The following is a 65,411-nucleotide window of genomic DNA, read 5'->3' on the forward strand; positions in this document are numbered from 1 at the left end:
CCTGGGAGTACCTAGAAAGAATTTGGAAGCAAAGTTAGTCTTCATACCAGTAACATATTGAAAAATCAGCACATGCTTGCAAATCCTAGGTTATACCCCAATAGTATTTGAGAAATAGGGTTAAACTTATTAATTAACCGAGCCCATTATCAGTATGAACACTGAGGTGCTGTGTCATTCATTCCTTATCTCATGCCTCTCCTTGCGTGTTTCCAGATTACTATAGATGCTTCCTTTCAAAGGAATAAACCACTGGACAAATAAAGATGAGCACATATCACGTTGGGATACAAGGTGTGGGTTGCAGGGTCAATAAATTTTGACATTTTAGGTTTTCAAGTGGAGAAAGGAAAATAGAGAGTGGGAAGGATTTAAAAAAAAAAAAAACATTTAAGCTGAACATGAAGAGCTTGGTGACTTGGGGCATTAAATTCTTAGTTTCCAACTGAAGACGGTGTTTCTTTCTCTATGAAATTCTGTTATATAACTTAGGATTTGTGAAGTTTTATTTTCTTTTTAAATTAAAGAATGTTTTATTGCTTTACAAGATTGAAAAATAAAGCCAAGGACGAGATTCCACTATATCCCCAGTGCAGAAAAACAGCCATTGTCAAACACTGGCAAGGTACCAACAGAGAGAGCGCGTGACTTTGGAACTTGTGACAACAGAACCACCTGGAAACTGACACTTTCCTGTAAAGCATACCCCTGTTGTCATTGTAACCTAACAGCCCACACCTGCGTGCGTATTCAAGAGAAGAGAAAACCAGTGTCTAAACACAAAAGTTCCCAGGCTCTGCATCGCCATGGGCGCGACTCAGTAACTGGAAGGAGGGTTCTGATCTCAGCCCCAGCCTGGACAAGGCAGCAAAACATTATTCAGACAACAGCAGCCTGACGAAAAAAAAAAAAAAACACCACCGCCTGTGACAGCAGGAACAGGAAACCAGTCTGGGCTGAAAGATCAGACCAGGGATCCCCAGGTGGGGAGCAGGCTGGGTGGGAAGGATCACGGGAGACTCCTGGGATGATGAAGACCTCCTCTATCTTGTCTGGGTGATGCTCACACAGATATGTGAAATTATCAAAGCCCATCAAACTGCAGGATCTGTGGATTTTACTCTGTGTCAATTATGTTTAAATTTAAAAAAATGATAAATGTGAGCCCCTGACCGACCCAGGCACAGACACGCAGGCCCCTGGACTGTGTCCTGCTGATGAGGCAGGGAGGTTTGCATGGTGTTTGCCCACCTGTCTCAGGTCCCAGGGCAGCAGCTTCAGTAACTGTGTGAACAAATGAAGTCAGGATCACCACATCCCCTGGCTTTAGCCCCATGCTGCCTTGTCACTGCTCCCACCGATTTCAACCTGACCTTTCCAAGTCATTAAGTATTGGACACCAGGTCTGACGGCAGGACCATCCATCCCACTGGACAGGCCACACCCTGTGTTGGGGGAGGTGGTCTGGGTCTGGGTCTAGTGGCCACGCTGCCCACGTCCAGAATCAGCTGAAGTCCCTTCACTGCTCCGTGCCCCAGTGTCCTTACCTGTAAGGTGGGGACAATGTGGGTACCTACCTCACAAGGGCGGCAGTGGAGGTCAAAGTGGATCATTTCTGCTGTGTGCTTATGGGGCTTGCTCAGTAACGTTTAACTGTTTTCCTCTCTGCTGGGCACGTCGTGTCTTTCCAAGTTTCTATAAATAAGGCTACAGTGATCACCTGTGATTTTACTTGTTCTGAAATATTTCCTAAAGACACATTCCTGGAAGTAGAAACCCTCTCCCACAAGTTGCAAAGCTGCTTTCCAGAAGGAGTCTTCTAAGTTCTGCTGTGACCAAAAAGATGAGACGGGACCCGTTCCCCATACCCGTGCAAGACTGTGCACTGCTGGGGGGGGGGGGGTTGTTTGTTTCGGGGTTTTTTAGCTATGTCATGTGGGATGCAGGCTCTTAGTTCCCCCATCAGGGATCAAACCCGTGCCCCCTACATTACGACCACAGAGTCTTAACCACTGGACCACCAGGGAAGTCCCGACTGTGTTTACACTTGTTTGCAAAGCTTTCCCCTTGTTGGCAAAAACACTTCCTCATGCTGCCTTCTTTTTTATTAACAGTGTTTTCCAACATGAACTGACCATCTGTTTTAATTTGCATACACAGTACCTTTCATGGCTTTACTCCACATTTCCATCAGGGTGTTCACCCATTTAACACCAAAAGACTCTTCATATATGACACGTATTAACCATTGCAGGATAACTGTGGGATTTATCATCCGGATGAGGGCACTGGGTAAGTACAAAGGTGGCAACGGATAATGTCACAGGACCACAGGCATGAACCAGCCTCTCTGGAGCAGATCAGGGCTGCGGCCATCTAGCCATCTGCCTCTCACTGCAAATGTTCCTGCCGTTCTGCAGACTGGGGCTCACAAGGCGCTCTGTCAGCTCAGGGACAGAAACCACAGCCGCCGCCACATGGGTGCCTGGCTCCAGCCAGCTGGGCTTGCAGCTGGACTGTCGCCGACCACACTGAGCCCCCTGCATAGGATGCTCTGGGTCAACGAAAACACTTAAGGAGAAATAAATGGCCCTCCTCTGAGATGTCATGCAAACCTAGTGGACCTGCAACCCAGACGGCTCTTTGTCCTCATTGTCACCCAAGCTTATTACGGGGTGGGGGGGCGGTTACAGAATGAGCTACTGATGTACTGTCCCTCGTCTCAAGTCAGTGCCTTGAAGATGGCCACTAACGTCTGAGAGCAGGGAGGGCCCACTCCACAGACCGGTGCGGGACGAGCCCTGCCCAGCAGCTCATGGAGACCCTGCCGATCCGTCAGTTTCACAGTGGGAGTGTCACATGGAGTGTCTCCTGGTGGAAACTCCAGTCTGGTCTCTCTCTACTGGCACCCCCAGCTCCCCAGGGTTGTACCTGGCACCCAGCTCCAGCAGACTCTACTCCTGGCCAAGCTTCCTGCCATGTGGGGACCACAGTCCTCCTCCCCAGGCCAGGGCAAACCTGATTCTTGCTCAGGGAGCCCTAGGGAGAAGTTGAGCACAGATTTCCTCCTCAAAAGCCTCTCTTATTCATCTCTTCTTGTCAATGGTGTCTTTAATGTCTCCAGAGCTGAACATGTTTTTAAATGCCCTTCATCTTTACAATAAAATCAATTTCAAAGATAAGCATGACCGCATATCTACAGAAGTAAAGACAGTGTGGATGGGTATGTAACCTTGCCCAGCACCCCTCTGGCACCGAAACCTAGACAGCTTCCTGTCTCAGGGAAAGCCTGAGATGTCGCAGAGACTGAGAAAGGTGAAAATGCCCTGAGCACGTGGATTTAGCCCTTACTCTTTTGAGCCCGCCTCTCAGGAAGGACATGCCGAGAGTGATGGGGTGGGGTCCACAGAGAACCGACCGGCTGGCAGGAGCGCCATCCACAACCGAGGAGACCCTGGCCCATTGGTCCATGCTGGATGCTTCCCCTCTGACCACAGAAGCACCTCCTGGAACCTTCCTCACCTACCCCGCTCCCCAGCAGCGCCTCTCTCCAGAGCCCTCCCGAAGCCCCACCCTCCCTGCATGGGGCCGGAGTGTCCATCAGGGGCCCAGGTCCCTTTAAGAAGATAGCCTGAGGCTGAGCAACCCTCTGAGAGGGGGCCAGACAGGACCACAGCTCCATGGGCAGCATCGACGGCTGCTTTGGGGAAGCGGCCATGATAACCACCCTCACCTTCAGGAGGAAGGGCATAGCCCCCACACCAAGGGTGACGCTGCACCACTGCCTGGGTCCGAGTGGACGGAGCAAGACGAGGGGGGTGGCCTCCGGACAAAGGCGATGGGGTAGACACAGGGCGGGGGACGTGCAGGAAGGGCGGGCTGAGGACCCACTCGGGGGCAGCTGCTCCTCACAGCTCATTGATTTTGGCCTTGTCGGCATGTCTCATGGTCCACGTGACACACAGACTGAAGAATAAATTGTTTATTCCTGACACGTAGCTTCCTAACCTGCTAACCAACCATAGGAGATCTTCCTTGCCGACAACACTTCTCCTCACCCTTGACTAATGTAAAACAATTTAGCGTTGAGTGAAGAGGCGGTAGGAGCCCCTTGTCGCAGGCTCCAGCCCAACGCACAGAAGGTCTGAGCCAGTCACATCCTGCCCCCCACAACCAGGGCAGGACTCACGAGGACAGACCCCCGGACCCCAGCGAGTCTTACTGGGGGTGGGGGGTCTTACCCTGGAACGTGTGTGCTCCTGGGAACAGACCTCACAGCTTCACACTGGACACCCGCACGCCACCCACACGCACGCACTTCCCTTCCATTTGCCTGCCAGTCTTTGAAACTCTGCTATTTAAGAAAGATGAAATAAAGGATTTAAACCACTTAATACAATTCCTCTAAATTCTTCACCCTCTTTCCACAAATAACAAAGAAATTGTCTTGTGAGTTGGGTTGAGGCAGCCCCTGGCAGCGAAGGAGGGGGATGGTTTTCCATCTCCTGTTTGCCCCTGAACACCGCGGGCCGTCAAAGCCACCTTCCAGTTTAAAATTGCAGGGACAGGAAGCAAGGCCGAAACCACGGTCAGGCGGGTGCTCCAGGATGACTGACGGCACTTGACCTGACCTCTGCTGACACGCTCATGTGGGGGTGCCATGACAGTGAGCACTGCCCCTCGTGCAGGGGCCGCTTTGTGCCCCACATGCAGAACTCGGAGGCACAGAGCACCCAGGGCCCTGCTCAGTCAACAGCCCCCTGGTGGGCAGTAGCAGAGACCCACCACGACGGCAGCAGGGGCCATAGGACTCAGGGGCCAGCAGCACGACAGCCAGGCCCCAGAAGCCAGTGTCAGACCAGAAATAACCAGATGGAAGGTCATGCATTTGAACTCAAGAGATCAGTCACTCAGAAATGAGATGGCAGAGACTTGAACTGTCGGCACTTCCGATGGGAAAGTCCTAGGTTTTGAGTTCACCACAAACTTCATAGGAACCAACACTGTGACGTGCTAGAGAGATATTAATTAATAAGCTAAGCCCTTCGCATCTGAAGAATTTCTGTGGCCATCACCCCTGTGTCTGGAGCACCCATCTTCCCATGTCTGTCCTGCCCATCACCCCTGAGTCTGTCACCCCTCCTAAGCGCAGATATGTTCACAACTGTCTGTGAGGCCTCCTCACCTCAATGCACACAGACCCTCAAACCTGAACTATGTGCACTGACCCCCGTTACCCACCCAGCACACCCACACCCATACTGCCTGCAGCCCATTTCCTGGGTCTCCAGGCACCCCAGCTTCAGTCCCTGAACCTCATCTCACCTCTGTCCATGTCTCTCCCTCACCTCCTGCCAAAGCCTCTTCCCAGGGAGCCCCTGGCAGCTGACCTCCACCGCACCCCACCCCAGGCTCAGCACCAGCACCTCCTGCCTGGACAGTGGCTTCCCAACTGGCTCCTTTGCCTCCTCCACCAAAGATCATCCAGAACGATTTTTCAAAATGCAGTTCTGATTGTTATCACATCCCTTCACAAGATCCCAGCTCCTGTAGAATAAAGTGCAAGTCCTTTAGCCAGGCCCCTGGGGCCCTCATGATTGGCACCTGCCATCTCATCCAGGCTGCAGGCCACACTTTCATCTGAGCCAGACTGTCCTGGGGATGGCACCTCAGGCCCTCCAGCCCCTAGTCCAACACCCGGCGTGAAGGTGAACTCTGGCGCATCCCTGGTCACCCAGCCCCACTCCCGAAGCTCTGTCCTCCTCTCCACCCTGATGCACCTACCCAGTGACATTCACACTGGGCAGTGAATCTGTTTATGGGTCACTCTGGCCCACAAGACTGAGCAACATGAGGACAAGACGTGTCCTGTGTTTGTAACTCCAGCACCAGGCTTCAAGCCTTCACGTGCCCGCTGAAGAGAAGAAAAGGATCTAATTAAGCCACACTTAGTGCATGAGTGGATGGACAGATGGACAGATGGGTCCCACCACCATCCCTTTTCATATTGCATTGCTCCCTCCTGCCTACACCAGTGAAACCTCCCCCAGGCATCTTCTCGGGTGCCATTTATAGCAGCAGGACTCCCCTTCCAAGGCTCTCCTGTGTGCAAGCGTGTCTGGAGGCGGGTGGGTGTTTCTAGTAAGATTCTTGAAGCAGAGACACCTCCGGACACAGCAACATTGCCTCCTAAGGTGCCACTTCTAAAGCAGAAGCCCCAGCTGCTGGAGGATAAAGGGGCCTTATCCAGAAGGGTAAGTGAGCCCAGGACCAGAAAGGAGTCGTCGTGTGTCATCTCTTGTAGGAAAACAAGGCCGTGACAGAGAAGAAAATGAGGGGCCTGCCACCCAGAGAAAATGACGAACAAACCTCCTGGACATCCATAGCTGTGACTGCCAAGCAGCTCTGACTACGCAAGGAGGGGAATCCCAGATCCTAGAATCATCACAACCAAAATGGGAGGGGACTTCACTGATGGCAAGTTAACATCTTATCCCCCTTCAGAGCATCTGGCAGTGGAAGCAAAGGCTTTTATCTCATGCACAGGACTTGAGATAGATGAGCAGTCAGCATATTTTATCTTTTGAGAAACTTCAGAGGACACTCCAATAGAGCTTAAACACCAACTCTGAGAACACTTTCCCACGGCAGCAGCCTAGGGGCTGTTCCTCTGCCCCGCCCCACCACACACCACCCCCACCCCATCACGACTCAAAGGCGAGAATTACCTGAATTTCAGTGGAAGATTTATTACACCAGCTACCAAGAGACTTTTTATATTGAAGCCTTTTGTTTGGTTGTTCTGCCCTCTTGACAAATCAGAGAGTCAATAAGGCAACAGCAGAAGAGATAAAAATGTGAAACATTTTTAGGACTTCCCTGGTGATCCTGTGGCTAAGACTGTGTGCTCCCAATGCAGGGGGCCCAGGTTCAATTCCTGGTCAGGGAACTAAGTCCCACGTGAGTTTGCGTGCCACAATTAAAAGATTCCACATGCTGCAATGAGGATCCTGCGTACCACATCTAAGACCCCGTGCAACCAAGTAAATAAAAAAATAAAAATATTTAAGAAAAAGTTGAAATATTTTCAAAGAATCATTATTATATTGTAAGTAGTGCTTCAGCCTAATTTAATACACAGTTCAGGGTTTCTAATAGTCTTGGCTTAATAGTCACTCTAAGTGAGAAAAAAGTGGATGTAAACGAAGAGAGAAAGGAAAAGGGAAGAAATAATTTAACTGTCCTCCAGGTGCTGACTTGTGACCACATAACAGATGAGGAAACTGAGGCTTAGAAAAGCTTTTTAAAGCTAACTGAGGTCATAGAGTCATTGAGCTTGGACGGCAGAATGCAAGCCTGTGTATTATCAGAGGGGATGAGGGGGACGAGGCCCCAGGTCTGCAGAGGTAGAGGCACCTGGCAGGCAGAGGGGTGGTCTGTCCAACACAGAACCCGCCAGAGGACAAGGACAGAGGTCTGCCTACCCCAGGGCACGGTGAGCATCCCTGATGCTCGACAGAGACTTGGGAGTAATCATGAATGAGGAAACCAACCATTTCAATCTAGAATCAATGACCACACCAAAAAGCGAGGAGAGAGGATCTCGAAAGAGAAGGCAATTATCAAATTCAAAAATATAAAGGTGCTCAACACGCTGAAATGGATAAAAACCAAAGGAACGAGAGACTCTCAAAATTGACCACAGAGTTCTAGTAAAGTACAAAATGGAATTTCTGAAAATGAAAAATATAATCATTGAAATTTAAAACTCCATGGGTTAAAGAGCAGAATAAATTTAGCTGGAGACAGAAAAAGTCAACTGAAGAGCAGAGTGACAAAATTACACAGAAGTCACACCTGGGAGAAAAGAAATGCAAAGTAAGAAAAGCACTAATGGTGGAAATCCTTCCGACAAAGATAACAAAATGGTCACGTCTGGAATAGGCCTGTGGACCTGTCCGCAGTGAGGCAGCCTCAACTGGTGAAAAATATTTTTCAACAGGGGCGACAGTGCCAAGTGCCGACGGCACTGCTGCTGGGGGTGAAGATCATTCGAGCTGCTCCGGAAAGCAGCCTGGCAGTTTCTGGAGAAATTGAAAATACACCTACCCAACGACTCACCAATCCCCCCACCCCCAGGAGAAACGGACATTTATAGCAGCATTTTTCATAACGGCCAAACCTGGACAAAATGTAACACACATCAGCAAGTAATGGACAAACGGACAGAACCCCACTCCTTAGTAAGAGGAAAGGACATTGACACAGGAACCACAGGGATCACCCCAGGGACATCACATGACACAAAAGAAGGGGGCTGGGAAGACTGTTCAGCTGTGCAAGTCCCCGGAGCAGAGCTGTAGGTGGCCAGGCCAGTCTCTGGGGACAGGATCAGAGTACAGGGCCCAGGAGCCAGCAGACTGATGCCAGGACTCGTGGGAACCCATGGCTCTGTACTGAGTGCATGGATCTGCAGAAGCTCATGGAATCATCCACTTACGATCTTACATCCACTGCACGTAAATGTGCCCTCAATCAGATAGAAGTAGCAAGCCTCAAAGATCAACATTTGGATAAATTTGGACTTGGAGTCAAGGGGAAGAAGCGGCCCGGGGAAGTAGGCCTGACAGCCTGGGGTGCTCCCCTTGGGCAGACCGCCCCCTCTTCCACCCTAAGAGTCATGATGCAATTCGGCTTGTCGCCCTTCGGCCCTTCTGGTCCTGTGGGCAGAGGCAGGGGCTGTGGGCGCAGGTGGAATGGGCAGGTAGCTGCTGCAGAGGCCATGCGCTGACAATGTCTGTCCCCCTGGCTCCCACCTCGAGAGGCCAGCAGCAGCCTCAGACCCCAGACCCCAGACCACCAAGCCAATGGAAGTCAGCGTTTCCACCTATACCTGTGTCTGTGAAGATGCCCCCGCACCTGACCCTCTAGGGGCAAGGTTCCCACCTGGGCCTTCAAATGGAGGGAAAGGGAGTGGGAGGTGGGGTGACCGACTCTCCACTCCATAGCTTCCAAGCAAAGGTCAGGACCCAGACTTGGGGCCTCCCAGACCCCACCCGGCCTTCGAGGTCATGGCCAAACTCCTATCTCCAACCTCAGTCCCTTGGTTCCCTTATTTTTTTATTGGACCACAGTTGATTTACAATGTTGTATTAATTTCTGTTGTACAGCAAGGTGAATCAGTTATACATATACATATATCCACTCTTTTGGATTCTTTTCCCATAAAGGCCATTACGGAGTATTGAGTCAAGTTGCCTGTGCTATACAGCAGGTCCTTATTAGTGGTCTATTTTATAGACCTATATAAAGTGGTCTATATAATAGTGTGTATATATCAATCCAACCCCAGTTATCATCTCTGATGGACATGCACTGCCCTTGAGCTGTAACCCATAAAGCAACACAATCCACTCCTGTCCACCCGGAGCATCGGCCTTCATGAGAGCGGCTGGGAACACCCGAGTAAATTAGTCATGAGGGAGCCTGTGGGCTGCGGAAGGTAATAAAATATATTGACACTGGCAAGAGTTAATTAAAGCTTTACAAGAATTCACTCACGGAGGGCCTTTGAGTTCAAGCCAAACTCCAAAAGCCTGGAGAAATTAATGAAATTCACACACGTCCCCAGCCTGGCCATCCACATAGGTACTAATAAGCCATCAACAATTAACACGAGTTTACTCTTTTGTTAATGACTTAATTTGCAATAGCAGAGTGTGAAAGACAGCATTGTGCAGTCCGCAGAAGGAGGCAAAGGCATTCTCAAAGACACACACTTGCTTTCTTACAGTTTTACTTTGGGTGATGAGGAAATAAATCAAGCAAAGAAAGGTTATTAGTGCCATGGTGCATGCAGGTCTAAAGATGACACCTCTGTCTCTGGGGCATGGCTGGACCCCCTCCCCTGTGGGTCAGTGGAGCCATGGACACTAAGAGAGCCACAGAGGGGCTGCAGGTGTGGCCCGAGGCAGACCTGTAGAGACACACAGCCTGCAGAGGAAACACACCCAGAACAGGATCAAGTCACCGCCCTGAAGGTGCTGTCCCAGAGCCAGCATCCAGGGGCATTCGGGCCGGGGAGGGGCCGGCCTGGCCTCCCTTGGGGGAAAGACTGTAGCACCCTTGGGTCAGAAGCATGTTTCCATCTCTATTCCAAAAGGACACCCCAGACTCTGGCTAAGCAGTTATTTTAGGGATCACTGGACTTCCAAGGAGCCATGCCAGCTTGAACCAGATGTTCTCAAAGTGGAGCCTCACCTGCCAGCTTGTTAGACCCGCATATTCTGGGCCTGCCAGAGCCCTGGTTCAGGGACAGGACAGGCCCAGCTCCGGACTCTAATTCCCCCACAGGTTCTGCCTCTTGCTTCCCTTCAGTGCCTTCTTTTAAAGATCACCCTGGGAGAAAAGGAGCATGTCACTGGGCCTCTGGTGCGAAAAGGGGCCTGGTGACAGCTGGAGTGGTAGAACTGGGCTGCAGCAGGTTTGGGAGGCTTTACTGACTCTGGGAGAATTTAAACCAAGGCCCTGAAGTCACGGGGCAGGATGGGGGTCCCCAGAATTCAACATCAACTGAAGTGCAGCTACTTTGTGAATAATGTGCAAAAATAGCAAGAGGAACTGAGGGATGATGGATGGATGATGGATGGATAAATGGATGGATGGCTAGATGGATGGATGATGGATGGATGGATGGATGGATGGATAGATGAATGAATGGATGGATGAATGGAGCTGAAACTGTTAGGTGTCATTTCAGAGGCTCCAAAGAGCTCCACTACCATAGTCCTCTATGTCTTAGCACAGAGAAAAATTCAGTGAGACAAAGTGATTTATTAAAATAGGACACTTGTGAGCCTTGCAAGCAGATGGGCAAGGAGGTACCACACCCCAAGAGCTTACCAGGCTACAGTTTTATAATCAAAGGAAAAGGAGGGAGGGGAGAAGACCTTCTTTGTCTTTCTTGAGTAGACCTCATGCTTCCATCATCAGCTCCTCCTCCAGGTTGGGCAGGGGAGATTTTTTGTCCCTACATGGTCCAGCTAGGTCCACAAATTATTGTTTTCATGCGAGCAGAGAGCATGTCCTAGGGATCATTAACTTACCGAGCTCACTGGGCAGGATGTGGGACGCAAGCCACCATTGTTTTATTGTTTGGGGGCATGCCTTGTGCTTCCGTTGTATGGTTTTGTTGAGACGCAACCTGCTTTCTTAAATAATCATTAACTTACAGGGGTCTCCCATAGGCTTTCTACTTACAATTCCCTAGTGGGATTAACTATTTAATCATCCAGTTTGTGCCTTTTCTCTTTCTCTATCAAAGCCAGTATAGAAGAAGTTAACTGTGGTATCTAGGGGATGGCACGTGAGTATCCACAGAACAATTCATTCAGTTTTTCTGAAAAAGCTTGAACATTTTTCTACTAAAATGGTGCAGAAGAAATCAAGTGAGAACTGAGTTTCATGACCATCCCTTTGACCCTGGATTTGTGGTTCTGTGACAGCTGCACCCACCACCCACATGACACGTTAAATCCAGCCAGCCCTGGGCTGGGCCAGTCCAACAAAGTTAAGGGAGGTTGCGAAACCAACCCTAGCTCACAACACAACTTGGGGTCAGGAAATTGCTATGTGGAATTTTACACAAGGGCTGTGGAAACTAACGGCAGAAGGAAAGTCAGTGAAGTGTGTTATCCGTAACACTGTGGAGTCAAGCAAATGAGGCCCGAGAGTTACAGACGCACAAGTAAAGGTATACTTGGTGCCTGCACGTGTGTGTGTGTGTTAATCACTTCAGTCATGTCCGACTCTTTAGAAACCCATGGACTGTGGCCCACAAGTCTCCTCTGTCCATGGGATACTCCAGGCAAGAATCCTGGAGTGGGTTGCCATGCCCTCCTCCAGGGGATCTTCCTGACCCAAGAATCGAACTGACGTCTCCAGCAGCTTCTGCATTGCAGGCAGATTCTTTACCACTGAGCCATGGGGGAGGCCCCATTAATATTACCATTATTAATGGTAATAAATGGGTCATCAGATACAAAGTGGGGGCACTGAGGCAGAGAGGCCACCTTCAACCATTCCAATCTGTGATCATCCTGAAATATGAGGAGGAGGGACACAGGGAGGAAGGCAAACCCAGTGGTGGGATGGGCGTTGTGTCTGCCTGAGCGGAGTGTCTGGTACATCTGCCCAGCAAGAACCTATGCTTTAACTTGTCTGCACAGGCCATGTCCCCAGTCCAATCCCCACCCACAACTCCTGGTGAGAAAATAAACAAGGACCACCCAGACAAGAGCAAGCAAAACCACCTCCCTTATTCAGAGTGTGTGACAACCAGGGAACTCGCTCACTCGCATGTGGTAGGGACAGGCATGCAGGCCAGGGTGGGGGACATGGAAGGTTTCAGGTTGGCAGGGGGATGCTGGCGGCAGACGACCAGAAGTGGGGCCCAGCTAGGGACACGTTCCACTTTCTTCCAGCTTTCGACCCGCAAAGCGTAAGGGCGAAAGCAACAGCAGGATCCCGTCCAGTCATAGCAGGTGCTGCTCCAAACCAGGCCCCTGCGCGGCTGGTGTGGTAGGCTGACCAGGCTGACCCACTGTCAGGAAGCATTTAACAGGAGGCTTCCTGTGTGCTGTTTTGGATCTGTCAGGAATTCTCTGCTCCTTATTAATTCCTGAATATTCAGGAATTAAGAGGAGAGGCAAGCCTCTCCCGAGACTGAGGAATCCAGCCATTTTCTTCATTAGTGTTTCTATATGGTGATAAGTACCCTCTTCCTTCTTGTGAACCATACGGTAAGAGTGATTGTTTACAAATCTCTCTCTTTAATATGGATTGCCTATGTTTTGTAAGTCTGGAATTTTAATCTTTATCTTTGCTTAGAATAAGTACTTTGTAAGACAGTATATATGCCCACACCATGTTGATTAAAACACTTTTGCTCCATCAGAGTTCTGGTCCCCGTGTCTTTCTCTCTCTCTCTCTCTCTCTCTCTCTCTTTCTCTCTCTCTCTCTCTCTCTTTCAGGCTGATCCCCTGGAGCGCAGAGGCTCTCTGAGTTCACTTTCCTGCCTGGGCTTCTAAGACCCTCTCGAGAAGGCGCTCTGCACCTTCACCCCATCGAGAGGGTGCCTGAGGCCTCCATGAACAAAGCAAGCCCCGTGCAGGGGCTTTATTGGCTTTCTGTGTAAACCAAGGAATATCAGCCTCTTTCTCTCCTTTACTTTCTTATCGTCGACTCCGGACAACCAAGTTCCGGTCCATTAATGGACCTCAACAACCCACCAGGGCCCTGAGTTGAGAGCCCCATATTCCACCCAGAAGAATCGCGTGTAAAGAGCTGGCAAGTCTGTCCTTCTGCCCAGGTCACCAGGCGACCAGGCCAAGTGAATGAAGGGCTGCCAGGGTTAGCACCTAAAAATACACAGAATTTGACTTTTAGACAGTGAATGATTTTATTGTGTAATTATACCTCATGCAATACTTAGAATATATGTGTGTGTGCTCAGTCATGTCCAATTCTTGCAAACCCATGGACTGTATCCCGCTAGGCTCCTCTGTCCATGGGATTTCCCAGGCAAGAATACTGGAATGGGTTGCCATTTCCTCCTCCAGGGGATCTTCCCGACCCAGGGATTGAACCTGTGTCTCCTGTGTCTCCTGCATTGGCAGGCAGGTTCTTTACCCACTGAGCCCCCTGGGAAGCCTACTTATGTTATATTATACTGTACTTATACTAAAATATTACTTTAGTTTCTCTAAAATTCAAGTTTATGGGGTGCCCTGTATTTTAACTGGCAACCTTAGGGAATGGGTGTCAGAAGCCAAGCCAGGCCTTTAGGTGACCTCTGGACAGAAGCCACAGCACTGCCACAAGTAAGACAAGTTGTGTGCAGTGTCCAGGAGCCAAGTCCCACTGTGCCTGTGGTCATAACTGGAAAATCTGGCAGCATATGAGCTTCAGGGTGGGTTTGATCCAGGAGTTTGTTATGGCTGAGTCTCTAAAATTCTCCCTTTAGAGCTTCCTCCTCAGCCAGGCTGTCCTCCTATACCAAGTAGGCTACCAGCAGCCCTGGGGGGCTATGTGCTGCTTAACTGATGTACAGGAAGAAAGAGGGGGGAACAGGATCGTGAAGCAAGACACATTTTCCTCCTCCCTACCACAGACATAAGTTCTTTGGTCATTTGTCCACCTGTTAACCCACTGAGCTGACACAGGCCGATCAGAGCCCACTTCAAGAGCTGGTGTGAGCCCCTCCTAAACAGAACCCCTGGGCTGTGGGGCCCGATGGCCCACTGCCCTGTCCTGACCATGCAGACAGCAACAGGTGTGGTAAAGGTTCACCTGCAGGCTTACCTGCAGTGGGTGGTAAAGTCAGGGAGGTAGGGTCCCTTCCAAAGAGGTTTAGCCTTTGATTCTCTCTGGACCCACCCAAGGCAGACATGTCCCCTCCCCCATGCCCTTCTTACGGTGACACTGTCCCTGAGAGATGGGGCCAGCTTTGCTTCCTGTCCTTTGAGTCTAAGTCGGTCTGCTTCCCTGGTAGCTCAGCTGGTAAAGAATCTGCCTGAAAGGCAGGAAATCCCAGTTGAATTTCTGGGTCGGGAAGATCCTCTGGAGAAGGGATAGGCCACCCACTCCAGGATTCTTGGGCTTCCCTGGTGGCTCAGACAGTAAAGAATCTGCCTACAATGTGGGAGACCTGGGTTTGATCCCTGGGTTGGGAAGATCCCCTGGAGGAGGACACGGCAACCCACTCCAGTATTCCAGCCTGGAGAATCCCATGGACTGTATAGTCCATGGGGTGGCAAACAGTCAGACACAACTAAGCGATAAGCACAGCACGGGTCTGTGGTTGTGACAGAAGTATCCCCGTGTGACTTCAAAGGCTAGTTCATAAAAGGCAATGAAGTTTCTGCCTGCCGCTCCAGGAGCCACAAAGCCAACAGCCCTGCAGAGATCTGTCCAGACGGGGCTTCAGCATCTTAGGTGAATCCAGACACCCACTGAGGATCTCCCCAGGGACATCCCAGAGCTAGTGGAGCAGCTGTGCCCAGCCATGCAGCCCGCACGTGCAGAAGCGTGGCCTTATGGAGGGTTGTGGGTGGCACTGGGTGTGGGAACCCCACCCCCAAGAGCACCAAAATCCCCCAGGATGAGGCCCGGCCTGGGGAGGGTGAAGAGCCCCCAAGCCAAAGACCTGCAGGGTCCTCCCTGCTGAGAACTGCGTTTCCCCAGAGAGAGCCGAGGTCTACTGAAATCCATCACCAAAACAGTGCAGATGTGAGGACAGGAGCAGGGGGATCCCAGAGCAGAAGAGGAAGTCCCCAGCCCCCAGCCCCGAGCCTGGGAAATGCCAGGCTAGACCTGCTTGTTTCTTGGGTCACAGCACCACCATGTGGACAAAGTCTGCTCGCCCCCCACTCATACCAGCAGCTCCTTTTGGACCAAAAAGCACCCTTCTGCTTCTCCATTCAGACAGCTACTGTGGACTTTAGAAAATAAAGTACAGGCAGACATAAGGGGTCAGAAGCCCATTGGATAATCTTCTCCAGGGGCAACATGTTTTTGTGTTTCTTCTGTACATTGTTTGGGTGCACAAAAGTCACATACACACACACACACACACACACACACCACTCCCAAGGCTCCCACACTCCCTGTTCTGCAGGGTCTCGTAATGCTTTTGCTAACAGTCGTGCTGGACAGATGTCAGCCCCCTCGGGCCACCATCAGGGACCCCCATGGCCAAGCTGACGTCTGTAGGCTTGCCAGCACTTCAGGCTAGGGCCCCTGGGCAAGGTTGGGTGTGGGGGTGCAGGACAGCGGCTAGGACCACACTGCTTGCCTGGGCCCCAGCTCTTCAGAATGTCCTGTAACTCCTCAACCCTTGTGTCTCAGTTTCCCTGTTAAACAGTGTGGGGATTTGAAAAATGGAACTTAGAAAATGGCTGGGCACAGAGCCAGTGCTGGAACACACCCTCCAGTCATCACCACCGCCGTCACCAGAACTAATGCAGCAGCACTGCAGGCAGAGCCCCGGCTCCCTGAGCCCAGCCGTGGCCGAGATGGGCAGCACCCGGCAGAAAGCTCAGGACCCGAGAGCCGCAGGACGGCTCCAGTATCCCATTCACTCCATGGCCATGTGGCTGGGCTGCCCAGGAGGACAGTGTGAGAAATGGATGGCTCCAACCAATCAGCAACGAGCACGGTGTGGAAGTCAGAAGGACACCATGCATGCCAGTGACCCTCCAGGCCAGAAAGCTTGACTTGGAGACCAAAGTTCTCGTGGAGGGTTTGTAGAACATTCCTGGGTCCCCCTCACAGAGCCCGATCAGGAGTAGAGCCCGAGAAGCTGCACTTACATCCAGGGCCCAGGGAGTCCTGACCACACCAGGCAGGGGACCACACACCATGCTTCATGCAGGAAGAAGTGGCAGGAGGTGAGTGATGAACGGACCCTTGAATGAATGAGTGGGGCTCAGTGCAGAGTCCGAGACCGCCAGGCCAAGGGTGGGGCAGAAAGAGTGCATGTACACAGCTACACACAATCACACATATGCACAGACACACACACACACATGAACAGGCAGACTCGCAAGCTGTATACACTCTCACACAGTACACACACATACATAGACACACACACGTGAACAGGCAGACTCTCAAGCTGAATACACTCTCACACAGATACACACACCCTGCCCAAGGGTATCAGTCAGGTTCTCCAGAGAGACAGAGGCAGTGAAGAGGGATTTAGCACAAGGAATTAGCTTGTGGGATCAAAGAGGCTGAGAAGTCTGGACCCAGGACAGTCCCAGTCCAAGTCTGAAGGCTGGAGAAGACAGATGACCCAGCTGGAAGACAGGCAGGCAGGGAGGACTCCTATTCCTCAGCCTTTGTTGTATTCAGGCCTCCAACTGATTGGACAAGGCCCACCGCACAGGAGGGCTGGGTGCCTTAGTCAGTTTACTGGCTCCAACGGCGATCCCTTCTAGAAACATTGCTTATGAACGCACAGGGGACCATGCTTGACCAAGTGTCTGGGCCCTCAGTGGCCCAGTTAAGTTGACGCGTAAAACCAACATCACAACATACATACAAAACACTCACACAAATTTACACACATCTGCTCATAAGCACCTACACACCTTTCATTCACACTCAGAAACACATGCTTACACATGGGTTCACATTCAGACACATGTTCACGTTCAGGCACATGTCAAGACTGAAACAAAGACTGCTGAACGTGCATACACAGTATACACACACACACACTTCCCTGGGGTGCACATGCATACACAGGACACATGCAACACAGGACACATGTAACGTACACATGCACACACTTCCCCAGGGTGCACATGCATACACAGGACACACACACACTTCCCCGCAGTGCACATGCATACACAGGACACACACACACACTTCCCCAGGGTGCACATGCATACACAGGACACATGTAACACAGTACACACACACCACACAAACACTTCCCCGGGATGTACATGCATACATGTAACACACACACACACACTTCCCTGGGGTGTACATGCATACAGAGGACACATGTAACATAGTATACACACACACCTCCCCAGGGTACACACGCATACATAGTATACACACATGCACTTCCCTGGGGTGTACATGCATACACAGGACACATGTAACACAGGGCACACACACACACTTCCCCAGGATGTACATGCATACACAGGACACATGTAACACAGGACACACACACTCACTTCCCCAGGATGTACATGCATACACAGGACACATGTAACACAGGACACATGTAATAGTACACACATACACACTTCCCCAGGGTGCACATGCATACACAATACACACACACTTCCCTGGGGTGCACATGCATACACAGGACACATGTAACACAGGACACATGTAACAGTACACACGCACACACTTCCCCAGGGTGCACATGCATACACAGGACACATGTAACACAGTACACACACACCACACAAACACTTCCCCGGGATGTACATGCATACATGTAACACACACACACACTTCCCTGGGGTGTACATGCATACAGAAGACACATGTAACACAGTACACACACACACTTCCCCAGGGTACACACGCATACATAGTATACACACACACACTTCCCTGAGGTGTACATGCATACACAGGACACATGTAACACAGTACACACACACACTTCCCCAGGGTGCACACACATACACACACACACACACACACACACACACTTCCCCAGGGCCCGTAACACACTCCTTCCTCATCTCCGGGCCTCTGCTAACCCTCAGGCCGGGGCGGCGAGGTGGACCGTCACCCACATTCACAGATGACAGGGCCAAGGCCGGAGATGGGCCGTAGGCAGGTCCCATAACCACTCTGAGCCCCCCTACCCCAGAGCTTCTGAAAGTGGAAATGACCCCTGGTCCTGAGGACCGGCAGCAGTGACCACAGGCCCCTGAGTTACCGCAGGGTCAAGGCCATGAGCACAGGACAGCCCAGCTCCCTGCCGCACCTGGTGGAAGCCGCAGGTAGTTGGTGGCTCAGACAGTAAAGAATCTGCCTGCCATGCAGGAGATCCAGGTTCGGGAAGATTCCCCTGGAGAAGGTAATCCACTCCCGTATTCTTGCCTGGAGAATCCCATGGACAGAGGAGCCTGGTGGGCGACAGTCCATGGGGTCGCAGAGTCAGACGCGACTGAGACTCACACTAACTAACTAGTACAGGCTGTAGCAAGGGCTGTTACATTCACAATGTCTGCAAATCCTCAGCACAAACTAATTGAGGAACTTAGGCTTGGAGACCCTCGCCCCAGGTCACCCAGGTGTTCAGGGGCTAAGCCACAGGCCACATGGTTCCAGAGCCCCCTCTCCTAACCAGGGGTTGGGCTTGTAGAGGGCGCTCAGGCAGGGGACCAGGACCACCGGGCCAGGCCCTGTTGCTTCCTCTCCTTTGCCAGCTCTGAGCCAAAGGTTGGAGGATCAGACACTCATCAGCAAACCTGCTCCTCACCTGGCTCCTCTGAACTGCAATCTGCACCCTGGTTTCTGGCCACTTCCCAGGGAGACTGGCCTGTTCATGCCAGGAGGACGGTCTCCTGCAGGGGGCCACTCGGATCCCAGAATCTGGGCCTTTGGAGGAGAAACCCCGAGCATCTGTTCTGAAAATTCCTGCTCGTTTTTCTCTGGACATCTCTTCCACATGTTTCCAGGGCAGAAAATCACAGAGGTTTTGCTAGCCGCTCTCACTTCTCCCTCCTCCCTCTGCAAATGATCGTTGTTTGGAAATTCTTAGAAAGGAAGTGGTTGAGTTTGTAGCTGAGAGATGTGGAGGTGAAGAGCAAGACACCACCAGCCCACCCCAGACAGGCGGTTCACTGGGCGGGGCTCCCCCACCACCTCGGGGAGGCACCCCTGCCCAGCACAGTCTGAACACAGCCATGCATCCCGCCGGGGCGCTGCTGGCCGTCTGTGGCCTGGTCCTGGGTGTCTTGGGGAAGTCTTCACCAGGTAAGAGGGGATCTCCTTACTGCCTGGGTGCTGTGAACTTGCTGCTCACATGTTGTCACCAAGGCACGTTCCAGGGGATCTCACAGTGGCTGCCTTTGTGGGGAGCAGGCTTTGGGGATACTGGGGGTTCTGGGGGCCAGGGAAGTGCCTTCTGTTCCCCGCCACTCCTGGTGTCTGTGGGTGCCCAGAGGCGGCCCCCCCCCAGGGCCCTTCCATGGGGACAGCTCGCAGGGTCAGGCCATTTCTGAGAGCACATCCTTCCGGCCTCCACTGCGCCCCTGTGACTTGTCTGGGGGAACCTTTATTCTTCCGGCCAGGCCACCACTAGGGGAAGGCGAGGGGAGCCGCCAGGAAACGAGGCCCAGAGAGGGTAGGTGACTTGCTCAGTCACACAGCCCCTGAGCACCTGTCCCCACGTGTACAAGGAAGCTGTTGGCCAGAGCTGAAATGAAACTGGACCAGCGGTAGTGTGAGGGGTGGGGGCAGTGCCCAGGCAGCAACTGGTCTCTGCCTTCCTCTGTCTTCAAAGGGGGCTGAAGCATGGCCACAGGTGACCAGGTGGAGATGCCCAGGCAGGTGACAAGGAGACAGTCTGATCCTCTCAGTCCCTGGAGGGGTCATAGCCTAGGCAGTGGGAGACACTGCCTGGGGCTCTGGCCCATCTCAGGGATAACAGGGACCAGACACCCCGCCTTGGTCCCCTCCCCGGGCCACAGTCTTAGCTCACACTGTGAACCCCACGGGGCCTCTTCTGGGCCATCTGTCTGCCTGGGATGCCCGAGTGCCCATCCAAAGGGAAAGCCTGAGTGAGGGGCCCACGTCTCCACAGCACTGGAATAGGCGTTCCTGCCCTCCCCTGCCCTAAGCTTCTTCTGCTGCCTCCCTTCCTCCCCTAACAAGAGGATGGCGAGGCGAATCCTGGCCCAGAGGCTCTGGGCACGGGCCTCTTCCCTTGGTGGGACTGCCTGTCCTCTGCCAGGGTTTGGCCCTGGACCCAGCCATCTCCAACCCAGCAGGAGAGGCCTGTCCCTGCCGCCCCCCTCCTCCCCTCTGGCTGGCCGGGCCCTCCCCTGTCAGCTTGGCTCACAACCCTGCAGCCCAAGATGAAGGAGGGCCCAGGGTCCAACTCACATGCAGAGGCCTTGGGAGCTTGAGCCTCTCTGAGCCTCAGTCTCACCACCCACGAAATGGGCAAATCATCTCACCACCTGAGGCCCAGGAGGAGCCTGGCTGCTGTGGCCCAAGGAAGGCAGTCCCCGTGGGTCTGGGGCGCTGGGCAGTCGCCCGCCCAAACCCCAGGTCCTGAACCTCTGCTGGCCGCAACCCCCATGCCACACAGACTCTCTCTGCTGTGACAGAGGCCAGGCCCAGTGAGGGGCTTGGAGGCCCCTGGCTGGTGGTCCAGCAGAGACAGTTCAGCCCCGGCCCCAAGTCTGCTCTCACCACAGCCCTCCTCCAAGAACAGATTCCAGAGCCTTTCACAGCGGGGGGACTGGGGCCCCCAGTGTCACGCCCTGGGCACCTGACTTCTTCCCACCCCTGGTGCTGAACTGTGCTAACCTGAGCCCTTTAGAATCTAGGAAACCACTGCTCTGATTTCTTCAGCTGTTCTACCTTCGGTTGAGAATGGAAAGCCCTTCTCTCTCAAGCTGACTCTCATCTCTCCTGGGAAGCCCCCCTAGTCAGGCTCCCAGGGGCCCAGCTTCCCACCACAGGCCACCTGGGCAGGGCCTGGGGTCCAGCCCATCGGCCACCAGTGACAGGACCTGGGCACACCCAGAGACCACCCTCCACAAGGGAGGCCCAGGCTAGGCTGCATCCCGGGGGGCAGGGGAATGCCACATCTCGGCAAGGGGGCCCCTGACCCACCCTCTGCATTCTGAGATCTCTGTTTTCCAGCTGGGACACCCTTTACCCCCACTGCAGCCATTTTGCATATTTGATATCTGACAGTCGCGACACAATTACACGCCGGTTAGCGACAAGACCTTCCCAGGGACGGTCTCCTGTACTTTCACCACAACCCTCAGGAGTAGGTGCCATCAAGAGAGGCTCAGAGAGGTCAAGCAATTTCCCCAGGACTACACAGCCTTTAAGAGACAGAGCTGGGATTCACTCTGGGCGGGTCCCTATGGGTTAAGGCTGGGACTAATTAGCATCCTGTCTGTGCCGGGGGACACATACGCCCCCTGAACGAAGGGCGACTCATCCTTCAGAGCCCCCAGAGCACGACCGGTGGGTGTGGCCCCACAGAATTAAGGGCAACCACTGGCTCACTGAGATGTGATATCACGTGAGGGGGCATGGCTCAGGGTGAACCTCCAGGCAGACCATGGACACCAGCACCCCAGTTCCTGGGCACGACCCCTCCCCCCACACCCCCCGTGTGAGCCCCAGGCCCTGCCCACGACAAGGGCCCCATGAAGCTGGCAGGGAAGCAACCGCTGGGAGGAAACCCCCAAGGACACGGGGTGGGGGGTGGGCCTTCAGCAGAGACGTCAGAGCGTTCCACTCGTGGGCACCCTGGTTCTCTTCTCGGGTTCCCCAGGCACACCTAGAAACATTCCTGAAACAGGAAGGGGTGGGGAGCCTCGGGCCGCCCAGGAGCCCCCTTGCCCTTCTACACCAGGAAACTCCCCTCCCCGCAGGGACGCTCATCCACCCACGGGGAGGGACCGCAAGGCCGGGCCCGGCCCCCTCCCCAGCTTCAGTGCGTGGACCACGGCCAGCATCCCAGGCTTCAGTGCCTCCCACGTGTCTTCATTTTTAAGAAAGCAAGTTAAGGGACATTTGTTTACGCAAAACATTTGCTACTGATTCATTTTACAGCCGGTCCTTGTCAGGAAGTTGCTGTCCTCTCCCGGGACGCTTTCTGAACGTTTGGTGGTGATTCGAGGGCAGACCCCGTCCTCTGTAACCTGCATGGAAACAGTTAACTGTTGCTGCGGACAGCATCCCGAGCTCAGGTCCACCTGGTCAGCAGTGGACCTGCCCTGACCCCTAGACGTCTGTGAAGCGCCCACACACTCCTGGTGGGAGTGGAGTGCCCCACCCCTGAGGGCAAGCACAGGGCCTGGCCAACCAACAGCACCGAGGGGGCTGGCGTTGGTTCTGAAGAAGGGGTTGTCCGGCAGGGAGGACAGGAGCTGGAGGAGGATTCACTTAGGATTCTGATGGAAAGTTAACTTTTCAGCCAGAAACATCAGAACGGTTCCTTGATGCTTTGCTTCCCACTCTGATCACCAGGAGAGGAGAGAGTCCTCGATTCCCTTGAATCCAGGGGTGAAGGGGCCTGGGGTGACTTCACAGAAGGGAGTGGCCAGGGAGTCCACCGGGGCGGCCTGGTCCGAGCCGCCCGGAGGTCAGTGGGAGCAGCCTTGGTGACGTCAGGGTGAGCGGGCAGGGTCTGCCAAGAGCTGGCCCTGCACAAGTTCCTGCCCATGACCTGTCCGGGCCCAGTTCTGTTACCCTGGTCTGAGACGACACCCCGTCTCCACCGGGGGCGTCTGCTCTGGCCGCGGGAAGGCTGGGCCTCTGCCGTCCTCCCCTCCAGGCCTTTGCACTCCTGCCCAGGGGCCCATCCAGGTGTCATGACAATTGTGTCCCTGGGGGCAGCCAGAACCCCGCCCCCCTACTTGGTGCCTGCCACCTGCCGCCATCCCCCTAACCTCCCCAAGTCTCTGGCCCCTCCGTGTCTTCTTTGCCAAATCTCCTGCCACCTATTTCTTCCAGAGTCGTGAGGGAGCTTCCTCTCTCCTTCCTGACTCAGCCCACCCCCCTCAGGAATCCGCCCACCTCTGTCTCCCCTGTGCCCCTCAGGGCTGCAGCCCCCATTGCCCCACCTCATCCGGAGACCTCACTTCCATCCACACCGCCCCTGGGTGTGGGAGGCAGACCGTTTGTTCCTCCTCACAACCTCGCTTCCTGGTGGTCCTCTCAGCCCACGTCACCAGGCCACCACCTGCCACCAGGGTGAGTCACAGTCCCGCTCCAGACCCCACACCCAGCTTCTAGCTCAGGGCTCTCTCTGCTCTCCTTTCCCACCCTCCACCCCCCAGCCCCACGCACCTCCCAGCCCTCTAACTGGTCCCCACCTGGCTCCCTCCTGAAGCCCCTTCTGCCAGGTCACTGTCACCATCACTGTCCCCCACCTTCTGGACTGTGTGCCCCCCCAGCCCCCGGCATCACTCCCAGCACCCCTCCAGAAACACCTCTTGAGAGAAAAAGAGCACGGCTTCAGAACCTGGAGTTAAACCTGCCCTGCCCTCCTTGGAGGCCTCTTTTCTCCCTGTAGATGGGGTAGAGGTGCGAGGAAGACAGCCCCCAGGACCCTTTCGGCGGGGGTGGGGGGCCGGGATACCTGGCTGGGACCTGGCCCCCACCCAGCTGCCTCTCTTCTGAAAGAAGAGCCCCCCCAACCTTGGGCTTATTCTGCCCACAACTTTTCCCTGTTGATGTCTTGAAGAACCATTCTGAAAATAGGTTTGACTTTTCAACTTTTTCAAACTAAAAATGAGGTTCTATCGTTTGCTTTGATAGCTCTGCTGACAAGGCCTTGGTGAACTGAAGCCTATACTTTAGGAAATGTAGTTAAAAATAAACCAAGTTCAATGATTCTCATAACCTCTGTAATTTTACCGAAATCACTTAGGAACTGACGTCACACGTTTGGGAGGGACGTTCATAGGAGGTCTAGCCTCGCCTAGTTTCACTTCGTTATTAAAACAATCATGTTAAGTTCAAGTGAAATGAAATCTAATACATTTTATTTAAAAAACAGGCGACAGTGATTATCTTTGCAACACTGAGAGTGAGCTCTAACGTTTTTGTTATACTTTTCTATATTTTTCAAGTTTCCTACCAGATAGGTAAGCTTATAATCAGAAAAGGCAATATATGTAATTTGTACAAAGGAAAAATCGACAGCCATGGATAAACACACAGGAGACTGGGCTGTCCACCAGGTGCTCCTGCTGTTTATAGACCATGCTGATGAGCAGGAATCAAGCTGTTCTCCCAAAAGAAAACCACACTGGACTTCCCAGCGTCAATAGCAGGCCAGGAGCTCTCCAGCACCAGAGTCAGAGCCACGGGCTCAGGGCCCAGACAGCCAACCAACACAGCTGCCATGTCCAGAGACTTCAGCCACGGCCGGCGTCTGTGGGACATCACATGAGGGCCGGGTCACCGCAAAGGAGAGTCTCAGAGACACTGGGGACAGAGCTTTGTGGGGGACCAGTGACAGCATTTGGTGCTGGGAGGTTCTCACCAGAGTGGAGCAGGCCCCTAGCTGAGCGGCCCTCGCAGAGCCATCCAGAGCTCCGTCTGGACCAGGGACCCAGCTGGGCCCACCTTCCAGGAGGGGTCCCACTCGGGCAGCCAGTGCCAGTCCCCCTGACAAAGAGGCTGTCACAGGCACCAGCGGGTCACACATAGGGTCAGGGGGCCTATGGAGACCCTACCCAGACCCAGATGGGGCCCACGCCTTCTCTGCCCACGGCCAGTGCCCCCTCCATGCTCCACGCACACAGAAAGGAAACCCTGCAGCTGGGCTGATGTGGCCGGCCCAGCCAGCCTGGTTCTCACTCCTGGTGGGGGTCTCCTGTACCCGCTGCCACATCAGACGCCCAGTTCTAAGGGCTTTGTGAAGACCTCAGACGACGGTGGAACCAGCCTCCTCTGGGAGCCTCAATCTAAGCTATGGGATCACTGACACCCCAGCAAGACCACCCTGCCAAGCTGAGCTGGGCGTCCGCCATGTCCCAGCCTCTGCTAGGACCCATGGACAAGGCAGCCCCAGGAAAGGTTCCAGCATCTCTGACTGACCCCAGCCCGGGCTCCTGGGCACAGAGACCCACACAAGCCATCCTGCCAGGTTCCTGGGCCCCAGCCCAACCAGCCCACTGGGCCTAACCCCCACCCACCCCCAGCTCAAGTTGAAGGTCCTCTCGGCCCATCAGCCTCATGACTGGGGGGTCTCTGTCCCCCAGTCTGGCCCCTGAGGAATGAAGCCCCCACGCGCTGCTGACCTCACAGCAGTTTTCCTCCCAGGAGTCAAGATTTCTTCACAACCAGGGAGCTCTGTATCCTCTGATAGTGGGGCCCACACCCAGCACCCCAAGTCTGCAGTCTCCCGTGAGGAGGGACCCGGGCAGCACTGACCCCTTCTCTCCACACTCTACGCCTGGAAGCTCGTCCACACGTCTGTGGCTCCAGCCTGACCACCTTGTGCTGACCACAGCCCCACTGAATCCTCCAAAAGATGCTCCCCAAGGTCACGGCCAAGGGAAGCAGAGTAACCCTCCAGGCAGCACAGGCCAACAGACCATCCACACTGGCCAGAACGCAGCTGAGCCCTAACTCGGGCTGTGCATGAAACGGGGACCCCATACTCCACGCAACTCAGAGGAAGACCACAGCTGAGCGGTCACTGGGGGATGGGTCAGCTCTGGGTCACCTCGGACACATGACTTCAGGAAAATCGGGGGAATTCCTAGTAAAGAGAAGTAATCTACCACCCAAACCCTCCTCCCGTTCTCCCTCCCCCACAATTTTGATTTTAATGCACAAGTAGTCTGTGACCACTGCAGCGAAACTGAGAAATGGTTGAAATCAAGTCAGCCCTGAACCACCAACTACAATTTCTGCCATCCACCTGCTTCCTGAACTTCCAGAGGAGCAGCACACGGGTGGCCCGGGGACCTGGCAGCCTGGTGGTTTCAGCCCAGAGTCCTGGGAGTGATGGACGGCCTCCAGGCACCTCCCCCTTGGCCACTTCCTGGAGACAAGCGGAGGGGTCAGAGCCAGAGGGCAGCCTCAGAGGCCAGGGGCAACTTCTCTGCACACCAGGGCTCATTCTGACAGAGGCTCTGGGGGGCTGTCCAGGTTCCTGTGACTGTCAGAGATGACCTGGCTTCTGAAGAGGGCCAAGTGGGCAGGGACGGGACCTCTTCTTACCCATCTCTCTGCCCCCCACAACACTGGCCCTCGGCTGGGGACAGGGCAGCCACGGAGACACACAGGAGATGCACCAGGAGGCACGGGGTGGACGGGCCGGGAGGGTACACGACCAGGGGCGGGGGGGACAGGCCAGGTGGGCGGATGAGAGGGTGGACGGGTGGGGACCACACTGGGAGCAGATGTGGGAGGCGTGATCCCTGGGCCAAGCCCCCACCCCTCAGCAAAGTTCTCGTCTGGTTCTGTTTCTCGTCCAGACTTTTGCTCCCAGATCCTTAAGTCAGATGCGAAACCAGGATTTCCCAAGACCATCAAGACCAACGACCCAGACGTCCTCAGGGCAGCCCGACACAGCGCCGAGAGCTTCAACAACTGCAGCAATGACGCCTTCTTGTTCCGGGAGTCCCGTGTTAGCAGAGCCCTTGTCCAGGTGAGGTCTGGGCTCGCGCAGGGCAGCCAGGTCTGACCAGATCTGACCTCCCAGAACCAGCCTGGGGCCACCAGCATCAGGCTCCAAGGCCCGCACCATCTCTCAGCAGACCAGGCTTCCCCAGGGTGGACATGCAGCCCCTGGGGTGGGGACACAAGCTGCACTGCTGCCCACCTTCAGGGCTGCCTGAGGGTGGCTCCGCCACAGCCCCAAAGCACTTCTGGCCACGCTGCCGCCACCGTGCCCCGTCCCCACACGCGTCACATCCTGGGAGGTCCCCATGCTTCTCAGTGACCCCGTATAGGAGGCCTAATGCTCCCCACACAGGGACCCCATGGGGCAGCCAGGCCTGGCTCCTGAGAACACAGGTCGAGGGTACAGGACCCAGTCACTCACCCCCTAAAAGCGGGCCCAGGGCAGCTGGTCACAAGCTTCACATCCACTGGTCCAAGGACGCAGGCTGCCCACCACCACCCGGCATGCTGACACACACTCACGGTCACCCTCTGGGCACAGGACTGGCAGGTGACTGTGTTATCTCTATTCTCTTTGGCGACTGCAAACTCTGAGAGCAGGATGCTGTCTGGATCGTGGAGGGCAGTCTGCGCAGGTGAAAGCTGCATCAGGGCTCTAGGGGCCCAGACCGGGGGATCGGGGTCTTTCCTCCCAACCGCCTGCAGGAACCCGGGCCCAAGCCTGGAGGGAGGGAGGCGGCCCCCAGCTCACTCCCTCTCACCATGTCCTGGACCCAGTGTCCCAGGCCCACCCTCTGTCCCCTCAGATAGTGAAAGGCCTGAAGTTCATGCTGGACATGGACATCGGCAGAACCACCTGCAAAAAGACCGGGCACGCAAACCTGGATGACTGCAGCTTCCAGACCAACCACACCCTGCAGTGGGTAAGAGGGGGTCTCGCCTCCCGCCCCTCGCACCTCCCAACCGCCTCCACAGCCTCGAGCTCACCCTCAGCGCTTCTCTCCCTGTGAGGCTCCAGATCCCACCCCGACACCAGAGGGTGGGAGGCGGCCCCCTGGGACTTCCCAAATGCCAAGCCCTCCTTGCTCCCAGAAGCACGTGTCCAGGAGCACATACTGCAGGCATGGAGGTGCGGGGAGAGCAGAGACACCTTTGACATAATTCAGAAGTTATATATACACACTCAGGGAGAGCAGAGGCGGCAGAACTTAGGGTTAGTCGCTCAGTCATGTCCGACTCTTTGTGACCCCACGGACTGAAGCCTGCCAGGCTCCTCTGTCCATGGGATTCTCCAGGCAAGAGTACTAGAGTGGGCTGCCAGCAGCAGAACTTGGTAATCTATAAACAGAGGTGTGGAGGATGTGCTGATTTCCTCTTTTTGGCTGCGCTTGGTCTTCGTGGCTGGAAGTGGGCTACTTTCTAGTCGTGGTACAGGGGCTTCTCGCTGCGGAGGCTTCTTTCGTTGCGAAGCACAAGCTCACTAGTTGTGGTTCACGGGCTTGGTTGCCCAACAGCAAGTGGGATCTTCACGGAAGAGGGATCGAACTCGTGCCCTCACGCTGGCAGTGGACTCTTAACCGCTGGACTGCCAGGGAAGCCCAAGTGTGTATTCTTGAATTACTCCTGCAACTTTCCTGTAGATTTGAAGTTTTTCAAAATACAGTCAGGGCAGGAAGAGAACTCTTCAGTAAAGAAAACATACATGCCTATCTGTGGGTGCACACACAGACGTGCACACATGTGAATACATGCACATAAGCACACGTGTGTGTACATAACCCCCCCCCCGAGGCAGTGGCACTGGGAACCCACTTCTGCAGCGGGTGGGGGTGCCCTGGTGGGGTGGGCAGCCTCCGGGAAGGGAACCCTCAGGCCACCCCTCCTTTCAGACCCTCAGCTGCTACTCTGAAGTCTGGGTCGTCCCCTGGCTGCAGACTACCGAGGTGTCCCTCCTCCACTGTCACTGACTGCCACCTCCCAGCTCCGTCCCCGCTGTCACCCACCCTCGGGAACGGCATCTGCCAGGAACAGAATGGTGGCACCAGGAGCCCACGGATAGCCACGTAGTTGCGGGGATGGGAAGCCAGTCTGCACAGATGGGGCAAGTCCTCTGGTGCGAGTTACACGGGCTCTCGACCCCAAGGGCCCTCCCACCCGACTGCCCCGAGGTCCCAGGCCCTCGAGGAAAGCCCAGAGGGCCGTCCTTCAGGCTGAATAATCATCCCAGCACTGGGCAGGGACCCAACCAGCTCAGTAACGACCTCCAAGGTGAACACTTAGGAATAAACCTGAATAAAGAACTGACCCCCTCAAAGCTCTGCCTGGTGCTTGACCCACTGAGGGGAGAACTGGAAAGGCAGCTCAGTGATAGGAGGGCCCACCATACGGTGGGCACAGCAGGAACCCCGGGCCCAGTGCCTCGGGACACCCCCGTGGGGCCACCGCACCTGACGCAGCACACGGGCTCTGCACTCCCCTCTGTCTTCACACACCAACATGCACTGAAGCACAAGGCCAGGTTTCTCCTGACAACCATGGGGCCACCCAATGCTGCCCCACAGGCCTCCCGGGACATCAGAACAGAGAGGTGTTGGGGGAGTGGCCCCAGGGCCCCCCACCCCTGAGCCCCCTGTGCCCATGACAGTGTCACGTACCGCAGGAGGAGGGTGTCAGCTAGCAGGGGCCTCGAGGCCCGCACTGCCACCCAGTCTGCATGCTTTTTAAAACACAGCAGCTCTGCCCTCAGAGTGAATGATTCTGACAGCGGCAAGCTGGCCCTCCATCTCATTCAGCGTCACCGAAGAAATGTCAAGTTAAGGACCCGGGATTCTAAGACATACAGAGTTACCACCATGAAGGAACACTCAGGTCTCAAACTGACCAAAACCAAACTCCAGCCAGCAAGCCCACCCTGAGTGTTCCCCGGCCTCCCTGCCAGGCCCTCTGCCCCTGTCCATCAGCTGTGGAGACTCTGGGATCAAGCTCCAGGCACCCCCCCCCGCCCCCGCCCCGGGCTGCAGATGGACCAGGCTCTGAGGAACACCCGTTGCCCGGTGAACTAACTGCCCGCAAGGCTTAGTCTCACTGCTGCCCAGCCTCGGTGCCAGGGACCCAGGTACCCGTAGGTCTGAGCCCTGGGCTGGGCAGTCACCCTGCCCCTAGCCCCCGGCTGCCTGCACCTCTGGGAAGCTCCCTCCCCAGCCTCCGCTCCCAGTGAGACTTGGCCAGTCTCCCTGTATCATTACGAGGTCAGCACATGTAAAAACCATTTAGCACGGCAGAGCGAACGCTGACGACAGAACTTCAACGTGAAGCCTCGGTCCTATAAAAGGCAGTGACGGAGTACTGACGGTGTTTTCGTAACAGATGATAAAGCAGCACACAATGAATGAATCACTTGCTTTAATTTTAAGAGCATGTTACCAATTCACATTAGAACAAATTCATTTTATGTTACAACAAAAGTCTATCGTATATTTAAGACTAATGAAACTATACTTTACACCTTACCATGGCAAATAACCACAAAGAACACAGGAAATGACACTTTGAGACAGAAAAGCAACACCTGAGTCAGGGGGGAAAAAAAAGACACCTTTGCTGAAAACTGTGAAAAGCTACGAGCTCCTCTGCACTGACAGTGCAGCCCTCGGCTCCCGGCTCCCAACCAAGAAACGTTCAGGGTCAGCGCGCCTGGGCTGCGTTTTCATGGCAGAATGGTCAGGTTTTACCCTACTGTTCCTGCAGACGTCATACACGGGTGCACTGTTGCCTATTAAACACCACTTCCCATGAGGTTGCATCACCCGACAGGACATGGGTCACTGCCATGCAGCCAGTCTGACTGCCATGCACAGCTGTGTGGGGAGCTGGCCCTGAGCAGAAGACGACCCAGGACGGGCCCCCATCAGACTGATTGTTCTCCCCTAAAATGGGCGGGGGGAGCCTGAGTCAGCACACGACACAAACGGTTCAGGTTTCACCGCTGCTGTCGGCCCTCCTTGACGTCATTCACTGTTGTCATCCATTCAAAATACCATCTTTTCAACTCACAAAGACAACTCCAACACACAATCCCTGATGTGTTCTCACAAATGCCAGGAAAGGGAGGAGCAGACATCAGCCCTACCTGGCAGGCTGGAAACAGAACAGCGGTGTCATGTGGACTGAGTCAGTGTGGGAGGCCATGGCGGAGGCACCAAGCAAATGCAAGCACGATCCCAGCAGAACAGCCCTCACGACACACGGAAAAACAGACCTCACTCGCTGTTGGAGCAAATCAAAGCAGAGAACAAAGTCTCGGGCAACACCACCCACAGGTCAATCCACAAGGGTCGCCCACCACCAGGACCACGTGTGGGCACATCTGTCAGGCTTGTGACACCGGAACAGAAGCGACCCCAGCACATGCACTGTTCACACTTGGGTCTGGGGACAAGGAACCAGCTGTGAACAGGACTCCTGGTGCCCAGCGCCCACCTTCCATCCCCATCCTGTGATTTGCACAGCAAGCTGTACACAGAGAAGCCGGCTAGTCCTCTGAGCAGCTAGAATCAACATGTTCTTCCTCCACACACATCCAAGTCCTTGCCTTCAGAACACTGGCGGGGGCCCAGGGACGGAGGGAGGGGGCTGGGCTGGGGAAGAGGGTGGGAGCCACAGGAGGGACGCCCAGGGCTGAGGCCCAGTCCCTTACGACTCTGGGGAAGTCTTTGCCCACACAGCCCATCTTGAGGTCTCACACACATTTGTTCTGAGCTCTCCTCACCCTCCTGGGGTCCCTCCCCCAAAGGCAGGTATCTCCTGTTTAACAGCAAAGACACCAAGGCTGGTGAGACACAGCCAGTAGCAGGGACGAGACCCCAGCTGCCACCCACAAATCCATCCCTACCCAAGTACACCAAGTCCCCAGGTCCCAGAGACAATCACCACGCTTGGGGAGGTTTTTAAGAGAAAATGGCTTTACAAGGACTCATCTTCCCCTCAGCAAATTCAAGGCCTAGCTCAGGTGAAGGTGTCCTGGGGCCACACACCTCCCGGACCAGCAGGCATGGAGGAAGGGCGGCACATGGGGTGACAACGGGCTCCAGGTAACAGCGGGCTCTGGGTGACAACGGGCACAGGGTGACAGCAAGCCTAAGCAGACTACAGGCGGAGTCTGCACAGGTAGGGGGCCCTGAAGGAGCCCAGGTAAAGATGCCCACTATGTTCATGCGCCTCGCTCACGTAGGTGACCACCTGCCCTTCGGGGTCATGCAGACTCCTCAGGAAGGTCCCGCTATCACTGAGCTCCAGGACAAGGCTGTACCGTGGCACGAATTTCATCACCGTCTCTTGGCTGAATAGCTGCAAAGGAAGCACAGAGCAGAGAGAGTATGGCAGGGCAGGTGCAGACCCTGGAGCCCAGACAACAAGCCCACCTGGAGACCCGCAGCCAGGCACCTAGTCCTGTCACCTGCTGGGTGCATCCCACCTGCACTGCCCCCCACTGAACCACCTCCCCACCTGCTCCCCTCCACACAAGAGTGCTACTGCCTTTTAAAATTATTGGTCCCAAAACATTTAGTCAAAAAATGGCTTGTGGGGCTAAGCAGGCTAGGTGCGTGCAGGGGTCGCCCAAACCAGGGAGTCAGTCTGAGTAGGGAGCTTCCACCCTGGAGGAGAGGCCATGGCTCCAAGCAGGGGAGATGGTGTCCTGCAGCGGAGTGGCTGGCACAGGCCGTGGGCCCCCAAGGAGACAGCAGGCCCCTACACGTGGCTGGGAGGAGGGAGAAACTGGGAGGAGGGAGAAGGGCTGGCCTGGGTACCAGAGCCCTAACCAGGGCCGTGTGATGCTGGGGACAAAGGCTACAAATGTGGACACTGGGGAATCGATCAAACAGGCATGAGGGAGCACGGGACCCAGGTTTCTCACCCTTAGAGAAAGGAAGTACCAACATGGATGGTAAGAAGACAGGCACAGATCCTGTGGTGTTGGACTAGAAACATCAGTCTTAGAGTTTTCAGTTTAAAGGAACAGATAAAGATATATGAATGTAGGTACAAAGGTCTGTCCATGAGCACATGTGCACAGACTCATTCAGGAACCGCCGCCTGGCACCTTCTAGGACCTTAGATTACAAACAGTTCAGTACCAGTACCATGGGCAGGATCCCACGGAGGGCATGACGAGGCTCCGGGGAAGCAGAAGGAAGGGGCACCTAAACCACGTGAGGAAGAGCCAAAGGCTGGGCGTCCAGGGGAGAGCAAGAGGAACAAGCAGGACAGAGGCCCAACAGGTCATGATGGTGAGGGTGACAATTCCAGATGAGGAAACAAGGAGGGCAAGAGTCAGAGGGCTCAAAGATGTAAATTCACATTTTAAGGCAAAGGATAAGTTTAAAGAAGTCACTGAAAGTATCAGATACCATAAGCAGAACTAGAATCTTTAGAGCTTTCACAAGGGTCAAAAAAACCCACAATGAGATGCAATTTCATTTTGTTTCTTGAAATCATAGTTTTCATGTTTACCTTAAAAATCACTTTTTTAAGAAAAGGCCTCTCGGATAAGAAATCCAACATGGAGAAGCCGGGATTGGCGCGGATGGCCGCCATGCTGACCCAGTACCCCCCGGAGCTGCTGGCTCGGATGTTGTCCGGGAAGCCAGGCAAATTCTCCACAAACACGTCAGCCCCTCCCTTCATCAGGCCAGACACGTAGAACCTGAAAAAGTCAACCAAGCAGGCAATGAACAGCAGCCCCCCAAAACAAAAAATTGGAGCCAAACACCAATATATCCATCACAAATGAGGGCACATCATGCAAGGGCCCGCTGCAAGGGCCTCAGAATCCTGGGTCCAGCAAGAAGCAGGGGCGGGAACTGGGCCACGGCGGGAACTGGGCCACGGCGGGAAACCGGGCCGGGCCAGGACCACAATCAGCGTTCTTCCGAGACTCTCCCAGCCCGCGACACTCAAGAAGGCTGAGGGAAACAGAGAAGACAACTCTCCCCTGACAAAGGACCGACCTCTGCCACGTCCCAGGCTCTAAAGCGGGTCTCTCACACCAGCCCAGCCCCGCTTCTCACCCAGGCCCCCAGGCCCCGCCCCACCCCTCAGCCCGGTCCGGCGCCCGTCACGCCAGCCAGCTCACGCACCTCCTGATCCTCACCATGGCCAACTCCACCACCAGGACAAAGTCCTCTGCAGGAGACAGCTGCACCCCGTTGGGGAACCGCAAATGGTCCAGCAAAACCTTCACCTCCTTGGTTTGAGTGTCGTACTCCAGCAGGCTGCAGGCGCCAACGCAGAGGGTCACGGGGCATCTGGGAGCCATGCTGGGCTGGAGCCCTGGGCCAGGGCCTGTGCAGGAGCACTTGGCCTCCACTGGAGCGGCAGGGCCCCCATCCTCCTCTCAGACCAGTTCCAGGCGGGCCCTGGAGAGCCCCCCAGGCACCCCCCTCCAGACAAGCCTACGGTCAGTTCTCTCGCTAGCTCACACCAGGGTGGGTCACCATGGCTCCAGCCTCACAGGAGTTGAGGTTCCCTGCCAAGTGCCAGACCACGCCCCACACCCTCAGATGGCCTGGCTGTTCTTAGCTTCATTTCTCCAAAGAGAAGTGAGAACATCTCGCTGCCCTGTTGTGTCTACCACCTATTTCCAAGAGACATTAAGATCCCCCCTTAATAGCTGAGCAGATGCTCAGAAACACCCACCAACTCCTGGGCGTGATACACTCTCCGACGTCATCCTGCCCATCTACAGCCGCCCTGGGCAGAGTTAGGAGGACACTCACCGCCCATCATCCGTCCCCTCCATCAACAGGAGCAGATAATCTCGTCTTTGCCATTTGCTGCTAGAATCCGTAAAGTAAATCTTCCTCCCGTCCCGAGTTACTGTAAGATCATTCAAGAAGGACATTTTCCTCCCCTCAATGGGGGTCTCAGAGGACAGCAGCAGTTTTACTTCACCTGAGGGGATGGGAAGGAAGAAAGAAAGAAGAAAGGGGGGAGACTTGCTTTCATTCTAAGAACATGTGGCTCAATAGTTTCAAACTATTAATCAACCTAACTTATTTAAAAGGAAAAAACTAAGGGAGCTTCCCCACTCCCTATGTCAGAAGATGCAGTACTTCGCACAGTGTTTCCCTCCTTTCTGTTCAGTGATGAACTTTTTAGAACAAGCCCACTAAAGGCAGAATCCTCCCTATGGATGAGGAACTCCTTTCCCCAAGACCAACTGACTTAAAAATCTGTGAAGAGTCTGGGGATAATAAGGCAATTTTCTATTTGAGAGAAATACATAATGCTCCCCTCACCTGCTTTTAAATGTGAAAAGCAGGAGTAGTATAAAGTCTTTTCAGGCTGTAGCACAGACACTCATGGAGTGCTCAGTTCTCTTTACGTCCAACCCCATTTAAACCCCCACAACGATCCCCCAAGGCAGGCCCTCCCGTCAGTGCTACTCTGTGGTGAGGCAAGCGGACTCAGAGGCTGAGTAACTGGCACATGCCGGCACCCGGCAGAGTGGGGGCCACCCAGGGGCCCTGTGCACCACCCACGATGACAACTCCTCCCTCCATGTGACCCTCCCCATTAAGCACACACAGCAATATCACAGCACTGGTCCACAGGACACCATGACCAGTCAGGGGAGGGAAACAGCAGAAGCAGCTGGAGGAAGGAAAAGTAAAAAGACAAGAGATGAAGGGGAAGGAAAAAGAGAAGACTGAGAAGCAGAAAACAAATAGGGAGCCCAGACGGACACACAGAAAAGTGAAGATAGGAAGAGGAGCCTCACACCCTCGGAATGAGACCTTCTGGGACCCGGTGGTCAGGGGAGAGGAAGGTATGAACCTGAGACAGGCTCGAGTGAGGAGCCACATGACGTGAATTCTGGTGCTCTCTGCAGGCAAGACCTTCAGTACCATTCGGTACGTAAGAAAAATACCAGGGTCTCCGGTAGGCTGTACTGAACAAGTTCTACTAAACCCATTTATAAATAAATACACACTTATTTAAAAGATCCACAATCATCACAGAAGGAAGCAAGTTACTGGCACGTACGTTTCCAGGGATTTACTTCAAACAGTCCTTTGTAGGCATCAACCACAAAAAGGGTCCCGTTGGGGCCGGCCCGGATGCCTAGGGGTCTCCCACAAGCAGGCTCGTCATCTCGGGTTTCTAGGGAAACAGACAGGAATCAGTGGCTGGCCCCAGATTCTGCCTGTAGCCCATCAGTGTCCAATTACCTTATCTATCCCGTCCTAAACCTGCATCGTGCTGCAGAGAACAAAAGTGACCATGGCATCAGCCCCTACCGTGTCCCAGGCCCTGAGAGCTTAGGATGATTGTCCAGTCTGTCCAGAGGGCCCACCAGAGAGTCAGGATGTGGACACACGCACAGCAACTGGCACTCAAGGATCACGCTCACATCAGCGTTTGGAGACTCAAAACAGTCAGCGCAGGCATAGGCTCCACCCCCAGATTCCTTAGCAGACAAAGGCCCCTCCCCTAGATCCCCCAGCAGGCAGAGGCCCCACCCCCGGACCTCCCAGCAGGCACAGGCCCCACCCCCGGATCCCCCAGCAGGCACAGGCCCCACCCCCAGATCCCTTAGCAGACACAGGCCCCAACCCCAGATCCCCCAGCAGGCACAGGCCCCACCCCCAGATCCCTTAGCAAACACAGGCCCCAACCCCAGATCCCCCAGCAGGCACAGGCCCCACCCCCAGATCCCTTAGCAGACACAGGCCCCACCCCCAGATCTCCCAGCAGGCACAGGCCCCACCCCTGGATCCCCCAGCACTCCAGGAGTGGGGTTGAAGCCCCACAGCTGGACCTGAATGCTGTGCCCGTCCAAGGACATGGCAGGGTCCCTCCACCCATCATAAAGGAAAAGCTACCATTTTACTCCTTAGATCCATTCTCCTGTTCTACTACCTATATTCTTTTTAAACCTGTGGTAAAGCATATTTAGTGCTGGGCACTCACTGCAGGGCACTTCCCACAGGATGCTTACTGCAGGGTACTTACTAATGAGTGCTTATTGCAGGGTGCTTACTATTGGGTGCTTACTACTCAGTGCTTATTGCAGGGTGTTTACCAGAGTGCTTACTGCAGGGTGCTTACTACTGGGTGCTTACTACTCAGTGCTTATTGCAGGGTGCTTACCAGAGTGCTTATTGCAGGACACACTGCAGAGGCACTTACCATGCGTGCTTATATTAGGATGCTTATCACAGGATGCTTACTGCAGAGGCACGTATGGCCACAATACGGAGTGGGAAAGCAGGTTGAATACTCATAAGCAGAGTATAATCCCATCACTTACAACCATGTGTGGGTGTGAGTCCATGAACAGAAAGAGATCTGAAAAGTTATTTGTTACACTGTTAACAAGTTACACCTGAGAAGACTCTAGGTGATTTTTACTTTCTTCTTTGTGCTGTTCCCACTTTACTATAAAAATGCATCATTTTTACAAAAACATTCTAGCTCCTAACAAAAGGGAAAGTAAGTCTGTGCTGCTGATGCTGCTGCTAAGTCGCTTCAGTTGTGTCCAACTCTGTGCGACCCCATAGATGGCAGCCCACCTACCAGTGCTTAAATAGTGAGTTTCTAAAACCTGAGGGACTTAAGGGTAATTCACTCTGGATGAAGGGCTGAGGTCCACGGTAGGCTAGTGCAGGGAATGCACTTTGGCACCTGAGGAACAAAGCCTAGCACCTCCCACAGCAGCTCTGGGGTGCGTGCTGAGGTGAGGGGTGTGAGGGGCCTGGAGGGAAAGTATGACCACAGGGAGCCTCAGCTGGACAGCGGGGCTCTCCTCTTCCAAAGACCTGACTTCCAGGAAACAGCTCCTCTCAGCACCTTCCTTGGGTGTCTGAAGAGACACAAAGGTGGTCACCAAAACTTACTGCACGGGCCTGAGCCAAAGCGAGCAATGGTCTCTACTTCACCATTTTCAAGTTTTACAACTCGGCCATCTGCTGTACCCGTGAACATCACATCTGTTCAAAGACAGGAAGGAATAAGGGTATTACTAGGTTAGCCTAAGAACTATGCTCTCACCACCACCTACAACAGAGGTGGCCAGTCTGTGCTTTGTTTCCAGAGAGGAAACGGCAGTTTTGAAAATGAAAGCAAGTGGTGTCTGGGGCCAAAAGCCTTAACAAGTGCAGCGATAATGCCATAGGGGCCTTGGAACCAGCATGGGAGTGACCCTGAGGCTGGAGCAAAGGCACAGCAGACACCAGTCAGAGATAAAAACAGGATTTGCTACCTGCAAAGAAGTGGGAACCCTCAGGCTGATGCTCAGCACTTTGGTCTGTTCACATCTGCCTCATGGCAGTGTCTAATTGCTGAAGGTGACTATCCAACCAAAGGGAAACAACTGCTGGGAAGGACCCTGGGTGTAAAATCAAGTGCTCGCTTCAGCAGCACATATACTAGAATAAGAACCACGCAAAACTTGCAATGATGTGCAAATTCATGAAATGCTCCATATTTTTAAATGTAAATATTGCAAACTCTAGGGGAGCCACTAAAAAAAGTATTTAAAATAAGTATAACTGATAGGCAAAGAATGGACAGAAAAGAGAATCATATAAGATGCTCAACTGAACTACTGAACTCCCAAAGTGAATGAGAAAATAAGGAAGAAAATAACATAAGCAATGAATAGAAAACGGTAACAAACATGCGAGAGAGTAATCCAACAACAGCTGACCCTTGAACAACTGGGGGTTAGGGGGCGTCAACCCTCTGCACAGTCAAACATCTGTGGATAACTTTATGGTCAGCCCTCACATCCTCAAGGTCCTGAATCTGCGAGGTTCTGCATCACAAGATTCCAGACCCATGGATTTAAGTAACTGTGGATGCAGCAGTGCTGCAGAATGTGTTCAATGGAAAAAAAATCCATGTTTAAGTGAACCTGAGTTGTTAAAGGGTCAACTGTATATCAATTATCATTTTAAATATTAATGGCATAAAAACCTCAATTAAAAGACAGAGATTGTCATTGAGTGTATTAGAAAACAAGACACAACGAAATGCAGTCTGTAAGAAGCTCTCTTTAAATATACAGACACACAGAGATGAAAAATGAAGGGGTAAAGAAAAATACACCACACTACCACTAATTAAAATAAAGCTGCAGGGCTAGGAACCTGATAAGGGATAAAGAAGACCATCAGGTAACAACAAAGGTCAACTGTAGAGGAGACACAACAGTCCTTAACATGTATGTGCCCGATAATAATTGTCAAAATACATGAGGCAAAACTGATACAACTGCAAGGAAGCCCAGGAATCCAGGATCAGAGGAGAAGACCCCAGCATCCCTCCCTCAGAAACAGAAAGACCCTGATGGGCAGCAAGATTCGACTGCACAGCACAGTCAGAAAACAGGGAGCTGGCTGCAACGTCCTGGGGAAAACCATAATGAAAAATAAAACGGAAAAGAATATACATATACGTATAACTGAGTCACTTTAATGTATAGTGGAAATTAACACAACACTGTAAATCAACTATATGTCTAAATAAATAAATGGACAGATCCTGCCAACAAAAAATCAACCCTAATTGAAGCCCATTCGCGTATAGCCAGTGCTCCACAAGAGAAGCCACCACAATGAGAAGCCCGTGCACTGCAACAAAAAAGTAACCCCACTCGCCACAACTAGACGAATACCCAGTGCAGCCAAAAACAATAATAAGAAAATCAATAAAGACACAGTTGAACTCAACAGCACCATTGATTAACTAGATATAATTGACACCCTTCAACACCTCATCCAACAAACAGCAAAATATATATTTTTCTTGAGTTCACATTAAACATTCACTAAGACAGACCACATTTTGGGCCATAACATATGCCTTAATAAGTTTAAAAGAACAGAAATGATATAATGTCTGCTCTCACACGAGCATGAAATTAAACTGGAAATCACTAAAAGAAAGAGCTGAAAATCCCAAACTACTTGGAGATTAAACAGCATACACTTCTAACTAATACATAGGTCAAAGAAGAAATCTCAAGAGGAATTACAAAACATTTTGAACTAAGTTAAAATGAAAATGCAACTTACCAAAAATTTCCTGGAGGCAGAGAAAACAGTGCTTAGAAAGTTACAGCATCAAAGACACATATTAGAAAAGAAAGAGACCTAAAATCAGTCATCTAAGCTTCCATCTTTGGAAACTAGAAAAAGAAGAACAAAGGAAACCCAAGGTAAGCAAAGGAAAGAATAAAAATTAGAGCAGATATCAACGAAATTGAAACAGGAAATCAATGAAGAAAAATCAACAAAATCAAAAGTTGGTTCTTTGAAAAAAATCAATCAAATAAATAATCCTTTAGCTAGGCTAACAAAGATAGAAATTACCAGTATCAGAAACGAAAGACCCCCTGGGCATTAAGAGGATACTAGAGAAACACTATGAACAACTCTAAGTCCACAAATTTGATAATGTAGATGGAACAGTCCGATTCCTTGCAAGACACAATCTGCCAAAACTCACACAAGAGACAATTTGAATCAGTCTGTATCTATTGATATAATGGTCATCTGAGTTAAATTCACCCATTCCAGTCCATTTCAGTTCACTGATTCCTAGAATGTCAACATTCACTCCTGTCATCTAGTTTGACCACTTCCAATTTGCCTTGATTCACGGACCTGACATCCAGGTTCCTATGCAATATTGCTCTTTACAGCATTGGACCTTGCTTCTATCACCGGTCACATCCACAGCTGTGTATTGTTTTTGCTTTGGCTCCATCCCTTCATTCTTTCTGGAGTTATTTCTCCACTGATCTCTAGCAGCATATTGGGCACCTACTGACCTGGGGAGTTTCTCTTTCAGTATCCTATTATTTTGCCTTTTCATACTGTTCGTGGAGTTCTCAAGGCAAGAATACTGAAGTGGTTTGCCATTCCCTTCTCCAGTGGACCACATTCTGTCAGATCTTTCCACCATGACCCGCCCGTCTTGGGTTGCCCCACGGGCATGGCTTAGTTTCATTGAGTTAAGACAAGGCTGTGGTCCTAGTATGATTAGATTGACTAGTTTTCTGTGAGTATGGTTTCAGTGTGTTTGCCCTCTGATGCCCTCTTGCAACACCTACTGTCTTACTTGGATTTCTCTTACCTTGGGCATGGGGTATCTCTTCACGGCTGCTCCAGCAAAGCGCAGCCATTGCTCCTTACCTTGGACGAGGGGTATGACCATTGTATCTACTACTGCGGGCAGGAATCCCTCAGAAGAAATGGAGTAGCCATAATGGTCAACAAGAGAGTCTGAAATGCAGTACTTGGATGCAATCTCAAAAACGACAGAATGGTCTCTGTTCATTTCCAAGGCAAACCATTCAATATCACAGTAATCCAAGTCTATGCCCCAACCAGTAACACTGAAGAAGCTGAAGTTGAACGGTTCTATGAAGACCTACAAGACCTGTTAGAACTTACACCCAAAAAAGATGTCCTTTTCATTATAGGGGACTGGAATGCAAAAGTAGGAAGTCAAGAAACACCTGGAGTAACATGCAAATTTGGCCTTGGAATACGGAATGAAGCAGGGCAAAGATTAATAGAGTTTTGCCAAGAAAATGCACTGGTCATAACAAACACCCTCTTCCAACAACACAAGAGAAGACTCTATACATGGACATCACCAGATGGTCAACACCGAAATCAGATTGATTATATTCTTTGCAGCCAAAGATGGAGAAGCTCTATACAGTCAGCAAAAACAAGACCAGGAGCTGACTGTGGCTCAGGCCATGAACTCCTTATTGCCAAATTCAGACTTAAATTGAAGAAAGTAGGGAAAACCACTAGACCATTCAGGTATGACCTAAATCAAATCCCTTATGATTATACAGTGGAAGTGAGAAATAGATTTAAGGGACTAGATCTGATAGATAGAGTGCCTGATGAACTATGGAATGAGGTTCGTGACATTGTACAGGAGACAGGGATCAAGACCACTCCTATGGAAAACAAATGCAAAAAAGCAAAATGGCTGTCTGGGGAGGCCTTACAAATAGCTGTGAAAAGAAGAGAAAAGAAAAGCAAAGGAGAAAAGGAAAGATATAAACATCTGAATGCAGAGTTCCAAAGAATAGCAAGAAGAGATAAGAAAGCCTTCTTCAGCGATCAATGCAAAGAAATAGAGGAAAACAACAGAATGGGAAAGACTAGGGGTCTCTTCAACAAAATCAGAGATACCAAAGGAACATTTCATGCAAAGATGAACTCGATAAAGGACAGAAATGGTATGGACCTAACAGAAGCAGAAGATATTAAGAGGTGGCAAGAATACACAGAAGAACTGTACAAAAAAGATCTTCACGACCCAGATAATCACGATGGTGTGATCACTGGCCTAGAGCCAGACATCCTGGAATGTGAGGCCAAGTGGGCCTTGGAAAGCATCACTACGAACAAAGCTAGTGGAGGTGATAGAATTCCAGTTGAGCTATTCCAAATCCTGAAAGATGATGCTGTGAAAGTGCTGCACTCAATATGCCAGCAAATTTGGAAAACTCAGCAGTGGCCACAGGACTGGAAAAGGTCAGTTTTCATTCCAATCCCAAAGAAAGGCAATGCCAAAGAATGCTTAAACTACCGCACAATTGCACTCATCTCCCACGCTAGTAAAGTAATGCTCAAAAATCTCCAAGCCAGGCTTCAGCAATATGTGAACCGTGAACTTCCTGATGTTCAAGCTGGTTTTAGAAAAGGCAGAGGAACCAGAGATCAAATTGCCAACATCTGCTGGATCATGGAAAAAGCAAGAGAGTTTCAGAAAAACATCAATTTCTGCTTTACTGACTATGCCAAAGCCTTTGTGTCGATCACAATAAACTGTGGAAAATTCTGAAAGAGATGGGAATACCAGACCACCTGATCTGCCTCTTGAGAAACTGTATGCAGGTCAGGAAGCAACAGTTAGAACTGGACATGGAACAACAGACTGGTTCCAAATAGGAAAAGGAGTTCGTCAAGGCTGTATATTGTCACCCTGTTTATTTAACTTATATGCAGAGTACATCATGAGAAACGCTGGACCGGAAGAAACACAAGCTGGAATCAAGATTGCTGGGAGAAATATCAATAACCTCAGATATGCAGATGACACCACCCTTATGGCAGAAAGTGAAGAGGAACTCAAAAGCCTCTTGATGAAAGTGAAAGTGGAGAGTGAAAAAGTTGGCTTAAAGCTCAACATTCAGAAAACAAAGATCATGGCATCCGGTCCCATCACTTCATGGGAAATAGATGGGGAAACAGTGGAAAGTGTCAGACTTTATTTTTCTGGGCTCCAAAATCACTGCAGATGGTGACTGCAGCCATGAAATTAAAAGACGCTTACTCCTTGGAAGGAAAGTTATCACCAACCTAGATAGCATATTCACAAGCAGAGACATTATTTTGCCAACAAAGGTTCGTCTAGTCAAGGCTATGGTTTTTCCTGTGGTCATGTATGGATGTGAGAGTTGGACTGTGAAGAAGGCTGAGCGCCGAAGAATTGATGCTTTTGAACTGTGGTGTTGGAGAAGACTCTTGAGAGTCCCTTGGACTGCAAGGAGATCCAACCAGTCCATTCTGAAGATCAGCCCTGGGATTTCTTTGGAAGGACTGATGCTAAAGCTGAAACTCCAGTACTTTGGCCACCTCATGCGAAGAGTTGACTCACTGGAAAAAGACTCTGATGCTGGGAGGGATTGGGGGCAGGAGGAGAAGGGGACGACAGAAGATGAGATGGCTGGATGGCATCACTGACTCGATGGATGTGAGTCTGAGTGAACTCCGAGAGTTGGTGATGGACAGGGAGGCCTGGCGTGCTGCGATTCATGGGGTCGCAAAGAGTGGGACACGACTGAGCAACTGATCTGACTGATCTGATCTGTATCTATTGAAGAAATGAATCAATAGTTAATAACCTTTCAAAACAGCACCAGGCTGAGATGGGTTCACTGATGAATTCTACCAAACATTTAGGAAGGAAGAAATGGTACCAACTTTCTATAATCTCTTCCAGAAAACAGAAGGAGAGTAATACTTCTTAACTCTTTCCATGAAGCCAGCATCACTTTAATACCAAAACCAGATAAAGTCATTTCAAGAAAACTACACACCAATATCTCTCAAGTACAAAGATGTGAAAATTCTCAATAGAATATTAGCAAATCAAATCCAAAATGTATAAAAGGAATTATACACCCCAACCAAATGGGATTTATCCCAAGTATGTAAGGCTCGTGTAGCATCTGAAAATCAGTTAAGTAACCCATAATATTAAAAGACTAAAGGAAAATTACATGAACTTATCAACAGATGCAGAAAAAGTATTGACAAAAATCCAACACCCATTTCATGATAAAAACCTTTAGCAAATTAGAACAGAGGGGAACTTCCTCAACTTGATAAAGAATATCTACGAAAAAACCTACAGTTAACATCATACTTAATGGTGAAAACTAGAAGCTTTCTCACTAAAATCAGGAACAAAGCAAGGATGTCCCCTTTCATCACTTCTTTACAATTAGCTGAAAGTTCTAGCTAATGCAGTAAGACCAGAAAAGGATATAAGAAGTATAAATAAAACTATCTTCATTTGTAGATGACACGACAGTCTATGTAGAAAATCCCAAAGAATCAAGAACACTTAATTCTTGCAAACTAATAAGCAATTATAGGAAGGCTGCAGGATACAAAGATAATATACTAAAGTCAATCAGCTTCCTATACACCAACAATGAACAAGTGAAATCCGAAATTAAAATCAGAGTATCAGGTGTTTCACTACCTTCCAAAAAGAATGAAATATTTAGGTCTAAATATAATGAAACATATACACGATCTAGATAAGAAAAACCATGAAATTCAGATAACAGAAATCAAAGAACTTAATAAAGGGAGAGACAGCCCATGCTCATGGATTAAAAGATACAACATTGTCAAAAGGTCAGTTCTTCTCAACCTGAGCTCTAGATTCAGAGCAATCCCAGCAGCTATTTTGTAGATAATCTACAAAATAATCCTAAAGCTTACATGAAGAAGCAAACATATAGAAGAGCCAACACAATTCTGAAAAAGAACAAACTTGGAGGACGGACACTACTTGACTTCAAGACTTACTACAGGGACTTCCCTGACGGGACAGTGGTTAAGACTTCACCTTCCAATGCAGGGGGCACAGGTTTGGTCCCTGTTCAGGGATGCCTCTCGGCCAAAAAAAAAAAACAGAAGCAATATTCAATAAAGACTTAAAAAAAAAAAACTTACTATAAAGCTACAATAACGAAGCCAATGTGGTAACAGCAAAAGAACAGAAAAACAGATCAATGGAACAGAATACAGAGCCCAGCAGTAGACCCACAACTCATCTCTAACAGAAGAGCAAGGGTAACACAATGAGGTATAGACGGTCTCTTCAACAAATCTTGCTGAAACAACTAGACATCCACGTGCAAAAAGATGAACCTAGACACAGACCCTACACCCTTCACAAAAATTAACTCAAAATGGACTTCAGACCTAAACATAAAACAAAAAACTACAAAACTCCTAGAAGATAAAAAAGGAGAAAACTTAGCTGACTTTGCGTATGGTGATGACATTTTAAATACAACACCAAAGATATGATCCATAAAAGAAAGAACTGATAAGCTGGGCTTCATTAAAACTTAAAAATTTCTGCTCTGAGAAAGACACTGTCTACAGAATGGGAAGACAAGCCACAGACTGGAACAAAATATCTGCAAACAATGCATCTAATAACGGACTTGCATCCAAAATATACAAAAAATTCTTTAAACTCAACAATAAGAAAATGAACAATCCAATTTTAAAAATATCCCAAAGACTTAAGACACCTCACCACAGAAGATCTACTATGGTGGAAAACAAACACACAAAATGATGTTCCACATCATATACATCAAGGAACTACAAATTAAAATAGCCATGAGATACCACTTCACACCTATTAAAATGGCCAAAATCTAGAACACTGACAGTACCCAACACCAGGGGTATGGAGCTACAAGAGATCCCACTCATGACTGGGGGGAGTGCCACTTCTGAAGACAGTTTGGCAACTTATAAAACTAAACAAGGTGAATGGAAAAATGAACTATGATACATCCAGGCAATGGAATATTATTCGTTAATAAAAAGGAATGAGCTATAAAGCTATAAAAGACTTGTGAATGTGAAAGTCACTCAGTCATGTCTGACTCTGCAACCCCCATGGACTGTAGCCCACCAGGCTCCTCTGTCCTTGGAGATTCTCCAGGCAAGAACACTGGAGTAGTAGCCTTCCCTTCTCCAGGGACCTTCCCAACCCAGGTCTCCCACATTGCAACCAGATTCTTTACCATCTGAGCCACCAAGGAAGCCCAAGAATACTGGAGTGGGTGGAAGCGTAAAATGCATAACAGTAAGCTAAAGAAGTCAATTTGAAAAGACTACCTGATGTATGATTCTAACTCTAAAACATTTGGGAAAGGCAAAACTATGGAAACAAGAAACAGATCAGTGGTTGCCAGAGGCTTGGGGGCAGAGTGGGACGAAGAGGCTGAACAGAGCAGATTTTAAGGGCCAGTAAAAATTCTCTGTATGATAATCTGATGATAGATACATGTCATTAAACCTTTGTCCAAACCCGTAGAACATACACACCAAGAGTAAACCCTGACGCAAACTATGGACTCTGGTAATGATGATGTGACAATGAGCAGCTGTCAACTGTACTCTCAATAAATGTACCATCTTGGGGGAGATGTTAATAATGCGGCAAGTAGGGGATGGAGGATATATGGTAAATCTCTGTATCTTCCCCTCCATGTTGCTGTGATTCCAAAATTGCTCTAAAAAGTAAAGTCTAAATGATGTTCATTGGTGACTCCTCTCCTGGCACCTCCCGAGGTGAGTGCCTCTCTCCACTGTCAGTAGCAGTGAGTCCAGGTGCCCTCATGCAGTTCACACCTGCAGGCGATAACCAGAAATGTCACCAAAGGACAAGCAGAGAAAAGACAGAAAAGGAGGTGTGATGACAGAGCAAGATAAGGCATCAGGCCCAATGGAAAAGACAAAAAAAAAAAGCATTCTCTGGGAGATCTGAGGTGGGGGAGAATCACTGGGACTCCTCAAAATTCCAATTTTAAATGTCAGTACTAGATTTCTTAACCAAAACCACAAAATTTTTGAAATTAATAAACAGCAATTTTTTTTAAGAGAAACACAAAGCTCAATCACAAAATGCCCATCTCTCTTGAGCAATTCTGACTCTGCCAGACAAAAGCAACAACCAACTACAGAAACACCCAGTCCTCAGGCCAGCCAAAGAGCAAGGCTGGGAAAGGCAGGCTGGTTCATAGCTTCGGAGGTGGGGGCGCGGGCCTGACAGGCCTTCAGAAGGAAACGGAAGCATGGCAGTCACCCATGGCCGTTCCACCACGCTCTGGGGTGATGGCCAGCAAGCTCAGGTAACAAGTTGCAGGAAATCTTCACGTCTCAATCCTCGCCAACCTCTTCACTAACCGTATCTTTGACTCCTAAGCTAAATTCTAACAGACAGGAAAGGCTTGTTCCAGGTTTCTACAGACTCAAGAATTAGAAACAGACCCTGTTCTAGTCTGGAGGTTCGGGCAAGTCTAAAGCAGATGGTTACCCTTAAATGTACCCACCAAGATGACCATTAAAAAAAGTGGAAATACTGAGAACAGTTCCTATTCTTGTCAAAAATGAAATCTACACAAAGACAACCTATGCTACATCAAGTAAGACCTACCCAATTGTGACAAATGAGCTAAAACACCAGTGTTCACGTTTTTCCTTTCTCCTTTCATTTTAAAGGGTCCAACAGTCTGAGCAGAATACAGCTTGTCAGACAGGAACTCAAAATCACCCAGCACTAAAACAGCCTGCAACTCAGAGAGGCAAGAGGCTCCCTCAGCATCTGCTAGACAAACAGGCACAATCGCAGCCAAGAAGGCTGCCCAGGACTCCCCCTGGCACTGTCCCCACAGAACCCCGCTCAGGCAGCAGACAGCGCCAAGTCCCAGGGGTCTACTTACCCCCAATATTTGCTATGGACTCTGGCCCAACAAGCTGATTTTCAAATAGCCTTTCCGCCTGTTGTAACTCCGTATTTGGTTGCAGCACACCAAGGAAGAGAGGGGGTTCTTTGAAGCTGTAAAATAATGCAATTATAGGGATTTGTCTATAAAAATATATGAAGAAAGTATTTACTGAAGACCTGCAAGGACCTACATGCATAATTCCCCATTCTTTGACAAAGGGCACACATTACAATAATATCCTTAGTTGCCAGAAGCACTAGTTAAAAGAAAAAACTTCCCAGGGTATCAGGAAAGGTCACAACACAGAAGAAAACTGAAGGCGTCAATGTGGCTGACGCAAAAACACTCTCCTGTCACCTGAGGCCCAGGGTGCCGGGCCTCCCCAACCCATCCAACAAACTTTACCCTCCAGCTCACAAAGCCTGGCATTTATTCTGCCACTGGCTGCCCGGCCATCCAGGCCCAACCGAGACAGAGAGCGCAGAGGACGTTTCACAGGGACGGCCTTGCTTCCTGCTCCATGGAGAGGACAGAAGACAGCTGGGCCTGGGGCCACCCCCCTGCGCCCACACAGGCGCAACCCCCCTGTGGCCTGGACCCTCACCCCCACCCCAGGCTCACGCAGAAGTGCCCAGGAGCTCTCCCGTCTCCTCCATCCACAGGCAAACACGCTGCTTCTCCCAAACCGTCAGCAACTGTTGCCACCCAGGGCCATGCCACCATCTTCCCTCCCCACTTCCTCCCTCATCCCCCAAGTCTGCTTGTGACCCAGCAGCCCACCTGCACTCTGTGAGACACAGATCAAGGGTGTCCACCCCTCAATACCTGCAAACGGGCCCTCTCCCCAGAGCCAAAGTCTCCCACGAACTCCTCGCCCAACAGTCCAGCCACAGCCTCCCCTCGCACTGCTCTCCCAGCCGGTCACCAAGGGCCCTGGGCATCTCCCATTTTAAACCCGCTGCCTCCTCCCATCACCTCCTCAGTGAAGCCTGCTCTGACCACGTAATGCAACACTCAGCACTGTCCCCAGAAGCCCAGATCCCACACCACTGTGTTTGCATCGTCAACTCCTCACTCCTCTGTCAGCTGCCTGTGCCCCCAACTTGCTGGGTTCTCACTGACTTGCTGGGTTCTCACTACTGTATCCTGAATGCCGGCCCCCAGGAGGCTCCCAGGGAGGGAGGGAGCAGGGGAGGGGAGTTCCCACGTGTCACCCCTCCCCCCGCACCAGGCCCGCCCCACCCACCCAGGAGGAGAACCAAGGGGAGGGTGGGGCTGGCGGTCTGGGAGTTCTCCATCCCCACCCCCTCCAAACAAAGCTCTTTACTTGCTGCCGCCCCTACTCAGGGCTCAGCACAACTCCCCTGGAACTAAACCTTCCCCTCCACCCTTGGCCCTGTCTCACAAATACAGCTTCCTAACTGCTCTTCAAAAGCACACTCGTGGTTCCACTAAAGAGCTTTATTTCCAGAGGGGGAGAGTAGGACTGGGACCTGCAACACACTTGGGTTCAAGCTCTGTGCAGGAAGGTCACACCTCCGGAGGGGCAGGGACGTGTGCAGACGACAATGGACAAGCACACGGAGCTGGGGGGCGGGGGGGGGGGGGCTCCCCGAGTCCCAGCCTCCCCGCCGTCCCCGTGGGCGCTGCCAGATTCCCTGCACTCAGGAAGGCCTCGAAGGGCTGCAGCATCAAACTAGTCAGGTTGGTGCACTGTCCCTGCCCCCAAGGGGAGACGGAAAAACACAGGAGAAAATGCAGCGGCCCGCAAGAAAGGCACCAGGGACGGCAGCACAGGCGCTCACTCCTGCTGACTCTCCTAAACTCAGTCACCGCCTATGCTCAGTTTCCGGTTTTCTCCTGTTTCTCCCCATGGTTCTTTCTATCTGATTAGGGTCATTCTTTAATCTTTCTTCTGAAATCAAACTGATAAAAATGTCCCCACCAGCTGTTGAGTATGTCTCACAAGCATGGGGCCAGGACATGGCCAGTGGCCTCGACTCAGCAGCAGTCACTGCGGCCTCCACCGCCCGCTCTGGGGAAGGACTGGGTTTCCATCCAGAAAGGAACAGAAACATGAGTTTTCATGAAAAGACAGGACCGTTTCTGTCATATTTAAAACATATTTCAGTTACTGTAAAATTTAACATAAAAGACACAGTAGTGTTGTAGAGAAGAGATTTTGTGCCTGTGATTTTTTGTTTGTTTTTATTTTTTTATTTTTTTTTACTTTACAATATTGTATTGGTTTTGCCATACATCAACATGAATCCGCCACGGGTGTACACATGTTCCTAATCCTGAACACCCCTCTCTCCTCCCTCCCCATACCATCCCTCTGGGTCATTCCAGTGCACCAGCCCCAAGCTTCCTGTGTGCCTATGATTTTAAAAACCAACAGGGACAGTAACTCTTCTAGCAACTGAAAGCTATTACCGTTAACTGTCAAAAATTTGCATTTTATTAACAGGGTAAAACTGTAAAACTCAAAGATAATAAATAAAAAGCAGCAACAAAGTGCTATGGGTAGTCAGGGATGTGAGGGGCAAACAGAAACACACAGAAATAAAACTTGGGCAAGGCCCACGAGACCTGCGGGGGAAGGAGCAGGATGGTGGCCCATGCCCCCGACCCTCAGGCAGGGAGACAGCCCGGGCTCCTCACAGATGCTCAGGAAACCTGTAGAGTGCCCCTCCCCCTGCCCCTGATCCCAACTCTCTGGCTCCACAGGTGGACACTCCCCTGTGGTAAGGAGGGAATATCCACCAAGCGGATATTCCTGAGCCCACGTCATCCACGCCTGATGACACTGCTGTGATTCCACCTCTGGGAACCCATGTGTCCCAACAGACGCTGGGCAACACCCTCCAGGAATCAGGGCATCACAGGTGTCATGTCCACCAGCCCCAGCTCTTCCTAACGAGGAAAAGAAGGCTGCTGTGCACAGCACGGTCTGGCCAAGCCTGGTGGCCTCCCTGGTGACTCTGCTCGCTAAAAGGCTGCCACCATCTGCATAACCAGCCACCTGGGAGGGTCTCCCCCAGTCCTGGGCCCTCCAGGTCTGTCTGTCCGCTGATTTCCTGGGTCTCCTGAAGGCAGAGCCCCCAGGCACCCCGAGCTGAGCCGCCAGCATGGAGCCGGCACCGCTCATCCCAAGCAGTGTCCGCCCCTTTCCTTGCTCTTTCTGCTCTGATCAGAGTCTCACAGAAGACCTTTTTGCTGCTGTTACCAGTACTATTCCCCAAACCTCAGTTCATTCCCGTTCTCACTGTCTGCCAGTCTTCTGCCTTCGTTCTGGCTTCGGGGGCCCACACCCCCAAAGCGGGAGCCAGTCATTCCCCAACTCTGAGCCCAGGAGAGACCCATCAGCCACGCCGGTTTCTATGGGTTTCTCCTCACCAGGCACATCTACTCCACCGACAAGGCTCGTTCTGCACAGCCTCAAAGCCTTCCTGACCTGGCTCCTCTCCGGGCTGCCGGGACGTCACATTACCTTTCCCCTGAATTTCTTCACCACTCTTGGCACGATTAACGACCTCTACTGAGATCAAAGGTCTTGGGTCCCCTTAGAAGCCGTATGTCCACCTGCTCCCCACCACCTCACTCTCCATGGCCAGCTCTCCAGCCCAGGTTTCAACCCCCAGCTTTGGAACACAAATCTCACTCCCACCTGGCACACTGGATTAGCAGAAAGGCCCAGGCAGTCTGCATTTGAGGCCAGTTTAGCCACCTCCTTCTACACAGTGACGGGGGCTGGCAGGAGGGAGACCTTCAGAGAGAGGACGCCCAACACACTGCCCACTGTGAAGCCTCCACTCTCACTCAGAAAACAACACATCATTCAGTTACACCTGTTAGCTTCCCTCTATGCTGAGACGGGGTTCTTATCTGAACTTTTCAACTTTACATGAACTCACAGCAAACTTCAGGCAGCTTCACCACCCTGAGCAGCTCTGAGGGGAAACCAGACTGCACAGCCCTTGACGTCGTGAACAATCACATCAAGAGGAGCCTGGCTCTGCGTGACTGTAACTACAAATGTGAATACCTTCACGAGACCTGAGGTGCACACTAGTTTTTCAAGTTATGATGGACTCCATTACCTACATATCCCCACTGATGAAGGGTAATTTAGGAAAAATAGAACAGTAATTACTATACAAGGTTTATTAAAAATCAACTACTACTGAAGTAAGTAAATCCTTACTTCAGGAAACATAGTTGTGACTGCCAAATAGCACTTATCAATAATTTTTAAAAAGCAGCTACTTAAAAAATTTAAACATGGCAACTTGAACTTAACCTTCGTTTGTGTGTCTGTGCTCTCGACACTTCAAATGAATTCAGGTTAATCACCTCTAACACTTAAGCTTCTCTTGTTTGGGATTTTTCTAGTTTTTAATGTTGGTTTGCACAGTTCTGTTTTTGAAAGAGTAGCATGCATAACACTGGGCACATGTTGTGTAACACCTGATTCAACACAGACCACAGGCACTAACGAGCTCACGCTCTCTCCTGCTCGGCATAACCCACCCTGCAGAGCAGGTTGATTTATTAGCCAAGAAGCTCTCAGCCCAATTTTGTCGAGCAGCGCCACCCACCCTGCCCGAGCTGCGCGGCTACTCACCTGAGAGGCTCCGGGTCTATAGGTGAGTCCAGCAGCACCAGGGCGCCAAGCAGGGGGATGGTGAGGAAGGCTGCCAGCATGAGGAAGGTGGCTCGGAATACTCTGCCGCTAAAGGAGCTGCCAGACACAAAGCACATGAAGGCATCCGCGGGGCTCAGACCGACTGGCTGCACCCTCAGCCCTCTGGGCAGGGGCAGCCCTCCCACCCAGCCTGCCCCTTTCGAGGGCACCACCTCCGTGGCGGTGACTAAAGGTCAGCACTGTTTGCTAGGATGGCAATCATGCCCTTGTTCTTTTTTTAATCTTCTGGGGTATGGAACACTCAACAGTTACCTCCCAGGTAGTCTGATGAGCGGTATCCTGGATCCTCCAGCAGATGCTAAAAGCCAGTAAACTCAAAGAACCAATGAGCACAAAGTGACAGAGGTGTGAGTGAAGCTGTGGGAAGGAGCCACCCTCGTCTCCACCTCTGACCACCGAGGCTCAGAGCAGCAAGGATCAGAGACACATCCACAAAGGAAACAGAGGCAGAACATCCTGAAGGTCCAAACCCAACCATTTCCAGACACTGGAGAACCTGCAAAGCCACACCTCCAGACCACCCCTTCAAAAGCCATGGGGAGACCTGGCAGTGGCCTGGGACCTCAAGCAGAGTGTGTGGACAAATGACCACCGGGGCTGAAACACCCCCCAACAACCCTCACAAACGACCTCACTCACTCGTGGGCCAGGCAGCACGTGAAGCCTCCGGCTCAGAAATAAACTGCCGGGATCACTATTTGCCTGCATCAGGATGTTCAGATTCACTAACACCTGAAACCAAGAGTAACTTGCTGCTGCTGCTGCTGCTGCTAAGTCGCTTCTGTCATGTCCGACTCTGTGCGACCCCATAGACGGCAGCTCACCAGGCTCCCCCGTCCCTGGGATTCTCCAGGCAAGAGTACTGGAGTGGGGTGCCATTGCCTTCTCCGAAGAGTAACTTAGAGCAAATTAAAATCCTGAGCTCCTAAAGTGGAAAATCTTTTTCTATCCAAAAAAGCTGACTTGAAAAAAGTTAGGACTCACACCTGACAAACTAAGGGCAATGTTTCATTTGCTTTTTGACAACAGTTTCAACTGAGAATGCAGAAATGTGTGGGCCGGGGGTGGGCAGTCCGCTGCCAGAAGGACGGGACGGAGGGTCACCACTAACACCTCCTGCCGAGGACAGGAGGAGATGCCTGGACCCGGAGCCCAGAGTCAGGTTTCAAACACGCTGCACAAGCTGACCATGTCTGCTCTCCTGGGGGATTCTGGGGTGAAGACAAACACCCAGTGTGGCCCCTGTGAGCCTGTGCTCAGCACCACGTGTCCCGCTTCACCCCAGAAGAAGCCCAAGGCAGCACTTCCTGTCATGCCTTCCATCACTCAACAACACAGAAGTTTTCCACTCACCTACTAAGGGACACTTGTTGGGAAGGGGAGATGAGAAGGGGTTACTTAATGGCAACAAGCAGTTTCATGGGACGAGGACAAGTTTTGAAACTAGACAAGAGTGGTGGTTGCCCAACAGTAAACATTGCTGAACCGTATGCACTCTAAGGAGGTTCCTTTTACATTATGTACCCCAACTCAAAAAGATGTCAACGGTGATGAGAATGTTCTTCACTTAGACTGTGGTGATTTGTCCCTTTAGCAAATCTCTCTAAATAAGCTAAAAATCCCTGAATTGGACATTCTAAACTGGTGACTGATATGCGAATTACAGCTCCACAAAGATGTCCACAAAGTAAAAGTCAGTGACCGCCTGTCCAGAGGCTGGGACACACGCCACTCAGGACTTCCTTGGGTGCCCGATCTGTCAGTGCGACGACCACAGCCGGCGACTACACGGGCAGAGGGTGTCTGCAAGGGCTTGGGGCAGGAATGACGTGGTCCTGTGGTTCCTTCAAAAGTAGAGTCCCAAAGGGCGGGCCACATGGCACTGCACAAACTGTCCCTTAGAGCCCACGAGGAAGGACGGCGTCCTGCCAAGGGGGCTCATGCAATCAGCCCGCGCCCACCCAGCAGAGAGTTGCAGGCCCTGGGGGAAGCTGCCTTGTGCAAACTCACCAACAAAAGTGGTGACACTGGCCAAAGTGTCCCTTTCCCTTTTCCTTGCCAAACACATTTCCACATAAAACAGGTCCTTCCTGTCTAACTTGGACTCTGTTCTAACTCTCCTTTTCTATGTGATAGTGTATATTTTAAAATCTGAATTTAGGAATGTGATTCGGAGCTTGTGGCAGCGTGCTTGAAGACCTGCTTGCCCCTTCCTACGACGGGGAAAATGAGAAGTCCAGCCTGGATAGAAAGTGACTGCTTGCAGCTAGAAAGGTGGCCGGAACTCCAGCAAAGCCTCGTGTCCACACACTCCAACCTGCCGGGCAGACTCAAGCCCCAGTTGTTCCTGATGTGCGGCTGGACACTGCTGACCTGATCCAACCCCTCTCCAGGGAAAGAAGTCCATGAGCACCCTGGCTGACCACCAGCCAGTTCCTACTGGAAAGCTCCGTACAGGGTCAGGTTTTAGAACCGGCAGCTTGGCCCCACGCTGTTTACTTCCTCACTGCAGGCTGAGACTCTAGCTCTGCAGGGCCATCAAACTCCAACTTTACATATCCAGTAACTTGACAAATGGCCCAAACACGGAAGTTTTTAGCCATTCGGAGCCTGCCTGCTTTATGTGCTTGGTGAAACCTCCCCAGACAGTGGCTCAGTTCAGTTCAGTCGCTCAGTCATGTCTGACTCTTTGTGACCCCATGGACTGCAGCACGCCAGGCCTCCCTGTTCATCACCAACTCCCGGGGTTTACTCAAACTCATGTCCATTGAGTCGGTGATGCCATCCAACCATCTCATCCTGTGTCGTCCCCTTCTCTTCCTGCCTTCAATCTTTCCCAGCATCAGGGTCTTTTCAAATGAGTCAATTCTTCACATCAGGTGGCCAAAGTAGTGCAGTTTCAGCTTCAGCATCAGTCCTCCCAATGAATATTCAGGATTGATCTCCTTTAGGATGGGCTGGTTGGATCTCCTTGCAGTCCAAGGGACTCTCAAGAGTCTTCTCCAACACCACAATTCAAAAGCATCAATTCTTCGGCACTCAGCTTTCTTTATAGTCCAGCTCTCACATCCATACATGACTACTGGAAAAACCATAGCTTTGACTAGACGGACCTTTGTTGACAAAATAATGTCTGCTTTTTAATATGCTATCTAGATTGGTCATAACTTTTCTTCCAAGGAGCAAGCGTCTTTTAATTTCATGGCCGCAGTCACCATCTGCAGTGATTTTGGAGCCCCCAAAAATAAAGTCTGTCACTGTTTCCACTGTTTCCCCATCTATTTGCCATGAAGTGATGGGACCAGATGCCATGATCTTAGTTTTCTGAATGTTGAGTTTTAAGCCAACTTCTTCACTCTCCTCTTTCACTTTCATCAAGAGGCTCTTTAGTGCTTCTTCGCTTTCTGCCATAAGGGTGAAATCATCTGCGTATCTGAGGTTATTGATATTTCTCCTGGGAATCTTGATTCCAGTTTGTGCTTCATCCAGACAGTGGCTACCATTCAATAAAACAGAGCCTCACCACTTCTACTGAATATTCATTGGAAGGACTGATGCTGTAGCTGAAGCTCCAATACTTTGGCCACCTGATGGGAAGAACTGACTCCTTCAAAGACCCTTGGGAAAGGTTGAAGGCAGGAGGAGAAGGGGATGACAGAGGATGAGATGGTTGGATGGCATCATCAACTCGATGGACATGAGTTTGAACAAGCTCTGGGAGTCAGTGATGGACAGGGAAGCCTGGCGTGCTGCAGTCCATGGGGTCGCAAAAAGTCAGACATAACTGAGTGACTGAACTGAACTGAACTGAACTCCACTCCTACCCCAACTCCTGCCCTTGGAGCTCTCTGACCCTCACCTTGACCCAGAAGCCCCTCTTGTCCCCTCCCCTATGAGACTCCCCCACACGCAAACCTGTCAGTGTCACCCACAAAGCTCAGGTGGCTTCTGCCACCTGACAGCCATATCAGTTTCCTTCATCAGCTTCAGCAATCCCCAAACCCGCTACATAACACAAACAAGGAAGTGAATTTTTAATTTTGGTTCATTTTAATTAATTTAGATTTAACTAGTTACATGCGGCCAAGTGACTGCCACATCAGACGGTATCCCCTGGGAGTCCACAAGCACTCCGTGACCACCTGCGCAAGTGCCGCAGGCAGCTCACCCCGAGAGCAGAGCAGTCAAGTGCCTGCCCTCCATGCAGCCTGGGGTGGGCAAGGCCAGACAAGCAGCAACCAGCACAGAGAGGAGCAGTGCCTCAGACTGGCAGAGGGTGGGGAGGGTTTGAAGCCCACGGACTCTGCGCAGAGATTTCAGGAGAAGCAACTGGGCAGAGCCACGCAACCGAGGAAACAGGACTCAACGAGCTCCAGGCACAGGTGAGAGCCACACGACCCTGGGCACTGAGTCTGTAACTGGCAGGTGCACAGGTCCTGGAGGTGAGGTCAGAGAGCTCCTGACCCAGGCTCTGGGAGCACGATTATTGTAGCCCAAGGTTCATAAACTTTTTTGGCCGGCCCATCTCACTGCTGGCTCCTGTGAACTCAGAGTCAACTATAGTTCTGCGTCTGCTCTGTAACTGCCCGACCACACACTGCACTGTGCTCCATTTCGAAGTCGTGTCTGACTCTATGCAACCTCAGGGACTGTAGCCCGCCAGGCCCCTCTATCCACAGGATTCTCCAGGCAAGAATATTGGAGTGGGTTGCCATTTCCTCCTCCAAGGGAATCTTCCCAACACAAGGCTCGAGCCCGCGTCTCCTGCCTGCGTCTCCTACACTAGCTGGTGGATTATCCTTCACCACTTGAGCCACATGGGAAGCCCTGCACACCTGCACTACGTCCACTCATCTGAAGGACCCTTCATTTATCCAAACCATCTTCACCAACAAAGTGCTGCACAGGCCCATCCTACTCTCTTCAGTCTGTGCTGACACACCCCAGAAGGCCAGCCCCGTCCCTCCCAGGTGCCATCCGGGAGGTCAGCTTGCTTGCCCCAACCCCTACACCTGGAAGCCATCTCTACACCTGCACCCTCAGAGCCATGCCTGGGATGCACAGAATCTGACAACTACCAACGGCTCAGTCACAACTTACAAAATCCTGTTAAATGGGATTTACTGGGGCAAAATGTGGCGAAGGGTGTCCTCTAATAGCTTCTGCACACAAGACATCAAGGCCTCGAGGAACAAACTGAAGTCCCCACCCACACGCTCCATGAGATCAACACAGACCTGTGATTTCAAGCCCAAATCCACGAGAGACCGGAACCCCGGGTGCTGAGGTGATCCCTGGAACCTGAGACTCACGCACAATGGCCCAGTCCTTTCAAGTGACCACGCCCTGCATTGGTTCACTTTCCAGTCCTTTAAACCAGGGCTCCGAGACTGCAGGCATTGTTTTAGCACTGACACCAAATTGAAAACATGGTAAAAGAGCAATTTGAAAATACACACCCAGGGGAAGGGCTGAGAAAACTGTGGAATCCTGGCTCCCCACAACCTCATGAATTACGACAGCCCCAGCTGTCTCTCCCCACTGCCTCCCTTATGCTTCAGTCTTAAAAAGGAAAATGGACCTACGAGAGATTTTTAATTGGTCTGAAACCCTTTGGAAGCTTATTGAAAAAGAAGCTGGTAACTTTTCAACTCTTCACTCCTAAACAAGTACACATGGACATTAAACAGTTGTTCTCGCCTCTCAGACAGAACCATGTTCCCAAAGGGAAGGAATCCTTTCTGGGTTACAATCACTCTGTCAATAAACTTCTTAAACCTGTGGGGAAACTGATGCCAAATGACAATCATTAGAAACCTGGACTGGGGACTTCCCTGGTGGTCCAGTGGTTAACACTCTGCAATTCCACTGCAGGGGGCACAGGTTCAATCCCTGGACAAGGAACTAAGATCCTGCATGCCACGGCCAAAAAAAGATTACTGTTTAGATGCAGACACTCAACAACTTTGAAATAGAACATTATCTCCAAAACCTGATTTTAAAAATACACTTCCCACTGTCCAGAAGCCAATTCTGTCCTTCATTTGTGTTCCTGTCTCTTGCGACTCCATTCCTCTGTAACTTTACAAAAACCACGTCACTCACAAAGACTTCAATGGCCTCACCAGTAAAACAGAGCTAATGCCACCACTCATGCCAGAAGCCAGGAGACTGGGCAAGGTATCATTCAGTGTCCCATCCACTAAAATCTATTGTCCTACTTCTGTAAACTGAAGCAAATTTCCTGCTTCTGTAAATTGCCCTTTCTTTATTCTAAAGTTCAGCACATCTAAAGTTTACTATATAGCCATCACATTTCTATTTCCTTCAGATTCCTTTCCTTCACTCATTATACATAATACTTTTTTTTCTTAGATTGAACCCTCAAATTTTAAGGTAATCAAGATGACAATCAGATGAACTACTAGAAACCACTACAAAAGAAATGAAAACTAGAAAACTGAATGATAAAATTAAGAAAAAGCTAAAGAATTACAATATACACATAGGAAGGAAGGTGGGTGACAGGAAACAGACTTACAAAGACCCAGAAGAGGATCAAAGTAGAGAAGGGGAAACACAGGAAAGCCAAGAAAATGTCTTAAATCAACAGAGAGCAAAAGGCACCCAGGGGAAGACTAGCAACAGGTGAGGACTTTGGAACACAAAGTAACCCTGCCATTAAGGAGGAAATCCCAGAGAAACTGAAAAACAATTAAATTAACTCTGCCCCCTGCCCTGGGGCCTACAGGGCCCAGCTAAGAGTTGGGCCCATCCAACTACTGCCCTTGGGTGCTCAATGCCCTGTGCCTCATAGCAGACCCAGGCCGGCTGCCCACCGGTCTCCTGGGCACAAGTGTGCGGCAACGAGTGGGCACGGTTGCACAGCACTGCTAGTACCAGCCTGTCTGCTCTGAAGGCTCCTAAGTCATCAGATGATCTCACAACATTCAGAGTCAAAAGGGTGACCGACTTGTCGTGGTCTGCCTGCGGTCAGCATTCAAAGTCCTACACCCTAGAATCCAGAGCAAAGCAGAATGGCCGGTCACCCCACAAAGAGGAGTGTATTCCCAATCTTTCCACTGGTCCCAGGACTCTTGCTAGTGAAAAAGTCTCCGAAAATCGTGGATTTTTAGAGACCAAACACTCCTTCCTTTCATTAGCATCAGGGAATAAATTCAGTCTCTCTCAGCAAAAACTGTGCTGCATTCAGTATGTACCACACCCAATGGCACGGCAAAAAATATCCCAATATTACCATCAACATATAAGTCAATCAGTTCCAAACTTTGAACCTGGGTCTATGTGGGGCCTCTTAGTTCTTAAAAACCTAAAGTTATGCCCCTCGGGGCACAAAGTTTAGAGGAGAATTTTCAGAACTTTAAAGGCTTATGCTTCCGTTTCTAGCTAACAAAGCAATGTATATTTACACTCGGGAAGGTTAGAAGAAGCGAAGTTGGGAGAAGATCTGATATACCCTTTATCAGGCACCAGCATCGCCGGAGCCCTATGCATGTCCGTCCCTACCGGGAAAACGTGCAAGGCTGGACCCTCACAGAAATTGCCCAACGACGTCCCTTCTGCTTCCCGCTCTTTCCGAGAAGGGCAGGTGCGGAAGCGGCTCCGCGGACGCCCCTGCGGCAAAGTGCCGCAGGGCCGAGGCCGGGGGGCTCTGGGGCCGGGCAATGACGCAGCGGCGGGGCCGAAGGGCCTCAGGTGCACCGCGCGGCGAGAGCCCGCTTCCACCCGCGAAGCAAGGCTGCCGAGGACTAAATGAGGCGCCAGCTGCTGTCGCCGCCTTGGGTGCACAGCCCCGCTCCAGGCCCGGCCTACCTGCCGCCCTTGGCCTCCGGTGTCCGGTTGTCGTCCGTGACCACCTGCGGCCGCAGGGGCCGGCGCTGCCGCAGCCCGTCAGCCTCGGTCATGGTTCTGAGGCGCCGGTCAGCTCCCCGCTCTGACCACCTCCCGCCCGGCGCGCGGAAGTGACGACCGAGGCTCCGCCTCCCCGCTCGGGCGCGCGCGGGACTGACGTAGGACCCGCCCCTTGCGGCCTCCCGGGAGGTGGTAGCTGCGAGGTTCTTTTGCGCGAGTCCTAACCACCGCGACATCCCAGAGGCGGTGGCGGCTTCCGGGGTCCGGACTGCCGCGTCTTCGCCCCCGGCGGCCCCGGCCCCTCACGTGCGATCTGACCGTGAGGCGGGCCCCACGGGTGGCGGGCGGGACGCGGCCCCCCACCGGAATCCCGGGGCCGTTTCCGAACTGGCGGGGTTGAGGGAAAGACGCGCTGGAAAAGGGCGGCTGGTCGTGTCCGTCTTTGTGACGGCCACAGCGACGGTGGGCAGTTTATAAGCGTGTCGCCGGGTCTGTTACCGGACGCGGTGGGCAGACCGAGGCCCGCGCCCGCCCACGGGCTTGCACGAGGTCCTCCCGGGAGTCGCCTCTAGCCGGTAGTCAGACACTTGGAGGTGTTGAGGAGCAGTTGCGCCGAAGGGAACCAGCGGGCTCGTGGGGGCGTTTGGCAAATGAAGGAGCGAAAGATGGACGGGATGGGAAAGACAATGGGACGGGGCTTTTCCGGCAGAGGAAACCGGGTCCTTTTACTGTGCAGCGTCTCCAGAAAAGACCGCTCAGAATGAAGCCCTGAGAATCGCTTTCCTTGCTGCTCCACAAGGCAGTCCCCAGGCCAGTGCGCTCCCCGGGCCTTTCTGGGTGCTGGGGAGTTGTGGGGCGGGGTGGGGGGGTGGCGGGCGTTAGACACCCACCCCCCTCGACTGCCCCCGAGAAAAATCTGCAAGACCCAGGGTGAGGAGATGAAGCGTTCTTGGTGAATCGAGGTCTGCAGGGTTCCAGGTTATATAATTAACACCTGGGCAACATCTTCCTTTGCTGATGCACCAGGACGGCCACTGTCCCAGGGATGGGTTTTAACAGCTACAGGATGAGCCCCTTCCTGCCTGTCTGGAGCATCCTTCCCGGCCTGAATCCTGTGTTTCACACACTCAGGATTGCTTGCTGTCTCTAATTCTGTGCCTCCCTTCCTTTGTCCCTAGTATTTTTTGTCTCTCTGATACCGCTTTCCTTCACTTCCACTTGGCCAAAACCATTTTTGTCTCATGGCCCATGTCATTTGCTGAAAATCCTTCCCTAATTTTACAAGCAGGACACCTTTGTGTCTAAGGCACTCTCAATGGAGTTTTTTGTATTCCACGCCAACTGGAAACAGGAATATGGCTGTACAAGAAAATAATAAAAACTTACGTTTATTGAACTTGCTTCAGCAAAGAAATGCATCAGAGGACACATGAATCTCCTCCAGACAGCAGTGTAATGGAAGGGTCTCCAAGGGGTCTGGGCTGGAGTTAACCATAGATGGTCTTGGCAAAGATGGGTCAGAGTTTGTAACCAGAAGAGTCACTGGAGGGGTCAGTGGTTTTGGTGCTCTGCACAAGCAGAGCCGCATGTTGCACGCCACAGTTTAGTCCTGTTTTTCTGTTTAAGTGTCGTAAGAAAGCTAAATTAGCACTAACCTTTTAAGTTAGTGCTAGTTGTGGTTTCTTCTCAGAACCCCCCACACCCCATACCCTCCAGGATAGCTGCCATCCTGTTTCTGGAAGGGGGGATGGGGCCACCTGGTTGGTTAGATCAGGTTCCTCAACCTCTGCACTATTGACAATTTGGGCCAGATAATTCTTTGGAGAGAAGAGAGGGAGGAGCTGACCTGCACATTGTAGGGCGTTGAGCAGCACCCCACCTACTCATGGCTGCACCCTGAGCCTGGGGCTGAGGCCCACTTCCAGCGGTGCTGCCTTCCCAGTTGCTTGCTCTTAAGTCATTTGGGCCAGGAGGACTGTCCCAGCAGCTAGATGCCACAGTCAGTCTCGAGGCCTTCAGTGTTAGCAGCTGGACCCAAAAGCATAACCTGAGGGTGAAAATAAACACGTTTGCCAGGCAGCAGTGACAAATGCCCTACGGGTTGCTGTGATTGCAGTGCCACCACTCCTTAAGACTGGAGTTCTTAACTTTAGCTGCACATTAGATCATCCGGGAATCAGAAATATACTGATGCAAGAGACATAGAGGTGGCAGGTGCAGTGCCCGGGTTGGGAACTTCCTTGGAGGAGGGCATGGCAACCCATTCCAGTATTCTTGCCTGGAGAATCCCATGGACAGAAGAGCCTGGGGGGCTACAGTCCATGGGGTCACAAAGAATGGGACACGACTGCAGCGACTTAGCACGCACGCACACATACTTAACATTGTACTGGGAGGGAATAAACAATACAAAGTAGCATGTAAACAACCTCAGTAACTCATAGGAAATGCTTGAGTGAAATGGATGTTGGAATTCAGAACCTTTCACATGTAAGGAACATTATGCATGACTTTCTATTCCTGTGATGGCAGATTAGGTGATAGACTCACACCCACAGTGAGGACAACGATGAACTCACCACTAAGCCCAGTATGGTGATCAAGATCCAGGAATGACAGAGGCCTGGGAAGATGAGCCCAGGGCTGGCAGCCACTTTTTCCCCAGGTGCATTCACAGGTCTAGAGGAGATTGAGAGGCCAGCCAGTTCAGAGACCCAGGTGTAGTACTCCTGAGTCCTGGAAGGTCAGCAATGGTTGCCATTGCCTGCCTTCCTGTTTCACACCCTTATCCCTCACACTTGTTCCTGGAATCACATTCCTAAGTAAGTCACATACAAGCCTTTATCGCAGCTCCTTCAGGGCAGGTGAGACCAAGGCAGGGAGAAATGAGAATGAGAAATTGCAACGTGAGACGTCTGTGTTCTCAGAAAAGAGAGAATAACAAAAATTATATTTAAAGATACAATAAATGACTGAGATATTTCTAAAACTGGTTCAGGTGGACATCAATCCACAGACTCAAGAAGTTCTGTGGAGCCCAAGCAGGATAAATAAGTTTTATTTGTGAAATGAATTACTGTGAAACGAAAGACAACTGGTGTTCACAAACAAGAAAGGATTGCTTGGTTTCACCCTGTTATGCAGCAGAATTCCCAAACAATGATGAAGGAAAAACCTCCTTAACTTGGGTTAGAGGTCAGCACCCTGCCTCCTCCCACCAAAGTCACTGCCTCCCAGAAGGCTTATTGTGGGCCTGCACCTGCCTCGGCTCTCCCCATCCCAGATAGCATTTCAAAGGCCAACAAGATGCCTTCAAAATTATAAAAGTTAAATATTGATGCTCCCCTAAGTTCTCTCAGGAGGGTTCTGAGCATGGAGGTCAAGGTTGGAGTCAGACAGGCTCCATCCAAACCCAACTCCACCACCTTCCCACCTCCTCTGCCAATGGGGACAAGTGTCTATTCAGGAGGCGCCGTGAGGGTGAAGTGGGCTGAGTCGAGCACCTGGCAGGGCCTCCTTCAGCAGCAGAAGTGGTTTTGTTGTTTTTGTTTTAACTCACATATTTATTTTTGGTCGTGCTGGGTCTTCACTGCTACTCTCTGGCTTTCTCTAGTTGCAGCAAGATGGGGCTACTCTTGGTTGGGGTGCGCTGGCCTCTCTTGCAGAGCATGGGCTCTCGGTGCTCACGCGTCACTAGGTATGTGCAGTTGTGGCATGTGGGCTTAGTTGCTCCACAGCATATGGAATCTTCCTGGGCCAGGGATCAAACCCATGTCCTCTGCAATGGCAGGCCAAGTCTCTTAACCACTGGACCACCAGGCAAGCCCCATGGAAGCATTTCCGTAATGACATGGGGTATCTTGAGGGCTGGAGGTGAGGGCAAGTCAGTCTGGGAGGACTTGAATTAATTGCACTAGAGTCAGGCTGAGGCAGTGGAGTGAGAATTGACACTACCACTCCTGCTCCGCAAGTGCAGCCACGGTGGGTGACCCGGGACCGGCATATGTGTCCTGGTGTGCCTGTGTCACCTCGGGATGTGCCGTGCCGTCACAGCACAGTGGTCTTTCTGTCCCTTCTGGTCCCTGCTCTGCTTCCACACCATCAGTCATCCATCTCCACTCTGCTCTCTGCTGTTGGTGGCTCCAAGTTGGGTCTTCGTCAGTCTTGACAGGTAATGCAGGGAGCAAAGCCTGGGGCTGAGTTAGGCAGGACAGTGTGCCGCACTCCGTCCCAGGCAGGCTCTGCTGGAGCTCTCTCCAAGTTCTCTTAGAGGCCAGATGCATCACACAGCCAAAGACTGTGATGCCAGTGTTGCCGAAACTTGGCCTATTTCCCAGAGCCAAGTAGAAACTCGGAGACTGCGTTTTGGGTGAAATAGGAAAGAGTAGCTTTATTGCTTTGCCAGGCAAAGGGGGGCAGAGTAGGCTAATGCCTTCAAGACCAGGTGACCCCCCCTGGAGGGAGTATGGAGGTGTTATAGTGTTTAGAGGGCAGGGCAGGATCAGCTCATGGAGTTAGGTTGGTTGGCATCAAGGTGGAGTTTCAAGTATCAGCCTTCTGGTTTCAACCAGTCTAGGGTCTGCGTTCTTGGGATCAGCAGTTTTCATGCAGAAGGGATCTACTGCCTGTAAAAACAACTTAGGAATGTGTGTCAGACGTTTATCCATATCTTTCAAGGAACTGAGAGTTCAGTTCTGCCGTCACAGCCCAAGAGCTATTCTTTGCTTCTACATCTTCACATTTCCCAATCATTAACTCTTGAATCAGCCTTTTACTTCAAAAGATAAGGACACAGAGGCTTGTACGTGGTTTCCCTGGGAATGATGGTCACAAGCCCCCAGGAGACAGAAA

The 65,411-nt window shown here is 51.6% G+C and overlaps 2 protein-coding genes across 5 annotated transcripts; one reads left to right on the forward strand and one right to left on the reverse strand.

Moving 5' to 3' along the window:
- The first annotated feature begins 19,439 nt into the window (after positions 1–19,439).
- CST7 (cystatin F) lies at positions 19,440–29,206 on the forward strand. 2 transcript variants are annotated; one of them, XM_002692174.6, is made up of 4 exons: positions 19,440–19,530; positions 26,745–26,917; positions 27,699–27,815; positions 28,782–29,206. In XM_002692174.6, the coding sequence occupies exons 1-4, from the start codon at positions 19,461–19,463 to the stop codon at positions 28,857–28,859; spliced, it is 438 nt and encodes a 145-aa protein (XP_002692220.1). In that variant the 5' UTR covers positions 19,440–19,460; the 3' UTR covers positions 28,860–29,206. The 2 variants fall into 2 exon arrangements, with proteins under 2 accessions (XP_002692220.1, XP_059748930.1); XM_059892947.1 differs by lacking the exon at positions 28,782–29,206 and having other exon boundaries at positions 27,699–27,902.
- A 1,071-nt stretch (positions 29,207–30,277) lies between these two features.
- Positions 30,278–60,644, reverse strand: APMAP (adipocyte plasma membrane associated protein). 3 transcript variants are annotated; one of them, NM_001035413.2, is given in 9 exon segments: positions 31,834–32,238; positions 33,403–33,595; positions 34,029–34,163; positions 34,668–34,842; positions 35,938–36,054; positions 37,791–37,883; positions 47,975–48,090; positions 52,608–52,724; positions 60,522–60,644. In NM_001035413.2, coding segments are annotated over 9 exon segments (1,239 nt in total). In that variant the 5' UTR covers positions 60,614–60,644; the 3' UTR covers positions 31,834–32,037.
- Positions 60,645–65,411: the final 4,767 nt, after the last annotated feature.

Source organism: Bos taurus, chromosome 13 (assembly GCF_002263795.3).
Source record: "Bos taurus isolate L1 Dominette 01449 registration number 42190680 breed Hereford chromosome 13, ARS-UCD2.0, whole genome shotgun sequence".
Classification (NCBI taxonomy): Eukaryota; Metazoa; Chordata; class Mammalia; order Artiodactyla; family Bovidae; genus Bos; species Bos taurus.

Bases quoted from the DNA above. Each gene is read 5' to 3' on its own strand.
- CST7 (XM_059892947.1), top strand. From the start codon at position 19,461: ATGCATCCCGCCGGGGCGCTGCTGGCCGTCTGTGGCCTGGTCCTGGGT. The intron at 19,531-26,744 runs GTAAGAGGGGAT...TTTCTCGTCCAG, and splicing joins CTTGGGGAAGTCTTCACCAG to ACTTTTGCTCCCAGATCCTT. The intron at 26,918-27,698 runs GTGAGGTCTGGG...CTGTCCCCTCAG, and splicing joins TTAGCAGAGCCCTTGTCCAG to ATAGTGAAAGGCCTGAAGTT.
- APMAP (XM_025000732.2), bottom strand. From the start codon at position 60,613: ATGACCGAGGCTGACGGGCTGCGGCAGCGCCGGCCCCTGCGGCCGCAG. The intron at 36,055-47,974 runs GTAAGTAGACCC...CTGTTTCCCTAG, and splicing joins GTCCATAGCAAATATTGGGG to AAACCCGAGATGACGAGCCT. The intron at 33,596-34,028 runs GTGCGTGAGCTG...TGACTTTTTCAG, and splicing joins GCCATGGTGAGGATCAGGAG to GTTCTACGTGTCTGGCCTGA.